This window comes from Haliotis rubra, unplaced genomic scaffold (genome assembly GCF_003918875.1).
Source record: "Haliotis rubra isolate DU_JTF1 unplaced genomic scaffold, ASM391887v1 Scf32, whole genome shotgun sequence".
Classification (NCBI taxonomy): domain Eukaryota; kingdom Metazoa; phylum Mollusca; class Gastropoda; order Lepetellida; family Haliotidae; genus Haliotis; species Haliotis rubra.
Genome location: NW_025766991.1, coordinates 2,177,061 through 2,249,149, shown reverse-complemented (window position 1 = coordinate 2,249,149; position 72,089 = coordinate 2,177,061). Strand labels below are relative to the sequence as shown.

The 72,089-nt window shown below is 40.1% G+C and overlaps 1 protein-coding gene across 1 annotated transcript; it reads left to right on the top strand.

Annotated features, from left to right (window-relative positions):
• The first annotated feature begins 22,856 nt into the window (after positions 1-22,856).
• Positions 22,857-70,463, top strand: LOC124283692 (alpha-actinin, sarcomeric-like). The gene is given in 25 exon segments (XM_046719698.1): positions 22,857-23,116; positions 40,319-40,553; positions 51,986-52,072; positions 52,266-52,353; positions 52,946-53,024; positions 55,293-55,374; positions 55,737-55,822; positions 56,982-57,074; positions 57,243-57,473; positions 58,236-58,312; positions 58,439-58,568; positions 58,974-59,065; positions 59,722-59,767; positions 59,977-60,039; positions 60,556-60,618; positions 60,943-61,020; positions 61,390-61,545; positions 62,223-62,241; positions 65,611-65,897; positions 66,469-66,522; positions 66,949-67,017; positions 67,805-67,963; positions 68,277-68,435; positions 68,827-68,866; positions 68,869-70,463. Coding segments are annotated over 25 exon segments (2,688 nt in total). The 5' UTR covers positions 22,857-23,017; the 3' UTR covers positions 68,985-70,463.
• The last annotated feature ends 1,626 nt before the right edge of the window (positions 70,464-72,089 follow it).

The window sequence follows — 72,089 nt, the reverse complement described above, 5'->3', positions numbered from 1 at the left end:
AGAGGATGCAGACAGATCTGTCAAGTCGTGTGTGTCTATCACTCCCTACACTATCACTGGGAAAACCGGTTTGGGGACCCTAGTTTATGCTCGCTCCAGGCTCCGGTACTATAATTCATAACACGGAGAGACATCTGCACCTGGAAAGATCGTATGGAGTGAGGGGAGGTTGGCTGCATTGACTCTATACAGAACACGCTTGTAGAAGATTTGTATTTGATTAAGCATATTTGTGTATTTACTTTATTGTGTTTGTCATAGTAAAGGGAGAGCTATAGAAAACATTTAGCTTGATGTTTAGTTTTTAAACATATTAACAGATTTAGTAAATATTAGTTCTGAACTGAAAAAAGATGAAATGCATGTTGTCTTCTTTGAAGTAATAGGTCCCATGTACCGAAACATGCCTCAGCATTATCAAGTGTTTTTGCACATCAACGTATGTTCTCATGATATAATATGCTCTACTTAATGTAGACAGACAGACAGACAGACAGATTATTTATTTAAGTCTCACCTCACATGTAAAAATACAGGACATATACAAGCTAGCTATAGTACAGAATAAACGTGAGCCACCCGTTTAGGGTTATGAGAATGTACTTAATGTACCTCAGTAAACATAGGCTCCTACATTAAAACGTGTGTCCCATCTGTATAATGAGTGTCCCGGCCATTCAACAGGGTGTGCCTTACGAAGTAATGTGTGTTTCTACATAATAACATATGTCCCTATATAATAACGTCTGAACATCGCAACTATGGCCATTTGCTATAACGTGTGCTCCTACATACTAACATGTGTCCCCATATAATAACGTATGTCTATACGTATCAACGGATGCCCCCTTCATAATAACGTGTGCTCCTACATAATATCATGTGTCCCCATATAATAACGTATGTCTATACGTATCAGCGGATGCCCTTAATAATAACGTGTAATAACGTCCTACATACTAACATGTGTCTCCATATAATAACATGTGTCCCCATATAATAACGTATGTCTATACGTATCAACGGATGCCCCTTCATAATAACGTGTGCTCCTACATAATAACATGCCATGTCCCAACGATAATAACGTATGTCTAAACATAGCAACGATGCACCCCTTCATAATAACGTGTGCTCCTACATACTAACATGTGTCCCCATATAATAACGTATGTCCCCATATACGTATCATACGTATCAGCGGATGCCCCCTTCATAATAACGTGGATGCCCCCATATAATAACGTATGTCATAACATAATAACATGTGCCATTGTATAATAACGTATGTTCATAATAACGTGTATCAGCGGATGCCCCCTTCATAATAACGTGTGCTCCTACATAATAACATGTGTCCCCATATAATAACGTATGTCTATACGTATCAGCGGATGCCCCCTTCATAATAACGTGTGCTCCTACATAATAACATGTGCCATTGTATAATAACGTATGTGTAAACATAGCAACGAACGCACCTTCATAATAACGTGTGCTCCTACATACTAACCCCATATAATAACGTATGTCCGTATCAGCGGATATAATAACGTACATACTAACATGTCCCCATATAATAACGTATATAATAACATATGTCCCTGTTGAATAATACGTGTGTCCTATTTGGTAAGGTGTTCCCATATACATGTATGATAACGTGTGTATATATTTAGTGCGTCCCTATATTATGCCTGTATGCCTATATGCCTATATGATACGTGTAATTATATAGTAACGTGCCCTAGGATAATGTGTGGTGTCGTACCTATATGATAGTGAGTGTCCCATTCCCAGTTGGCAATCTATCTAAATGTCGGTGGTCTGAAAGTATTCTAGTTTGGACCAGTCAGTGAACGTCAGGAACATTGATCTAGATTAAGGTTTTGTTCGAGAACAGTAGTAGAGAGACATTCTTAGAATGCTAGTACTATATAAAAGGATCCCTTTATATAGTACTAGGGTAGGGTCTATATACCTATATGTCTTTCTAACGCTGTTTCTAAGCGTGACACGCCCCTGTGGATTGGAATACAATAAAATTCTGAAAACCAAATCATAGAACCTTAATCTGACCCATTTTGTCGCCTCTTACGACATGCATGGGCTGCAGAAGACAAATTCTACCTAGCCCGGATTCCCATAGGGATGTTCCTTCGCTGCAGCACCTGTTTGTACCATCTCTGGGGCAATGTGTTCTGCAGTGGTTACAGGCTGCATGTCAGGGCACATGTGTTCAACAAAGTAAATACCCTTGCATGGTAGATATCTCTGCTGTATCATTTACACATGCTCTTTGGTGGAACAATGCAATCTGCCTTACACATTGTGGCATACGTTGTTAGCGTATACCGTGCCCGTGATAGTAGGTACTGTGATACCTAGAAATGTGCTCCCGGTTTGTATCATATCCTCGGCTGATATCATGGCATACATCGTAACATGTGCCCTAGTCTGTCGTACAGACCCTGAAGCAAATATACCCAAGAAAGCCCACGCAAGTCTAGAAAATGTGGCAAGTCTAGATTTCCTCAGCTTCAGAAAGTCTCAGGGCTCCTTTTCATTATATATATATTTTGTTTACTATGAACTTTTTTCAGTAAAATATGTTCATTTCAGAGACTAGTTGTTAGTCTACATGTGCCCCACATCTTGTATCATATTCACTGTAGACGTTGTGGTATTCATATATCATGTGCCACCATCTTGTGTCATATTGTCAGTGGATATTGTGTCATACATAGGTGCCTGAGCAACCCTTGTAACGTGTTCACTGGAGATAGTGTGTTATTAACATTGCGTCATTGCTGCCCACCCCGGCTTCAATGCGTCATTGCTTGTATCATATTCACTGTAGACGTTGCGTTGCTTGTATCATTCACTGTAGATTGCGTCATTGCGTCATTGCATCATATTCACTGTAGACGTTGCGTCATTGCTTGTATCATATCAGACGTTGCGTCATTGCTTGTATATGTTCACTGTAGACGTTGCGTCATTGCTTGTATCATTAGACATCATGCTTGTATCATATTCACTGTAGACGTTGCGTCATTGCTTGTATCATATTCACTGTAGACGTTGCGTCATTGCTTGTATCATATTCACTGTAGACGTTGCGTCATTGCTTGTATCATATTCACTGTAGACGTTGCGTCATTGCTTGTATCATATTCACTGTAGACGTTGCGTCATTGCTTGTATCATATTCACTGTAGACGTTGCGTCATTGCTTGTATCATATTCACTGTAGACATTGCGTCATTGTAGACGTTGCGTCATTGCTTGTATCATATTCACTGTAGACATTGCGTCATTGCTTGTATCATATTCACTGTAGACGTTGCGTCATTGCTTGTATCATATTCACTGTAGACACTGCGTTGCGTCATTGTAGACGTTGCGTCATATTCACTTGTTTGTAGATCATATTCACTGTAGACGTTGCGTCATTGCTTGTATCATATTCACTGTAGACGTTGCGTCATTGCGTCATTGCGTTGCGTCATTGCTTGTATCATATTCACTGTAGACGTTGCGTCATTGCTTGTATCATATTCACTGTAGACATTGCGTCATTGCTTGTATCATATTCACTGTAGACATTGCGTCATTGCTTGTATCATATTCACTGTAGACGTTGCGTCATTGCTTGTATCATATTCACTTTGTAGCAAGTGTACCATATTCACTGTAGACACCATTACTTGTATCATATTCACTGTTGCTTCTTGTATCGTATTCACTGTTGCACCATACTTTGAAATGTCCTCAACGTCATGTTCACAGAAATTAACGTGTCATACACGGTAGTACATATCCATCGCAGACACTGTTCAATATATTATAGTAGCATGTAGACTTCTTGTGTCCCATCTACTGTAGACAATGTACTTTACATCGCCGCATGTGCTCCTCCATCCAAATACCACCATCGAAGCTGATGGAGAGCAAACGATGCAGCCAGTTTGATATCTAAATATGTACTGTCATAGACCTTACTGTCGCAGTTGTGGCAGAAAATATATGTAACAATGTAAAACAATATGAAGAGAGCGCCGAAAAGCTTTCGTGAGTCCAGTCTCTTCTTATTATGAATATGCGCGTTTGTTTACAAACAAGAGAAAAGTCCGGTCACGTGATATGCAAATTAGTCTGTGGCAGTGATGTTATGTTAGTCATCGCTGTGCCGGAGTGTGGTATTTATCATCCAAAATTGTGTTCCACTGGATATATTGCTTGTGTGAGATCACAGTAGATTTTGTACAATGCCCTGACGTCATCAATTACATGAGATCACAATGCTTTGACATCATCAATTACATGACTCAAAATGATAAAAGTAACTGATATATATATATAAGTTATCATATTTGGAACTTGATCAACTCGCGTTGATATAATTGATATCAGGAGACATGAGGGGGACATTCTCTATATAATATATACTAGTATTGTGATGTACATGTTTAAATGTACCCATGATATTGATCATGGATCACTGGTAGACACCTTACTGTTAGATACTGTGTCATATACCGTACAGTAACACAAGCAACATGATGAAACTCGCGCACTGTATAATAGTCTATGTATCTTTATCCGACTTATATGTCTTTACAACAGTTCCTGAACACGTTGCTCTCTGCCCGACAATGGAGCTCCTGCAGCAGCAGGTGACGGGCATCCACATCCATCGGGCAGGGAGCTTCTAGATTGTACCGAATAACCAGTCAGTATGGATTTGTCATTAATCATTGCATAAACTGGACGATCTGAAAGAACCGAAAGGTGAAAAGAACAAAACGACACATTGGCGTTCACCTTTAAATGGTAACAGTATTTTAACTTCTCTATCACGGAATAATTGACAATGAATTCTGGCAGCAGGGATTATGTCTCTTTGGGGTATGACAATGATCGATCCTAGTTCGCTGATTCTTGCGACTTGATATTTGATTTTTGCCATACGATTATTTTGTTGTTACAATTGAATCCAATTTTGATCACAATACATTTAATAAATTATAATGATTTAATTCGTTAATGCATGGGGAGAGAAAACGCAATAAAACATTTTTGGTAATAATAGGGCTTGAAATGAATATTCTGTTCAGGTTTTATTGATTATAGCTCTTTTATACGTATTCAAATGTCTGTCTGTCAATGTCAGTATTTTAAACATCTCGTTGCTATATCTCTCCGAATCTTTTCGCCATTGCCTTAGAAACAGTCAATCATCCCTTCCAATTGCATGCTCTTCATTTCTCAAATATAAAACATATTTGTGAAACCAAAAGAACTCTTTCCCACAGAACTGATTAATATTATTCTCGTTTCAGTGGCCAGTGCGGAAAGAAATATTTTTGTTTTGAACTTTCTCATTCCTCATACAAGGTATTGCAAGTCGAGTGGAATTTTGAAACTGCAGTTTGGTTGGGCTCGGACCAGGGCGAAGGTTGCGGGATGTGGTCTCTGGTCTTTTTAAGGTGGCAGTGCCATCATTCTTCGTGATCTGTTGTCAGGGAAATGGTATATGGGTCCAATAACCTTAAATATACTCATTACAAAAACAACTCGATGAACGACGCCATTGGGATACGAATTATCTCACTCAGTCAGGCCGCAACACAGCATCACCTGGTCCATAACCATGTCTGCCACCCGTGAAGATCCAGGTTAGGATTGGTCTTCAGCAACCCATCTTGTCGGAAGAGGCGACTAACGGGATCGGGTGGTCAGGTCGGTTGACTAGGTTGATACATGTGTTCGTATCCCAATTGCGTAGATCGACACTCATGCTGTTGGTCACTAGACTGTCTGGTCCAGAATCGATTATTTACGGACCATATAGCTGGACTATTGCTGAGTGCGGCATTAAACAACAAACTATCAAACATGATTCGACGATGGCGCTTCACAGAGTACTATCCTGGAGTGAGGGGTGACACCGCTTTAGAAATATTCTACCTCTGTAGGAATCGAACCCGGACCTTCGCTTTAACCACTTGGTTACATCACGGCTGTGGAGTGCTGAGAGTATTTTACTGACAGTTTTGGGTGGATTGGGTGGATGTGTTAGCGAGAAGGGGTTTAAGGGATTTCGGCATTATTCAAGTCACATTACAGCAGGGAACACAAAGGTGAATTTAACTGATCGATGAGTCAGTGCTCTCATCCCGTAAATGTTTGTGAACGGTAACCACCTTTGTATTAGCTACCATGAGGCCATGTATCTCCTTGCTGCCCTACTGTCGTCTCGTACACGACACCGAGGATGATGACGTTGGTCCGTCTCTGACCCCACTGGTCATGCCGCCATCATGTAGCCGAACGACGGATGAAATTATTGCTGAAAGGTCTCGCAACATGACTTTCATTATTCGCAGTGTAAGCTCTGTGACGTGTCATGTTATGCAGCTTTTTTTCTTGCTGGAAACGCAAGCGTGATGAATATATATTTTTAATGCCAGGATATATGCCGCTTTGTACAAACATTTATGACTGACATGTTCTGCATGAGTAGCTAGGACTGCGGTTTGTATGAGAGAGAGAGAGAGAGAGAGAGAGAGAGAGAGAGAGAGAGAGAGAGAGAGAGAGAGAGAGAGAGAGAGAGAGAGAGAGAGAGAGAGAGAGAGAGAGAGAGAGAGAGAGAGAGAGAGAGAGAGAGAGAGAGATTATATGTACCTAGCTATTTAAAGCGTGTCTGTGGAAATGTTTTTATATCAACTCGGCCTGTAATAATTTAACAACTTATTGAGCAACCATGCGTACCGTTGGGATTCGATGACTCACAATTTGCCTGTTCCCGCATTGTAACTAGTATCTAATACAGCATATTATTACACTGCATTTAGCAGCACTTAGGTTCTAGGGTAGCCTTGTAGTTTAAGTGTTCCCACCTGATACAGTAGGGTCGGGTTTGATTCTCTACAGTATGTGAAACCTGAAGCCTGTTGCCGCCCTATGCCTTAGTAGAGGAATGTAAAAAACCGCGCTGGTGTGACAGATCTGGTAAAGAGTACATTTTCAGCAGTCAATTTCTACATCTACATTTTTTATCACCAAACACTTTACATTTTGTCTTCCTTCCATCTGTTGATTTGTTGATTGTGATCCAATCAGTCGTGCGTCAAGCCCTATTTTCAGGTTGCCAATAACAATTCTATACGTCTCCAGAGTACGCAGGTTATGCATTGACGTGGAACAGTTAAGACTTATGTCAATAAGCCATGACAGGCAGGCTCCCTTTCTTCTGTGAGTTGCATCTACAATTAAAATGCATACTTTGAACGATAAACATCCACTGTTACGCTCGTCACACAGGTGACTTTACAGACCCGCTTAATGTTATAATGTATACATAACCCTATAAATATGTACACAGATACGTACAAGTGAGTTGACACAATGACCCGTCTGTTATAATATGAAACACACAGAGTCTCTGACGCAGAAATTTATATTCGCTGCCTAAGCAGAACGAAATGTGCGCTTAAAGTCAATTGTTTGTTGGTTTTGTGTAATAATTCTCATAACTGGTGATGCAACCTGTGTTTCGAAAGTTCATATTTGACCATATTTGTTTGTTTCTGAACCATTCATCGAAATCTACGTAAACGTTAATAATCGAACAAGAGGGCAAGACGTCAGCAATGGAATGATAAGGACGTTCAAGGCCATGTCCAGCCAAGCGTACACTGTTCCCTGGTCTGAGGGCGGCGGGGTGGCCTATAGTGGTTATTGCGTTCGCTCGTCACGCCGAAGACCCGGGTTCGATTCCCCACATGGGCACAATGTGAGAAGTCTATTTCTGGTGTTCCCGTCGTGATATTGTTGGAACATTGCTAAAAGCGGCGTAAAACTGAACTGAACTTACTCACTCACTCCCAGGTCTGAACCATATGATTTTCCCTCCCACCAACCCTTCCCGCAAGGCAATGGCCTAAATCAAGCAAGTCTAGATTTCCTCAGGTTCTGGACCTCGCCGGGGCTCCTTTTCAATTTAAATGGAACTATTTGTTTCTATATATCAAAAATATTTATATTCGGAGACTAAGAGTAAGTCTTCCCAACTACATGGGAAGACAATTTGCGACATTAGGGCTAAAATTGTGTTTTTAATTTATTTTGTAAATATTTTCTTGCCCCTGATTTCAACAATACCGTTTTCGCCACATCTCTGTGAGGAATGTGGGTTCTCATGTATGTGCCGGAGGTGCACATGAAGCCTGTACATGTGTAAAACAGTGTACCTCCCTATAGTGTTTTGTTTCTCATCCGGCATCATGGACAGGTAGAGGAATGCTCATCGTTGGCTTAAACATAATTTAAATAGCAAGGCATGATCTGCTTGCTGCTGATGAGGAGGTGGCGTCATGTTACGGTGCCACTGGAGTTTAATTAGAAAATAGGGTGGAGAAGGGGAGAGACGAGTATACGAGGGAGAAATCTAGACGAGAGGGAGGGACAGAAACATACACAGAGAGAGAAAGTTCAGAGCGCGAGAGAGAATGGGGAAAAGTGAGGCGAAGAAGGACAAGGGAGAGACAGAGAGAGAGAAGGGGAAAGGGAGGATAAGAGAGATAAGAAGGCGGGAGAGAGAAGTATGAGTGAGTGAGTGCGTATGGTTTTACGTCGCTTTTAGCAATATACATGAAAATTACGGTGGGGGGTACCAATAATATGCTCCACACATTGTACCCATGTGGGGAATGGAACCCATGTCTTCGGCGTGACGAGCGATCGCTTTAACCTCAGAGAGAGAGAGAGAGAGAGAGAGAGAGAGAGAGAGAGAGAGAGAGAGAGAGAGAGAGAGAGAGAGACATGAGAGAGAGACACAGAGAGGAGAATCAGAACAAACACTCGTGTCTTTGAATGCGTGTTACATTCGGTCACCTATCAAAAGGTAAATCCGCAGACTGTATATAACAGTCACGACTTACCACAGTAGTAAATATTCAACTGAACGCTGATAATTGTAAATCGATACACAGATTACAACCAGGAAAGTCGTTATTTTTCCTCAGAACGTCTACATTCATAGCAGCACGAAGATCTGGACTAACGCTTAGTCCCTGAATATATACAATTTGGTAGTAACAAATAGACCCATTTAAATTGTAAAGGAGCCCCAGTGAGTTGGGAGATTCCTGAACCTGGGGAATCTAGACTTGCTTCATTTAGGGCTTTTGCATTGCCGGGAGGGCTATAGGCAGTAGGGAAAATAATGTGGTTCAGGGATAGGCTAACGCTTAGTATATATATAATTTTGATTGTAACAAATAAACCCATTTAAATTGAAAAAAAAATCCCAGGGAATTTAGACTTGCTTTAATAGCACTGCAGGAGGGCTAGGCTGTAGTGAAAATAATTAGGTTCAGGGACTGTGAGACAGACAAGTTCAGGGACTCGGAGAAAGGCTAGTTCAGGGACTGTGAAATAGACTATTTCAGGGACAGTGAGACAGACTAGTTCAGGGACAGTGAGACAGACTAGTTCAGGGACTGTGAGACAGACTAGTTCAGGGACTGTGAGACAGACTAGTTCAGGGACCGTGAGACAGACTAGTTCAGGGACTGTGAGACAGACTAGTTCAGGGACTGTGAGACAGACTAGTTCAGGGACTGTGAGACAGACTAGTTCAGGGACTGTGAGACAGACTAGTTCAGGGACTGTGAGACAGACTAGTTCAGGGACTGTGAGACAGACTAGTTCAGGGACTGTGAGACAGACTAGTTCAGGGACTGTGAGACAGACTAGTTCAGGGACTGTGAGACAGACTAGTTCAGGGACAGTGAGACAGACTAGTTCAGGGACTGTGAGACAGACTAGTTCAGGGACTGTGAGACAGACTAGTTCAGGGACTGTGAGACAGACTAGTTCAGGGACTGTGAGACAGACTAGTTCAGGGACTGTGAGACAGACTAGTTCAGAGACTGTGAGACAGACTAGTTCAGGGACAGTGAGACAGACTAGTTCAGGGACTGTGAGACAGACTAGTTCAGGGACTGTGAGACAGACTAGTTCAGGGACTGTGAGACAGACTAGTTCAGGGACTGTGAGACAGACCAGTTCAGGGACTGTGAGACAGACTAGTTCAGGGACTGTGAGACAGACTAGTTCTGGGACTGTGAGACAGACTAGTTCAGGGACTGTGAGACAGACTAGTTCAGGGACTGTGAGACAGACTAGTTCAGGGACTGTGAGACAGACTAGTTCAGGGACTGTGAGACAGACCAGTTCAGGGACTGTGAGACAGACTAGTTCAGGGCCTGTGAGACAGACTAGTTCAGGGACTGTGAGACAGACTAGTTCAGGGACTGTGAGACAGACTAGTTCAGGGACTGTGAGACAGACTAGTTCAGGGACTGTGAGACAGACTAGTTCAGGGACTGTGAGACAGACTAGTTCAGGGACCTGTGAGACAGACACAGACTAGTTCAGACTAGTTCAGGGTGAGTGAGACAGACTAGTTCAGGGACTGTGAGACAGACTAGTTCAGGGACTGTGAGACAGACTAGTTCAGGGACTGTGAGACAGACTAGTTCAGGGACTGTGAGACAGACTAGTTCAGGGACTGTGAGACAGACTAGTTCAGGGACTGTGAGACAAACTAGTTCTGGGCCTGTGAGACAGATTAGTTCAGGACCTGTGAGACAGACCAGTTCAGGGACTGTGAGACAGACTAGTTCAGGGACTGTGAGACAGACTAGTTCAGGGACTGTGAGACAGACTAGTTCAGGGACTGTGAGACAGACTAGTTCAGGGACTGTGAGACAGACTAGTTCAGGGACTGTGAGACAGACTAGTTCAGGGACTGTGAGACAGACTAGTTCAGGTTCAGACAGAGTTCAGACTAGTTCAGGGACTGTGAGACAGACTAGTTCAGGGCCTGTGAGACAGACTAGTTCAGGGCCTGTGAGACAGACTAGTTCAGGGCCTGTGAGACAGACCAGTTCAGGGACTGTGAGACAGACTAGTTCAGGGACTGTGAGACAGACCAGTTCAGGGCCTGTGAGACAGACTAGTTCAGGGCCTGTGAGACAGACTAGTTCAGGGCCCAGGAGACAGACTGTGAGGGACAGACTAGTTCAGGGACTGTGAGACAGACTAGTTCAGGGACTGTGAGACAGACTAGTTCAGGGACTGTGAGACAGACAAGTTCAGGGACTGTGAGACAGGCTAGTTCAGGGACTGTGAGACAGACTAGTTCAGGGACTGTGAGACAGACAAGTTCAGGGCCTGTGAGACAGACTAGTTCAGGGACTGTGAAACAGACAAGTTCAGGGACTGTGAGACAGACTAGTTCAGGGCCTGTGAGACAGACAGACCAGTTCAGGCCCAGTGAGTGAGACAGACAGACAGTTCAGGGACTGTGAGACAGACTAGTTCAGGGACTGTGAGACAGACTAGTTCAGGGCCTGTGAGACAGACTAGTTCAGGGACTGTGAGACAGACAAGTTCAGGGACTGTGAGACAGACTAGTTCAGTTCAGGGCCTGTGAGACAGACTAGTTCAGGGACCTGTGAGACAGACCAGTTCAGGGCCTGTGAGACAGACTAGTTCAGGGACTGTGAGACAGACCAGTTCAGGGCCTGTGAGACAGACTAGTTCAGGGCCTGTGAGACAGACAAGTTCAGGGACTGTGAAACAGGCCAGTTCAGGGACAATGAGACAGACTAGTTCAGGGACTGTGTGAGACAGACCAGTTCAGCGACTATGAGACAGACTACACTCGGATCATGATCCAGTATAAATAGCGCTTGTAGATAGAAATCAGCCTCACCACAAATATTTCAGATCCAGAAATACACACAGGTCAACCTCAAACCTGCCTAGTGCAGAATGGGGTCGGGCTTCACATATTTCACTGGTCAATGAATGAACGATAGTAACACAGTGTATTGTCATGCAACACTGTGACCCCTTGTGTGACAAGTGACAATATGAGTCCGGGTCCCGGAAATACCCCTATGACGTAAAGGTAAGGGAGTGGCTGTCATATGGGGTAGGACTTCCGTTTAACCCACGTGATTTAGTATTGACTCCATATTTGTCGATAAGGTTTTTTTGTTTTATTTCTGTTGCAAAGTTAAAGTGTACCTCATTTCCGATGATTCAAACATCGTACACTCCGATCGTAGAATACTGAAATGAAACAATCACGTGTATCAGTACAAAGGGGTCCTGTCTAAACGCTGATACCGATGACCAAATATGTTCATTTTATGTTATATCCTGGGTTTTTTCTGCTGTTGAGGTGGCATATGACTAAGACTATCTTGATATCAAACACGATAGAGATATGTTAAACATACCGTCGCCATTACGAGGTCTTTTCTGACGTATGTTCAGGCCGTCAAACCTAGGTTCCCTAGTGGGTTAACTGGAACAAAGGGGAGTAAGATCAAAGGCGTGAATGAGTACGGTTTTACGCCGCTTTTAGCAATATTCCAGCAATATCATGGCGGAGAATCGAACCATGATCTCTGGCGTGATGGGCGAACGTTTTGACCACTATGCTATACCCCTAGTGGTTTAGCGTCCGCTCGTCACGCTGAAGACCCGGGTTCGATTCCCCACATGGGTACAATATGTGAAGCCCATGTCAGGTGTCCCCCGCCGTGATATTGCTGGAATATTGCTAAAAGCGGCGTAAAGCCATACTCACTCACATAAGGAAAAGTAATACGCATCGAATTCCAGTAGCAAGTAGCATTTAATATATTTTTCGTTGCTTAGAATGTTTAGTTATGAATACTGATATTCATAAACAAAAGTGTTGATGGGTAGCCAAGTGGTTAAAGTGTTCGCTCGTCACGCTGAAGGCCCGTGTTCGATTCCCCAAATGTGTACAATGTGCATGTGAAACCTGTTTCGGCTTTCATAACCAATATAACAGTTTGCGGTACAATTTCAACATTACTGTTCAGAAACAAACAAAATTTAATTCAGCATGTCCGAGCCCGTTTTTACTATATACATGTACCTCACAACGTCAACAGCAAATCGTCCTGCAATAATTCAGAGAAAAGGATTCGACTAGTACATAAATACTGACGAAATCACGCTAGTAGCATGCAGCTGGAGTTAATCGGTTGGCACCAAACACAAGCTCGGCCATCGGTCAGGAACAAAAGAATTCGACTTTTGTCCGACCAGTAGACCCTTCACATGGCTTCAACTTCCAGTGACACTGAGCTTAAATTGGCACCAAGTTGGTCGTTGTTGCTTTATGCTATGGGGATGACAAGGGACGTCTGATAGGTCGCCTGGCTCTTTACCCGGCCGACTTTAGACTGGAGGATCTCTCTAGGGCATAATGTCCCAAACATAATGAGGCTGAGATCGGGCCATGGAAGAGCTACTACTGCCTCTTGACGTAAGACATCACCAACGGCACCTGCACGATGTGGCCCACCACTGTCATCCTTGAAGACTGGTCTTGTGTTCAGAGGATGGTCATCGCAATGTGGTACAACAACCCCGTCTAGGATCTAGGATGTCGGTGATATACCGTTGTCTATTCTGATTTCCATTAGACAATTTCGACTGTCCTGTTGGTCAAGTGACGATGTGGAAGCCACTCTGTTTTTAACAGACAACTTGACAGGAATGGATGAAGTCTTGTGATTCTGAGGAGGGCTGTATTCTCCCTTGAAGTTGTCACACGTGGTCGACCAAAACGATGACGGTCCATTACTTCATTAGTTTGATGATCTTTTCTGGCCAATCGGCTGATAGTCGGTGGATGACAACCAACATATCTTGCAATAGCCCTCAATGACATGCCAGCATTCCGCATACCAATAACTTGCCATCTCTGAGCTATTTTCAGCTAAGGAACCCCCACATTTGCCTATCAACAACGAAATCAAATTGATTTTCCATGTTATCGAGCTGTAACAACCGTTTACCGAAACTTGATATTTGCTGAATGACGCGCGCAATTATTGTACGTGATGTTCGCATTTGATTGTAGCACGTGCATATCGAAAACCAATGTTTGGTCCATCCAAAGTGTCATAATAATCATACAACAAACATAATTGTGATAGGAATATAATTTGGATGGATGTTTGGGTTCGGATGTTAAAAATAATGGGTGTTGCGATTCTTTTTACTGTGTGTATATATACCTCATGATTATAAAGCTGACAAAGTCGCGCGACCTACTTAAAATCTTAAATATATTTAGCCATTATATCTCTGGAGATCAAATCATATTTACAAAGATTAAGCGTGTATACAAATACGCCTAACACACAAGGGTCCAGTAAACACTGGGATACTGTAATGAGAGACGGGTGTCATGAGGAGTCAAGGGTCTATTAGCATTGTGTCATGGATACGGTGGAAACCCGATGTGATCTGTGTTAACGACAGATCAAGATAATGTTGCACGATGTGGCAAGAAACGATTTTGTTTCGTCTATCCTCTGGGGTCCATGAAGAAGTGTGGCCATGTCATATGTACCAATATGAAACAGTGGTCTATTTTGCGTGAAAGGCTGACCCGGGTGCCACTGTGCTAACCTTCAACAGAGACAATGCCTTTAATATCCAGGGAATTTTATCACGAGACATGGTTTGCAAAAAGCTACTGAGTCATATCGTGTTCTAATCATAATCCAGTAATCTAAGTTTAGTCTACCTAGGTAGATGGAGACGTAATTACGATTTACTTAGTCCAGTCTTGAATGTTGAAACCCATCTTGATACAGCTGGAATATTTTCGATTACGCAAGCGGCGCTTAAAAACTTTCACTCACTGCCTCGAATAATAACGGTATGTGGTCAATCAGACTTTGCCTATTCCAGGTCAATTGCATAAAACGTGTGTACGTATGCGTGCGTGCGTGCGTGCGTGCGTTTTTAGAGCGTTCATAGCGAAGGCACTACTACGTTCTCCACATGAATACAATATGTAAAGCACATTTCTGGTATCCTTCACTCGCGGCTTGAGTCGTTGAGGAACTACTTTATAATGTATAATATTGTTTTATATACTGAATGCTTATGCTCCTGAAGTTTTTATGTATTTTACACGGGTGTCATTGTCGTATGTACGTTTGCAGTGTCTCGGCAGCTTGTATTCAGTCTAGTAACCTCTTCATATCGTTGGTAATTGTTTGGTCAAACCAAATGTGTACTTTCTTTTGCAAGACTGACTGACTGACTGAGTATGGTTTTACGCCGATTTTAGCAATATTCCAGCAATTGCAAGACAGTTTACTCTCAACGTTACTAGGAAAGTTATAGTAGTACAGTTTTACGTGACAACATAAGTGGTCACATGAGTTTTATGTGTTTGTTTGTTGTTTAACGCCACACTCAGCAATATTCCACCTATATGGCGGCGGTCCGTAAATAACCAGACAATCCAGTGTTCAACAGCATGAGCATTGATCTACGCAGTTGGGATGCGAATACATGTGTCAAGCAACTCTCGAGACCTGACCACCCGATCCCGTTAGTCGCCTCTTACGACAAGCATGGGTAGAAGACAGTAATTTGCATAATGGGGATATTATGTCTTACCCGTGAAGGTCCGGGTTAGAATTGATCTTCGGTAACCCATGCTTGTCGTAGGAGGCGACTAACGGGATCGGGTGGTCAGGCTTGCTGACTTAATTGACACATGTCATCGGTTCCCAATTGCGCAGATCGATGCTCCTGCTGTTGATCTCTGGATTGTCTGGTCCAGACTCGATTATTTACAGACCGCCGCCATATAGCTGGAATATTGCTGAGTGCGGCGTAAAACTCAACTCATCATCACATTATGTCTTCTATTTGATAATTCAAGAACGGTCAAATAGCCATGCATATATAGATATACGCTTATGTATGGAGAGATACTGTTCGAGTTGTTCAGGATATGCGCCAACTATATACATGTGGCGCGCATCTGACGAGGTATTATTTCGTCCATAACTAACATTTAACCGCAGTTGGTTATTAGGACAACGTATATAGTTCAATGACACACATGCCACACTTTGGATACGGTAGAGTAGCCCTGTAGTCATCGTGTTCGCTCGTCACTTCAAAGTTTTCGGTTCGATTCCCTAAGTAGGTCTGACGCCCATTTCTGTGTCCCTAGTAGCAGGAATAACTAGGTTTTGTTGAATGATATTCCATTCATTGCTTGAGTGAATATCGTTTTACGGCTTATTTGGAACTTTGACATGCAGTCGGCCACCGGTTTTGGCGCTACAAAACCAGCACAGTCACACAAAGCCATCCGATTCGCATTCTGTATCCATAGCGAGGTGATAGCCCAATTGAAACGTTGGCTCGTTATACCGAAATTCTGGGTTCGATTCCCATCATGGATACAACATGATTCCCATTCCTAGCGCATTGCAATGGAAGACAAACCAGCTCACTCTTGTCGGCGACTCCACAGAAATGTATAATCAATGCCAGGAATGAAATTCATACTTAAAATAATTTCAATCACCTGATAAATCTGTAAACCTGGGCCCCGTCCCCAAAAAAGTGACCTTAGCACTACGACCATGGTAGGCCATGTAAAGGTATGAGTTAACATCACCTAAGCGCTAAGAACTCTTCGTGGAAGGGAACCCATCGCGGCACTCAGGTCTCACCCACTAGTGACACAAGCAATACCAGCTTTCCAGACTGACAGGGGCGGTGGGGTAGCCTAGTGGTTAAAACGTTCGCTCGTCACGCCGAAGGCCCGGGTTCGATTCCACACATGGGTACAATGTGTGAAGCCCATTTCTGGTGTTCCCCTGCCGTGATGTTGCTGGAATGTTGCTAAAAGCGGCGCAAGACCATACTCACCATACTCACTCACTCACTCACTCCAGACTGCCATGCCCAAACCATGACCCAGAAACTTATCGTTGTAATGGTGACATGTCTTCCTCATATTCTACATATATAACTGAGACGGTTCTGTAACATTAGGCAACCGAGACAGACTAGCACGCAGAGTCGGGGGCGTGGCCCCGGTGATATACAGGTGCCGTTACGCCATGTTATACTGTCCGACATGTGGCCGTGTAATTGACGAGTGTGTATTCGTGGTCTGCTGACCACCTGCTTGGCGGTCATCACGTGACCATAGCTTCTGTTTCTTCTGCCTCGTTAGCGGGCATTAGTGGGGATTTGATCGTTGGTGATGTATGGTACAGAAAAAGCTGTTGTATTGCAACATTTTGAAATACAGATTTCAAACGATACAAACGATCGTGATTATGATTGCACTCGTTTCATGGTTTGGTCCAAGGTGCCGCATTAGTAGCCTCGCTCCAAGGCTGTACTGAATGCTAAGCCCATGGGTGTGTAGTAATTCTAACCTTTAAAGAGGCAAGTCTAGATAAGCGGACAGTACAGGGACGCCAGACTATTAGTTATATTTTTTTTAGAAATGTTCATTTAAACTAATGATCATTACCTTAGAGACTTGTGCAAGTCCACCGCATTAGCTGTGCGGGGGCGGTGGGGTAGTCTAGTGGTTAAAGCGTTGACTCGTCACGCTCAAGACCCGGGTTCGAATCCCCACATGGGTACAATGAGTGAAGCCCATTTCTGGTGTCCCCCGCCGTGATATTGCTGGAATATTGCTAAAAGCGGCGTAAAACCAAACTCAGTCAGTCAGTCAATCATTAGCTGTGCAGAGTTGAATCACATGGGCACGTCAGAAACTAGTCCCTGAACAACATTATTTTCCCTCCTGTCTATAGCCCTCCCTGCTAAGGCCCTAAATGAAGCAAGTCTTTCCTCAGGTCCAGGACGATCTATGATCGTTGGTTCGAAACCGGTTCCTCTCGATTATGCGTTTGCCAGCACCATAAATCGAGACCTGCATCACCTCGGGTTTTTCTCCCACATTAAACAGACACGTCGTGATGTAACTGGAATACTTTTCTTTTCCAGTGTTAAAGCAAGTTTACTCATTTATAACAGCCGCGACATTTCTGTCTTTTACTCGCGATGTACAGTTTACTTTACTAAATCTCAAAAGGATTATTAAATCTCAAAAGGATTATACAATGATCCTGCATGCATCTGTTCCATTTCATTTCGTATCGATAGATACGTAAATTTCTGACAAATCATGATAAACAAATATCCGTTTATGAGTTTATAGGCCATTACGCCACGTATTACTCGTGACAGCCCTCACAATCACACAATGCCATATACATGTATTAATACTGATGGTTTCCTGGTGGAATAGTCTCACATGTATACAACTGCACCATTGCATCCGGTGAGGTAAAATTAGCATACATTCAGTCGATAAATGTCACGTCACACAGATATGATTTTATCATGCATAACTCCCTCCTTTATCATTAGCATGCGAGAATGAAGGAATTGACCAATGTGCATAGAGACAGCGCCTTTTGAGGAACGGTTATCTTTCCAGGAAGTCAAATAGGATAGACCCAATTATTTGATAAGCATTATTAAGCACTTGACATTCATATGATACTTTTTCCTGTATAATCTGAATTATATCGACTCTTCGATAACAATAAGACGCCTCATAGTCTATTGATTTTCTTGGCTCAGGGAATCTATCCATCCGTGTGAACTAAATGGATACAGACTTCGTGACTGAGTTATGTTTCATCCTTATCTTACAAAGTTACAAAGAGATATGTGTGGCCCGGATCAGATCTATTCTCAATGGCTATAAGCACAAAACAGACAACACAGACAGCTAATAAACTACACGAGACAAAGGTCAAATAAGAGGCACGCTACAAAGTATACTAAGATGTACGATACACAAGTCTACTAAGATATGCAATACACAAGTCTACTAAGAATCACGATTCACAAGTCTACGAAGAGGCACGAGATATAAATACCAAACGCCAACAATAATGAGTGAGTGAGTTTAGTTTTACGCCGCACTCCGCAATATTCCAGCTATATGGCGGCAGTCTGTGAATTATCGAGTCTGGACCAGACAATCCAGTGATCAACAGCATGAGCATCGATCTACGCAACTGGGATACGATGACATGTGCCCTGCACCAAGTCGGCGAACCTCACCACCTGATCCCGTTAGTCGCCTCTCACGACAAGCATGGGTTACTGAAGATCAGTTCTAACCCGGATCTTCATGGGCCACTCCAACAAGAGGCACCCAACAAACATCCAATAAGATGAAGAAAAACGAAGGGTCAGGACAGTAGGTTGCAGACACAAGGCCAGTAGGTTGATGAGACACAAGGTCAGTAGGTTGATGAGACACAAGGTCAGTAGGTTGCATGAGACACAAGGTCAGTAGGTTGCATGAGACACACGGCCAGTAGGTTGCATGAGACACAAGGTCAGTAGGTTGCATGAGACACAAGGCCAGTAGGTTGATGAGACACAAGGTCAGTAGGTTGCATGAGACACAAGGTCAGTAGGTTGCATGAGACACACGGCCAGTAGGTTGCATGAGACACAAGGTCAGTAGGTTGATGAGACACAAGGCCAGTAGGTTGATGAGACACAAGGTCAGTAGGTTGCATGAGACACACGGCCAGTAGGTTGCATGAAACACACGGCCAGTAGGTTGATGAGACACACGGCCAGTAGGTTGGTGAGACACAATGTCAGTATATGATGAGACACAAGGTCAGTAGGTTGCATGAGACACACGGCCAGTAGGTTGCATGAGACACAAGGTCAGTAGGTTGCATGAGACACAAGGCCAGTAGGTTGCATGAGACACACGGCCAGTAGGTTGCATGAGACACACAAGGCCAGTAGGTTGCATGAGACACACGGCCAGTAAGATACTTGAGACGAAAAGCCAGATTCTTAGTCAGTAAGTAGTTTGAGGTAAAGAGACAATAAGATGCACTAGAAAAAGGTCTAATAAGATACAATATACGAAACAAATATCCAATAACAAGACAAGAGTAAACCATACGTGCGAAACTGAAGGTTGAGAAGACAAAACAAAAACCAGTACGCTGACAAAACAAACAACATGGCATAGGACAACGAGGTGCATGTCATGTAGGATGCAGATGGCAAAAGACCAATATTACAAGTAAGTCAATAAACAAAGAGTGTGACTTCTTTAATGACATGCGCCACAACATAGTAACAGATCTCAGATGTCGGAATCACTAAACAAAGTAGCAGTAGTCTCTGAAATAAACATATTTTATAGGAAACAAATTCTTAAAATATTTTAAAACAATATAAAAAGAGCCAAGAGACTGTATTCGTTTTCCTGAAAATGCCGAAATCTAGACTTGCTACATGTTATAGAATGCCTTGCATGATTGATATTGATTGTATGACAGACAATAGCGAGAACCAATATGTGATGTTAATGAGGTCGGCTCTTGCTAAACTATGACAGATTTCTGCTACTGCTCAGTGTTCGTTGTTGTTTATTTGAAATTTATGTGATTTCGTTTGCGTACGTGCATGATGCGCTACGTCTGGAATTCGACTGTAAGGGTTCATTTCAAAATGACCAACATACATCAACCACTTAGTTTCAAAGTCACCAACCACTGCGAATAGCTCCCTAATGGACATTACATGATATTGACCAGTATCACTATAACAATGATCACACACACATTACCCTAATTAACGCTGGTCATCTGTGGACAACCGAAAAGTGAAACCTGACCTTCTTCTTCCCCCGCAGCGAATTACTCAACAGCGTCCAGCGCGGAGGTATAGTACAGCCTCCACGGACACCGGTCAGTTTCGATTCGGACAGTGCTTACTGAGGGCATCATTAGCAGAGACAGAGCTCTGAGAAGGTAGGTGGTCGAGAGAACAGCAATATACATGTCATTTATCACCCACGATTCAGAATAGTCAGCAGTACTTGGGGCAGGATTAGCCAGTTCATCGGGTTCATGAAGCTTGTCTGGTAAGAGAGTCAACGTGGAATCTCTACCTATTAGTACATAAACCTGTATACTTATTAGGACATAAACCTTAGTATAATGGCGTCTGTTGGCGTTGTATATATAGTCCCCTTTCTGTGATGACCTTTCTATGTTATTCATACGTTATTCATAGTTCTGAGTGCCTCATTGGCTATTTGGTCGGACCTTGAATATTTTACAGAATCTTTTGTTGTCACTTCTTACCAATTTACCGACAACATAATACAATAGTTTGTTTATATAAACTGCCATGCGAAAAAAAGTTTACACCATTGTTTTGATAGTGAAACCAGAGGCCATATAATAGATCTATTACATGGTCTCTGATGAAACAAGCAAGATATGGTTATTCTTTGGTGATGTACATGTATTTGATACGGTACCACAGGTAGTAAGTAGTACATGCATCGTTATTATGACTTGACCATCTCTGATTGACCAGTCGAGTAATTTCAAAATTCATGGTAGGATAACATATTGGCCCCGATATAGAAAACCTTTTAAATCTAATATTTAAAAGGACTGTCTGTGCGGGACAGCTTATGATGATGATTGTTTTGTGAAAAAAAGTGTGTTAAAGGGTCTGAGAGAGAGAATAAGCATGTAGGTTTCAGTTGTGTATTTCTGTGTTACTGAAATGACACCATACAACATATGCTGAGTCGTGGCATGTACAACTCGTATTTAGTTAATTGGGAATGACAAATGGAGCTAAGAAATGTTTTAGTTTCTAAAACGCCATATTTTTAACCGATTCAATTTCACTTTGCCATTTTACTCAATTTCCTAGAGAAATGGGCATATTTTTTTAAACCCAATTAAGACAGCTCAAGTTTCAGCTGTAGCGTTGTGTGGATACATACGCCTGGCTTATGTCCGCTTATAGTGGTACCTGGCGCATGCGTTGATTGCCTCGGTCCACGTACATGACGTAACTGGAAACAAACCGATTTATAATCAAGTCCCAGTTGAGCTATAAAAATAGTTTATGTCATGTTAACAGCACCTAAGCTGACACACCTTCATGAAATAGTGTTAGAAGGACATCGAATGCTAACCCACTCATGTAATTATTAACTGCCGATACAAATGACTCATCGATCTTATACAATCAATGGTTAGAAATGTATACCCGGGACGGGCTGTACGTTTTAATTTGGGGCAACTTTACACTTAGTTTGATTACAAATCCACCCGAAAGACGTACACTTCTTTTCACATGAAAGGCGTATATTACAAAATGTGGACTCATTTCACTGATGCGATGTCATACATATAATTATAAGCCTAACAGGATAATGGATTTAAGTTACAATTTACATATCTCTAAGTATGAATAACTTGATAACCGCATTTCAGTTTACAGCTGACTTAATATGGTCATTTCCGCATTTAGGAAGTATTCGTAATGCCGTTGGATTTCCCAGCTTAAGTCCTTATCGCGTCCATTGTTAATGTGTTTTACCCTCGCCTACATAACGTTAGGCCAATCGTCTTATTTTATTTATAACACGGACATGGGAATTAATCTGTTAATGTATAGTAAGTAAACTATTACTTTTTATTTGTTTTAATCCAAGCATCGGATTTGTCAATTTTTAAATGATCCCTTCCTTCAAATTTTCACAAATGGGTAATGTTGCTTTTATATGACAACTGTCTTACAAGTAGTCATTGGTATTACAAGCGCGTGTTGACAATCTGATTGACAGCTGATTTCAAATTGGCTATATAGAGTGCCTAACGCCTTGGCCTATTCAGTAGCTTGTTACTGTACGATCCTCGACAAACCTTGATCTTGTGGGCGAAATGGATTACTTCGGTTGTCATTAGTTTGTAACCATTGTTTGTTTTGACTTTCAGTGAACATTCCACTGTGACAACTGTAGCCGATCGGTCACACCTCCTTTCTGTGACCTTTGACACGGAACTCTGACGAAAGAAGGCATTCACTTCCGGAGCTCTCGTCACGTGACCAACCATCTTACTCGGCTGGCGGGCGGTGTACAGCCCTGTAAAGATTCATGCTGCCCAAGTAAAGCACATCAAAATTGCCGTATATAATTCTTTCAGCACCTTTGTAAGCCGGGAGTAGGAGAGGAGCCACAAAAATGGCGGAGGAAGAATACTATGATGGTTATATGGAAGAGGAGGAGGAATGGGATAGAGAGGGTTTACTCGACCCGGCATGGGAAAAGCAGCAGAAAAAGGTCAGTGTCGAGGAGGTGTTATTCCGCGCATGGCGAATCAAACCAGTCATGCTGAACCGTGTTGGATTTGTGATGAATTTCGTCTTTTGTGTTCGTTTGGATACTATAATTCAGGTAGTGTTTTCTAGCGGGCGACAGAGGTGGGGACAGAGTTAGCGTACTTGCCGGCGTCCGCCATGTTTCTCGTGTGTATTGGGTTAGCGGTGTTGATTACACACCTAATATGGTAGTGCACGGGGCGGGGCATTTCTACAACTATGCACAGAATAAATGGATGAATGGAAGTAACAACAGACTTTTGTCAAATGCAAGATAGGATGTGTCAGTCTAACTTAACTGGATGCCCTGTGGAATATACTTGGAACGCCAGTGAATCATTCCCGCCGTGTCATTTGACAAGTGCTGCTGTCCTGCCCACTGTCCCAACCCTCATTGTCACGTTAGCTATCACAACAATACGTTGTCTTATTGTTTGAATCCTCTAAATGTCATGGAAACTAGATTTTGTCAAGATATAACTTGACCTTACATCAATGGACATGTCATGAATACCCGATAAAAACGACCTTCCTTGTTTTCATAATTAGTCATATGTCCAAAAGTTTTCATTTGCGTAAACCGTTTCACATTGCAAGTTTGATGATGTGTGAAAAGATCGCTCTCTAAACCAGCTATTCAGCAAAATACAAGGTTGACCTATAAATGAGTTCTATTTCTGAATGTAACCTTGACGATATAGTTAACACTGCGCTTGAAATGTAGCAGTTAATTAACATAGATGAACTTGATATCCTTCAATATAGATAAATGTTATGGGGATTAACAAGATAAGGGGAAGACATAAGCATGAGGACTGGTGTGTGAGGCAATCCAACTCTGACACTGTGTTGGATTACTACCATGACCAAAAATGGCAACAGGCATGACTGTGAGAATATATCAAGCTTATTGAGAGATTCTGAGTCATGTGTCATTGTTTTGTTTTGACCACAGTAATAATGAAAGTTTTTCACAGTTACTGTCATATTTGACAGCTTGCAGTACAAGTCAGATTTCATTTTATTGCTGGAATAATTGGCATACCACAGTAGACAAGAGGAAGTAACTCCCAGTCAGGTCTTTATCCAGTAATATCTGCTTCCTCAGATGCCCCCAGTTGCTACACACAGTGTTGTGTGCTTACTCATCATATTAAAGAAACTATGTTGATAATAGGTTATGTTTTAGGGTAATTGACACTTTGATGTTCAACATCTCTTTCAAACTAATTGTAGAGTCAGTCAGTGTATTATGAATTTCATTAAATGTCATGGCATGGAATAGAACTTTGGGAGGTATGGGTTTTGTCTTGCAATGAAATATATTTATGTATCTATACTGCATCCTTAACTATTCACAACTCAATATTTTTCCCAAAATATTTTCAATATGGAAGCTTTGCCTTTGATGTTTTGATTTAAAGCTTGTGGTTTTCGGCTAATCATGATATTGGCTTTTGACATGTGCAATGAGGACATCCAGGCATGATTTGAATATTTAAACTTTCATAGTAACCATGGTAACAGATGAAGATATATTGAAAGGTTATATTTGAAAAAGACAATTTGTTTGTGTGAAGGATTCCAACAATGAATGTGATGTAACTTCATTTGTCTCAGAATAGATTCTTATTCAGTAGCTATTTGTTAGCAATGTATCTTATTACCAGCTAACACAATTTAGAATTTTCTGGAGTAAGCAAAGTATACAATGAACTGTAAAGATTTTAGAATGTTTTTTGAGTCAGCACCTGAAATAGAGAAGGTAATAATAATCACAGCCATTCTATAAAAAGCTTCCTTCAGTTTTTGGCAGCACAACAGTCAGGTTGACAGTGGTTCAGTTCACATGGTTGCCTGTCTCACTGCTTACTGTCTGGAACATTATCTCCTGTGCTATTGTCACCGGTTCGTAAAGTGAGTCACATATTGTTGTGATTCTCTCGTGTGAGTCTTATCAGGGAGTGTGTCAGTTGAACCCACCTATCGGCAGTCTCGATTTGAAAATCTGACATTCATTGCATTCCTGGGTGTGTATAATGATTGTTGTCATGCTCTCACCTGTTTGATACAGGTAGCACTCGGTATCAGCTACACTGGCCACGGTCCAAGCGGACAGCTGGTAGGAGTTGTGGTAATACAGGCAATATGATACCCATGTAAATAGATTACTGGTATGTTTAGGTGAAATTAGCCTCAGTGTTTACAACTGGGTTAAAGTAGCTTAATGTGTAAGGCAGGGGTGTGTTCAAGCATAAGAGGAATTTGGCCAGGGGCATTTTTAAAACAAGTTTTGTGACTGGCATGTTTAATATCTCTTTATTGACATATAATTATAGGCTTATCTTTCTGTACTGTCAAGTATCATAAAATGATAAGTCTTGGTACATTTTCATCTTTCAATAGAGGAAATATTTGGAATTTACATGAATGAAATTTGATGATTTGTGGTGTCATTTGGAAATGAAGCTTCTGTTTTTGGTTACTTATGTATGTTATCGTGGTTTGATAAAAGTTAATGTGTTGAAATCTCCCTCAACCTTTGGCAGTATGGTGTTCACCTTCAGTCTTGCAGATACACACCAGGCCCTAGCTATCTGATACTTCTAAAAAGTTTGTTTACAATTTTATCTTGATAAAATATGTACATAAATCACCGCTTGGCCCTGCCGTGACACTGCGAGGTGTTTGAGGAAACTGGGTCAGGTTGCTGGAAGCTGTTGATGTAGATTGTGTCTGCAGTCGGTTTAGGATGTGAAGTCACAGCCGACACCACTTAGTAGGGCCATTGTTATTGGTAATGGGGAGATTGTTCAGGAACATGTTACTGACTTCAACACCTGAGTGTACAGTAGTTTGTTTACAGGCTGTTAGATCTCACTCTCATTGATCCCTTTTGGTTTTATGTGGGCGATGGGGTAGCCTAATGGTTGAAGCGTTCACTTTTAATGTAAAGACCCGAGTTTGATTTCACATATGGGTACAATGTGTGAAGCCTATTTCTGGTGTCCCCTGCTGTGTTAATGCTGGAATGTTGCTAAAAGCGCGTGTAAAACCATACTCGCTCACTTTGTTTGTATTATTAAAGAAGGTATGATAATGAATGATGGAATAGTGTTTATTGTTAGAATAATGTTCACCATAATTATATAATGTGAAAGAAAGTGAGATTCCATTAAAACACTACAGGGTTTAAGATCAGTGGACCTTCTAAGCTCATGGAGTGACTTGCACTATTTAGATAATGATACACAAAAAACGTACTTGGTGGTAACTGCATGTAATTGAGGGCACCAATTTATGTGATGATTAATTGATATTTAAGAGCAAATTTCGAGATAGGGTCCCATTAGGATTGGATTGTTACAGCTGTTACCATGATTGTAGTGATGATTATGATGATGATAATGATGAAAGTCAGCACTTTCTACTGTTCTAGGGTATATTATTGAGACATGAAGTATAAGAATATGGAAAGATCAGCTGCTGTAAAAGATCATTGTAATATTTCCCTAACAAACAAAATGACATAGACAAACATAATAGACTGCTACATGTTTGTATAGGCTGGGCATAACCTATTGACATTCAGATAGAGATGGCTATGAACTGCCTCATAACCTGTAGTCAAATATGCCCAAGGGTAGCTGCCAGTGCAATATGTTAGTGTGGTATTTGTCTCAGGCATTTAAGAAGGCTAAGTATGGCTATTAGTAGAGCAAAGAGTTTCAGAGGGGCTGCTGTTTCTTGAAAAAAAAGTATCCTGCCAGCTTTGTAGGGCAAGCCCATAAGTGTCATGGGGTTGTTGGGTGGCCTAGTGGTTAAAGCGTTACCATGTCAGATCAAAGATCCCGGTTCGAGTCCCAAAACTTATTCTTTGTCTGCAGCCCAGTTTTGGGGTCTTGGAAAGTGATTTTGCTAGAGGCATCAGGTAATTTTAGATGAGATTCAATGTCCTGGAAAATGAGCTAATCTGATACCCAGCAATTTGTTTTTTGTTGGAGTGTATTGCTGCTTTGAACATTGTCACTTTCCACAATACATTCAAAGGAGTAGCCTGCCCTTTATTGTGAAAAGGAGTTGCTCTTACACTCATTATGTGAATGAAAGGCCTTTGCTGTGATCATGGCTGTTCGTTGACTTTGAATCATGTCTTTAATAATAAGGTTAACTTAATATAGTGGACAATTGATATTCAGCCAACATGAACAAACTGGCCTTCCATGTGCATCGATCTTGACCTTGCTATAGTGTCACACACTGACAGAGGTGTTGATGTGTTTGTTTCACAGTTTGTCCTGTAATTTTTACAGTACTTGAACCCACATTTTATTATGTAGTTTGAAATGTGTTATTGTCTGATGACCCCCCAGTGACCAGCAGTTGACCTTGCCTACCTTCATGTCCTTTGTGCTGTGTTCATCACAACAACGCTGGCAGTGTTAGGCCAATCCGTTTATCAGAACACCGGACAGGATACCTCGTTTCTACATTAGGTTATCTGAATATTGGCAACTGTAATAGTGTTTAACCAGCCACCGACCCTGAGGCAGATAGGACTTAGATTCTTGTGTGTCTTCTCTTGTAGAGATAAGAGAAAGATGTTCAGAGATCTGTCGCTACCATCAAGGAAGCCATAGATTTTATTATCTCAAGTTTATTGGATTCTTAGAGCCTTTTGGTCGATGTTATCATTACATTTTAGCAATATAGGACAATGAAGAAAGGTTTATTGGTTGTGTGGTACTTTATGGGAAAAAGACCACTTCAAGCAATCTGACTTTAGCCACTGTCCTGAAACGGAGTCTTAAACATTCTGTTAGTCAAAGAAGCTCTGCTGATGATAGTCCACAATATACAGTCAAATCCCGATGAGTTGAATGCCGGTGTCTCGAATATTATATAACTCGAAGTACCTGTCCACAATATACATGGAAATATATAATAAATATACTGCACATGATGTTTAAGGCTGTGTTCTGACCAGACACTGACTGTTTAAGTAAGATTTGACATTAGTGCTTTCAAATTTGAAAAGTTGTAATTTTGAAATTATGTTTCTTTGTTGGTCAGAGGATTTATTACTTGGTCCCCAGCGAATCTGATCCCTTTTGACATTGTGGCAATTCTGTAAAAATACTGCAAATGATTTTAGGGCTTTTCTGAAAAGCTGCTGTTTAAGAGTATTTTTTCATGCTTGTAATTTTGAACAGGTAGTGTTTCTGGGCAGATTAAGCAAGTCCAGATTGGCTGGTGCTGGAAGCGTGGTTGTCGTGTGTGTGACATACTCGGAACACAGTTTGGGGTGCGTAAGCTGACCATGTCAACACACTGTGTTTGATGTGGAGTGTGAGGTGTCGCAGTTCGTACCTCACTGGTCTGCTAATCTTAACCTTGCACTTCATGAATTCACTGTGGACTACAGGTATATTAGAGGACATGTCATTTAGGGCTGGAACGATTCACCGATACATCGCGATACATTTAATTTTGATACAGCTATCGTATCGTCGACTGGTGTATCGATACAAAACAATACACAACTTTTTTTCAAAACAGTATTATGTTAAACATGTTAAAGTATTTATTTAGAGAAAAATATGCAAGTTTTAAAAGTTTACAACTTACGTTAAACTAGATGTCTGTCCAGTAATATTCGGCCACTACCGGCCATTCATTTTAAATCTTAGTACTGTGTCATTCTTTCCAGGTGTATGTATTAGTCTTATCTCTGTAATAGTTGTGTCCTGTGAGCTTTATCTGGTACATGCTTTCAGGAAGTTAAGCCCTTGTTTATAAGTCAGATGTTACTACTGCCTTGGCTTTACTGAAGAAATCCAAAGCTTCAGATTATGATATGAAAATTATCTTTCATCATGATGAGAATCCTTAAGTCTGCACAGTGCTACATTTTTAATGTTATCAGAGTCCTGTATACATTTCACGTCAGTTCGTTTTTGGTTTTAACTTTGCATTAACGTTTCTGTTTATTGTTTGTATATCTAATGCATCTTGATGGCGGGTAAATTTTCTAATTAGGTAGTTCTCTCTGATCTTAGCTTTAATGAAATACGTCGACAGACTGACAAGATGGTTTGGGTGTTGCTGTTGGAATTACACAGTTTGCTAGTGTGTCCTGTAGGTGATACTTCAGCAGAGGGTTTTAAGTAAGGAGTGGTGGTGGAGTATGTTCAGAGCTTAGCTGTCTTAACCAGCTAAGAATAGCTGACTCATAGCGATGTTGTTGGTAGCTGGTTTAGTTTAGACCGAATCACGTTCAACAAGTCAGTGACCGTGATTAAATGTTAAACACTTAAAATAGAAACTGCGAGTATGTATTCCTGCTGGAAGCTGTTAAGACCATCCATTACTGTAGTAGGGCATTTTAGGAATTTTGCCTAATTATTTATATTTGTGATGTTTTTTATGATGATTTTGAATAAAACGATTAGCAGACTAATTCCAGAACGTTAAAAATACTGAAAATGACAGTGTTAAAGCCTCAAATTGTAGTATTCCACTTCATTATGAACCTGCTGAAGTCAGTGCTTTATACAGCTTGTATGTAACTGTGTCATCCAGTTGCAACAAAGAAGGCTGCTTTGATTTTTATCAGTTGTTATAGTTTTTATGTACCCAGTCACTGAAACATGTAAAACATCACTCCAGCACTAACTGTTCCTGAGTAGGTACAGCATTCTAATGTTTAGTGTGTATCACTATCTCTGTCTCATAAAGCACACTTCTAGCCATAAAATGATTTATGCTGAGTCATGGTGTTCAAGGTGATCTGCCCTGATACAGCTGATGGCAATTTCTGAGACAGAAACTAATTTTGATATATATAATTCACCACTAGATCCCATAAACAGATTAACACCTGGCTTGTGTTGCCCTTAATGATGTTACAGTTTTTGACTGTTGTTTGATGGGAGCAATAGCCAGCTCAGCACAATATGCAAGTGGTGCCGAGTACAAGCATATATGCTGATGCTGCTTAACCAAGATAGGAAGGAGCAAGATTCTTGTAGCAGAGCCAAGGATGTGGGCAACCAGAGAGTAGGGTTTCATCGAGATGTCATCAGCATGTGCTGGTAGGCACTGCTACAACCATACACATATCTTTACTTACAAGTCTGTTTGGGTTAGCTCACCTGAGCAAAGGTTAGGACATTCGTGGTGTGAAGTTGCTTCATCTGATAGCCAGGTTGTGCCTACTTCTAGGAAATATGTGGATTTGTCTTGGAGTAGACAGCTTGGAGTAACAGGTGCCTTCCTGTTCTCAGTGTTGTTACCTCTGTGCCATGTTTTTACCCCTAACCACTAGTTTAAAGTCACAGTTGGTCAGCATTTTTCTGTACTCATTTGGGGCGGTGGGGTAGCCTAGTGGTTAAAGCGTTGGCTCGTCATGCCAAAGACCCGGTTCGATTCCCCACATGGCACAATGTGGGAAGCCCATTTCTGGTGTCCCCTGCCATGATATTGCTGGAATGTTGCTAAAAGCGGTGTAAAACTAAACTCAGTCAGTCTGTACTCAATTAGGAGAGTGTTTTTGTCACACAGTAAAATGTATAGTCATTTTACCTGTGACAAATGACAATAAAGCCTTTCTATGAAGTAATCACCTTTTGAAAAGAAAGTTACTGGCAAATATGAATTACTATTTGACTATCAGTCTGTGTTCTAGAAAATTAAGTGGTCTGAAATCCTGTGTATTGTTTGGAAAAATATAGTATTGAAATATTGATATATATTTTGGGCATTTTTGCCCATTGTGTAGTTGCTTATTTGACACACTCTTTTTGTTGTGACCAAAAATGGAAATATAGTGTTGGTAGAAGTGTCTGCTCCAGATATGTGCATATGGTATAGTTTCTTCAGTATTATAACCACATGGCTTGGTCTCAACCTTCCTCCCAGAGCCCACAGATTTGTATGTCTGTTAGTTTGTAGTTTTTCAGATCTGTAAATACAGAGGTAATTTTTCTCTTAGGACTAATATGTATAGTACATGATACAGTGATAAGTTTTTCTTCACAGTCCCACAATGCTTGCTTATCTTAATAAGAGACATTGATAAATTGTTATCATTCTCCTGAAGCTTTTTCTCAGTATGGTATACCAGTATCACTGCTTCAAGCCAGTTGTTTTTTTACCTGCAGCTAATCCCTTTGAAATCTGTAATATCAATACTTTATTGACTGTTTAATGGTAATCCGATTAAAGTGCACTGTGAAATGTCTCCGGAAGCATCGAAGCAAACCAAATTAATGATCACTCAAAGAATGGTTGATCTGTTTTGTAAAGCAAACTTGATATGATGAAGTTGATGTTCAGATATTTGTTCATTAGCTATTCTTAAGAAAGAGTCTGTGAGGTATGGCATTGTATGAACAATGTTCAAACAGATCGGTGACCAGATGGCAAGTTAACATTGGTGTCAGAAGCCTTTGGATGCAATATTGATGAGGATGTTAGACACACACTTTCTGTATCCTTCTCCCTAACTTGTTTATAGACTGAGCAAAGTGTAGAAGATCCCAGTACGGCAGGTTAGCTCAGAGGATCAACTGATGAAAGTTTAATGGGCACAAAATACCTCTGGCTGGGTCAATCTATGCAAACGTTTAAGAGTTCAGTGTTCCAGAGGATAGTTTTTGATAGCCTTGAGTGCAGAGTAGATCTACAGCTGTTGGAGCTGGGTTAACTGAGATAGTGTTGTTGGCCGTTTCATGGAGGACATTGTGGTTTGATTTATGTGTTTGACAGGATTTTCTTATAACTTAAGATAGAATAAATGGAGGGATCTAGATTGTTTGTGTTAGGTGATTTGTTGCTTGTAAGCTGTTCTTAAATTGATACAGTTTTATTTATACACTGAGGTAAAGTGTTGCCCAATATCATGTCTGGACTGCTAGATAAACTATTGCATATGCATGTAGAAAAGTTATAATTTATTTGTATGAGCTTGTTTGGTGTTAAAGGAAAAGTTAGTGATGATATTTGGAAGTTTCTTTTTAGCAGGATCTTGAATATTGAAAAGTGTGCTTAAGAATTGTTTATACTGATATATGGGCTTAAATGTAGGTGATGAAATTCTTGCAAATGAAGATTTTGAGTGGACATTTGTGTTTTGAATATGCTGAAAATTTTCTTGGTAGAAATGTTAGTTGGATATCGTTAGAAAACTATTTCAGAAAGGTAATAGGAATTACAATGCAACAGTAGACATGGCCACCTTGCTGTGGTGCTACTCCCATCTGGAACTGCCATTTGGAGTATTGACACATAGTTGTCTAGGTATGATGCTACTCACTGCCTATTGCGGAGCTAGTATCAAAACAAGGTTGTTCCTGAACTGTATTTTCCCTTCTGTCGAGCCCTTACCATAATGCTAAAGCCCTTATTGAAACAAGTGTAGATTTTTTCATAGATTCATCTCACTGGGACTCCTTTCAATTTAGCTGGAGTTGTTTGTTTCTGTCAAAATTATCTATTTTCAGATGCTTTTTTCAAGGTCATCTAGCTATGTGCTGCTACATACCCATTGCCTAGGTGCAGTTATTTCGAGTTATTCTCATAACACAGCAGTAAACAGTAAATGCTGTTAATCTGCTCAGCCCAGTGTGCAGTGATTAGTCAGTCACAAGGAATAACAAAGGGTAATGAAATGCAGACTCCGCAGTAAACAGTTCCTAGCATTGAACCTGGTGTAGGAGCCCAGTTGTGCTAGTATACATCTATCATGGTGGCTTCACTTCACTAAGTAGGTAGATTCAGGATCCTCTTAAGTGTTTTTCCGGATTTGATGTAATATTGCTAAAAGCTGTGCTGATTTGCTCATCATTCACTCCACATGCTCCAACTGAGGCATTGTTGTGAGGCGACTAACGGGATGGGGTGGTCAGGCTCGCTGACTTGGTTGACACATGTCATCGGTTCCCAATTGCGCAGATCGATGCTCCTGCTGTTGATCACTGGATTGTCTGGTCCAGATTCGATTATTTACAGACCGCCGCCATATAGCTGGAATATTGCTGAGTGCGGGGTAAAACTAAACTCACTCACTCACCCAAGTGAGGCACTCGGTGTGAGGCTATTTGAGTATTGCAGATTGTGTTCTGGTCGTAACATGGTCTCCTAGCAAGGGTATGAATCGCGTCGTGCAGCTATGCTGCAGTTTTAGTCCTTCCATTTGGAGTAATGGTGGTTACTTAACTACACTGTCAACACCTAAAGCAAACAGAGCCACCTAGTGGTACTAATCTGGCGACACTCGAGCATTGTTGCCCTGGACGGATGCTTATGTTTGTGTGCAATCTCATCACAGTCAATTTACACATTGATTTCCATGTTTGTAGGCTACTGCTATATTTATTCCTGTCTTGGCCTTGTGGGTGCCCTAGCCCCATGACCCTCCCAAGGGGACATGTCCCCCATATCAGCATAGTATCAAATAAATAGGCTGACAGTGAACCGCAATCTACAGCCAGGAAAATCTTGATCTGTGCTAGTACCCATAGCTTCACATATACAATTACAAGATATGTATTGTGCATTTCTGTGCAGAAATATCAACAGTAATCAATGTACTAAATATAAATATGCATAATAAGTCAGCATAACAATCATTGGCATGATACATATATTCAGAGTAGGTGAATATAGGTTTATGATAGCCACGCCCATTAAGTTGCTGAAGCTTGTATGCCCTCTGTTGATATTGATTTTGAATTATGTGCAGCCCATTCTGGCTGCAAATTGGTAAATTAGCCATTGCAAATGGCTATTTGTATACAGAGAGGGAATGAAATGTGTTTTATTGTCAGCATTGGTTCTCTCTCTGTATGCAGTGACCTACAAAGGGAGTTTTGATGGGGCTAAATGATTCCTGTAATGTTAGAGGTAGCAGCATTTAACACGTGTAAGACTTCTCATAAATTTGTTAAATCATTTGACATCTCATAGGATTCACAGCCATGTTCAGTTGATATTTAAATCCAAAATTCAAAAATGCTGATTTAAGCTTATAAATGGGGTGGGTATTGCAGAGAATTTTCTTATTGCGATATATTGCTATGCAAAAGCATATATTGTATATTTATTGCAATATATTCCAAGATGGTTTTTTAAACAAAAGCTACTTATAATTGAGTTAAAGCTTGATTTATAAAAAAACCACAACAAAATCACTATGCTTCATTAACCTTAATAAAAACTTTTAATGATTACAAAGTAAAAATGTAAATAATATTTGGCACAAATGAAACGATGGAAAAACTTAACAATCCAGTTAAATGTAATTTTCACCACGATCATTCCCACCACCCTTGCCATAATTTCCACTATCATCAAGATTTCTGAGTGTTATGAAGTTTTCCGAATTCATGTCAAAATACCAGTTTTCGATCACCGTATCGCAATACGTATCGTTTTCATGTGTGAAGCGGTAAATACCGGTAAACCGGTTATATTGCGCAGCCCTACTTATAAATAAGATGATTTTTGTTGTGTTTCTTACAGCTTAACATTTCAGTCAACATTTGGCATATGAAATTTCGGTTAATACAAAGTTCATATTCTACCATTCTGATAGATGTGATGATCAGCTTTGCTCACTGTTACCATATGGGGATAATGTGTCAGGTCAGTTGAGCCGTGTTCATCCCTGATGTTGACATTATTGCCCTAACACCGTCATCTGTCAGTGTCCTAATGCCTCGACCACACAATCTCTTTACCATGGACAGGCCGATTTTCTGCCCATAATGGAACAGCTTAGCCTATGATACGGGCTTCTTTGACAGTGAGTGATGCTGTAGCAGGTCAAAGAAGAGCCCAACAGTGAGGAATACAATGCATTTAGAATCAGAAGCTCTTGGACACTGCCTGCTAAGACTGGCACCAAGTCTCTTGGGAGTTGATGTTGCCTAAGTGTTGTGGAGTGCAGGGTTTTGTTGCTAGGTTGGCTGTGTTTGGTGGGGCTTGGAGATGAGGGAGGTGTCAATTATGGCGGGAAAATAATGGCACTTACATGCCATAATACTTTTATTAGGCTGTAGCAATTAGTCAGGTTGTTTGTGCCAAGAAGATATTTTCATTCTGGTTCTATCAATATAGGAGAAATAGTGTTGAGAGTATTTGACGAGAGTTTTGGAAAAGCTGACATTCTCCATTGATGTTTGTCTGATGTGTGCTACATCTGATGTTTGTGTGTGATGCTGATAATAAATATGATGCTTGCAGGTTATTTGAGTCCTATGTTAATGTCTGTGTAGTTTACATTAGGGATATAGATTAGGCACACAGCATGTACAAGAGGAAAAATGAACTGGCTACATCACAGTGCAATAAATCAGATATTTTCTAGGGCAGACAGTCTGACAGATTATAGGACACTTTCAATTTCCTTGCACAACACTTTCAAAAGCTCCATGATTAGAAATGCTGATAGTTTTAGTTTTGGACAGGGAAACTGATATATATATTCAGCCTGACATGTTACTAAGTTACATAAATATTTGACCATGTGCCCAGATGTGTAGCAAGTGAGGCAGTGATTGTATCAGTAAATCTGTAGTGATGAGCCATGTTCCAAGGTGCAGGAATAGATGTACATCTGGCCTGGGAGCAATTAGAGTATTTCCGTGTTAGTCTGTGTTTGGGAATGGAATATCACATTCCAAGTCTAAAGGAACCGTTCTGCATCGTCAGAAATGAGTGCAATCTGTAGCCTCTCCATGTCGAAGGTAGTCCAACATGAAGGTTGAAGAGAAGGTAGTCCAACATGAAGGTTGAAGAGCTGTGTGCTTCCCCCTCCTGTTTGTGGGGAACACATTTCCTACCTCACACTGATGGGGGCTTGCTGCTTCACTGGATCCCAGCCGCATGACTCTATATATAGACTGTGAGGTAGGGAGATAGGCAGGCAGGCAGGCAGGCAACTGTCACGACTACCTGGAGGAGGTACACAGGCCTTGCCTTCAGCAGGAATGTCTTCATTGGCCCAACTCACCTTGAAAACTTCCACCTCCTCATAAACACGAATAAACATTAAACTTTCATTACTGGGAAACGAGTCAGTTGGGAGATCGTTATCAGCAGGTAATGGTAGCTTTGGGTGTAGGAAATGAAGTTGTGATAATGTTGGCCTGACCTTGGATATCATTTAGGCCACATGTAACCAACTGAAGCTATTATGTTTGGGTGAAAAAAAAGAAGTTGACTTGCTGGATTTCTTGTATGTTTATTAATTATTTACAGGTTTTGATCAAAGGGTCTGAACAAAGGCTCAGGTGTTTCTTTATTGAGAATTAAGTGCAGTTCACTTGCTGTATGTAAATATTGTTTTGGAATTAACCAGTAGTGGCTTGATAAAGACCAGCTTAACAAGTGGGTTGTACTTAGGGATGATTGTGCTTTTTGGCTGAAACATTTTCCCAATTTTGAGTGATTGACATAACTATGATTCAGGTAGTAGCCACTGTAACAAATATAAGACACATGATTTGAAAGACAGGCAAGTTTGAATGGAGATCATGTGAATACATGAAATTGATGCAAATGCTGAAGAATAAAGGGTGGAAGCGTAGTGTTGGTAGTGGTTTGTCAGCGTGGTCTGAGGCTAGAGGCCTTGAAACCAAGGTTGTGACAGGCTTTTTTGTGTGTGTACTGAGGGACAGTAAGGTTATGTGAGACAGGGTGTTTGGTCCAAGCTGTATGTTTTGTCTGCTGGTACTGTTGGTCCAAAAAGTCGTTGTTCCCATGTTATTTGTTTTTGTCTGCAGCTACTGAGGGACAGTAAGAATGAAATGAAGCAGGGTGTTTGGTCCCATGGTATTTGTTTTGTCTGCAGCTACTGAGAGACAGTAAGAATGAAATGAAGCAGGGTGTTTGGTCTCATGTTATTTGTTTTGTCTGCTGGTATGGAGAGACAGTAAGAATGAAATGAAGCAGGGTGTTAGGTCCTCAGGCAGGTGGGGGTGCAAATCTGTTTGTTAGTTTAACAACACTTGGTCAGAATGGATTTGGCGGTGAACTAGCTAGATTTTGCTGATAGTGTATAACAGGAAGTACTGTTAACAAATGAAACTAGGTTGATAAGACATGGCATTGGTGTGTTGTAATACTGCAAATGTTGGTTCTGGAAGTGCATCATCTAAGCTAGTGTCGGGTACAGACATACATTAACTACAGGCAGCGTCCATGTTGAACATGCAGTCAACTAGGACAAGAATCAAATGGGCGAGATCGTGGATCGATGTGAGATTGTCACAGCTGTGTGTTCAGAACAGACAATTGATTGGTATATGTGTCAGACAGCAGGTACTTACATCAATATCGCTACAACTGTCCTTACTCTTTATGATGTTGCATCAGGCACGATTCAGTCATACTGTGGCATGTTTGGATAATATTTTGCATTTTATTGAATGCATAAATAATTAAGATGTAACAGTTAGTGTTGGGAATTGGTTAAAATCTCATAATTGATGATTGATTCATTACTACCGATCAATCATCGAAAATAATTGGTTAGCGTCATTTATGAAATTTGTTAATGCACATAAATATAAGGAAAAAAACGTAGTTCTTTGGGGTTTTTGGGGCAAAATTTCACATCTTTAAAGAATGACTAGAATGTTAGGAACATAAATTTCTTGGAATCTTTAAGATAAATTCAATCATGACTTGAAACAAGCTTGTAGTGCTTACGAAATGTAACAGACAAAACCAACCATGTGAAAAATATTGTTAATGAAAACAAGTGTTCCAGAATTGTTTGTGTTCGATTATGAGAAATTATGATCGTTTGCTTGGTTGTTTAGTCACTACGACCAATCTTCGATTATTTCAATTAATCAGACCACCACTAGTAACAGTAGACTAACCACTTCAGCAGTTTAGTTAAAGTTTTCAAAAGCTTAAAAATGAGTGTTTACAGTCTGTTATGACAAGTAGTTCATTTATGGGTCACGTTTTGTAGATTACCATTCTGTCCAAAAAATCTTTCCATCTAACAGTTTTTCTTATTTTTTTTACTCAGATATTTTTATCAAAAATAGAATTGTTGATAGACCTGTACTGGTCTATGACAGGCCATCTTCCATGTTTTACTAAGTTATATTACAGAAGTTTTTGTTGAAACTGTCCCAGGTTGATAGTTATATGTAACGGACTAAGTTATATGGACTTTGGTCTTCAGGTTGGTTTTTCAGCCATTTTCTTGAAGAAATGTCACAGATTCTTGCCAGCATGTTAGCAAATACTCCAAGCCTATCCACTCCAACAAGTGATTTCTAAGTTTCTGGTAACCTTTAGAGTAGACAGGTTGTTAAGTGACGTTTGAGTAGAGGTAAATAGTGACGACAGCTGCTGGACACAGGGAGCTGGTTAGTCAGTGTGATTGATGTGTGAGGCAGGGAACATCTTAATGCGAGCTATCATCAATATGCCCCAGGCTGGCCATGAGATGCTGACATGTAATACTACATGATATGTCTGGGTGTAAGTCTCCTATGATGAGTGCAAAGACTCATCCCATGTTCTGTCAGACTGACCATGTCAAGGCTGTGATTAGTATTGACATGAGATATGGTGTATGTCCTTGTCTTGTTAACTGTAGGTTATGAACGGTCTTGTTCATGATGATGTGATTCAGTGTCATGATCCATTTCTGTGACGGGCAGTGGGGTAGCCTAGTGGTTAAAGCGTTCGCTCGTCACACCGAAAAGCAGGGTTCGATTCCCCACATGGGTACCATGAAGCCCATTTCTGGTGTCCCCTGCCATGATATTGCTGGAATATTGCTAAAAGGGGCATAAAACCAAGCTCACTCACTTACTCATTGCTGGCTTTTGTATTTAAGTCCAAACAGGCATGTATTATTACTGCAAACTACACCTCTTCTGTCAAGGGCTGATACGAGTCCATATATAGATAAACTTTGTAGATAGTGTCATTTATAAAGTACACATGAACATCTGTTTTAGAATTGGTCATAACAGTGACCATGTTGATTTGCATAATGTCATCGTATCCTTGTTGCATAGATTGATGCTCATGATGTCAATCACTGGATTGCTTTTCCAGGCTAGTTATGTATAAACTGCAGTCATCATGGCCATAAGGCTGGAAACTAAGTTATTAAGTTTCTGCAAGTCATGTAAGGTCATAGCAATGTTCTGCCATTATACAAGGGTGGTCTCTATGTCGGATACTTTCATACAGTGTTGTGTGGACTGTGATTCTGTAAGCCATGTATGATCACAGCAACATGCTGCTATTCTGTCAGGTGAAACACTGGGCCCAGTTATCAGGCTCCACTAGATTGCAGGTCCTGTTGGAGGAATGTCAACAGGATTACATCTCGGGAAATGTTTGTCAGATGATGTCAGTTCAAGTAGAATATCGCGTGAACTCTACACAGATACTTCTATATGAAGAAACCAGGTCATCTAGGGAAATAAACGTTCTATGGTTATCTATAGACTGGCTATTTCTTACAGTGTGAGGGTCTTCTCTCTGATAGGTAATGTTAATAATTTTGATAACAAAATGTTTGTAAAGTGTACGATTTGCATGAGATACTTAAAAATGCTGGAGTCTCATTTAGATGGTTTATCGTCAGTTAGTTTAAAATTGTTACATGATGAGGATAGCTGGTTACTGATGTGAGTGCATTCAGTTTAGCTTTATGCCACTTTTAGCAATATTCCAGCAATGTCACAAAAGGTCACATTGTACCCATGTGGGGATTCGAACCCAAGTTTTTGGCATGACGAATGAACTCACTCCCAATGCCACCAGTTACTTATAGGAAAGTGAGTTTAGTTTTACGCCACACACAGCAATATTCCAGCTATATGGCGGCGGTCTGTAAATAATCGAGTCTGGACCAGACAATCCAGTGATCAACAGTAGGAGCATCGATCTGCCCACCCGATCCCGTTAGTCGCCTCTTACGACAAGCATGGGTTCATTCTAACCCGGACCTTCATGGGTCACTTATGGGAAGAGAAGAGTGACTTATGATTCTGATGATGATTCTGATGATGAATATTTTTTAATAGTGTGAATTAAGAGTGATTATAATTTTCTTGATTATTGTTGATGTCCTTGATTATGATGATGATTTATTCTCAATTTTTTCTTCTGTTTTCAGACTTTCACAGCATGGTGCAACTCCCACTTGCGGAAAGCAGGAACGAATATAGAAAACATAGAGGAGGACTTTCGAAATGGTTTAAAACTTATGTTATTATTAGAAGTAATCTCCGGGGAGCAGTTACCTAAACCAGACCGAGGAAAGATGAGATTCCACAAAATAGCCAATGTGAACAAAGCTTTGGACTACATTGCCAGCAAAGGTGTTAAGTTGGTCTCAATAGGAGCTGAAGGTAAGTTTGTCCAGATGTCACATAGATAGAACAGCAGTATGTTGCCCCTGTCATGAGTGACAGTGGTGCCTTCAGTGCCCAACTAAACCATTGTTCAAAATTTAGGATGAACTTCACTCATCCTTGTGATCAGTTTTGTTTTGTTTCTCATTAATTTTATTTCTCGTTAACTTTATAAGTCATGAAACCTTTAATGAGGCCAGGATCACCTTAATTTTGAACACTGAACATTTTTGACTTTTCCTTAATCTGGGGAATATTACTTTCATGGTATCTTTCACCTTCCATGGTTCAGATTGTTTTGGGATCATCATAATTAACCTCGGGTTGTCTGATAACCCGCCATTTCTGAGCAATGTGGGTTCTTGTCATCTCTTATTTAACCTTGACCTTGCTCTGTACATCATGTTGAGATAACGGGGTAAATAGGTGTTCAGTAACCCTGCTTGTCACAAGAACCAAATAATTGATGCTGATGAGAGTGTTTCTCCTAACTTGTCATTGGACCCGATGGGATTAACTTGTTGCTCATGATATCAATCTGTATCAGACTTTTATGCTGGTATAGGCAGAGGATTGTTGATTCGGATGTAAAACAAACATACACTCCCTGATTCCTCCAGTGTAATAATGATAGTACTGACTTTGTATTAGTCTCTTGGGATGATGGCTTTACCAATTCTACCATATTTTAAATACATTTTGCACAAATGTCAACAATAAGACCATTGATATCAATAGGCTGGGCTTGGTTTGAACATGTATCATGTTGACGGAAAAGATTGTGATATCTGATGTATTGATTATCAGACAAGTTATGATTTTGATATCAGGAATTCACTGTACTGTTCACTGATGTTATCTGTAACACAGTGTTGTCCAACAACACGTATCAGATATCAACATGTACTCAAGATATTACACTGGGCATGCAGTAAGCACTAATATTGAACACAAGGGTCTGTTCCATGCATCATAGATCAGTTGTCTGTAGCATAGTGTTGCAATATTGTGGGGTTGTTCGGATAGCCTTGGAATGCATTAACAATATTCTTAGTAGCTAGTACATATAGCAACTACTTCATGGTGGCCTTGTATGGTGGTGGTGGTGGAATTGGGTTTAACGTCGTGCTTGAGAATATTTTGCTCATATGACGACGTGCATGCGTGTGTATGTGTATGTGCGGCTGCTTGTACTAGCCCAGACTGAAGCTGGTTTTATAGTGCTAGCCCACTGAGATACCATGCCGCAGTGAAGCATGAATACCCCACTCAGACACATTATACTGACTCCGACCCGACCAGTCCTTGTTTTACCCATTAATGCCGAGCGCCAGGCAGGGACCAACAAGTACAATATTTTACCGTGTTTTGGTATGATGCGATCGGGGATCGAACCCGCGACCTTCCGCACTCCGGGCGGACGCTCCAACCACTACACCACGGAGGCGGTCCCTTGTATGGTAAATCAGTGTTTTATGTCATGAGCAACCATCAATTCCAGCTGGCTCTTTAGAAACAAGACTGGCCAGGTTCACACTGAAGTCACCTGTATTAAGACAAGCATGGTGATTAGATGGCCACAATGCCTTGTAGCATTTACTGGACTTCGGTGGATGGGAAGCAGTTCTTCTGACAGATTAAATGTTTCATCATTCTCTGATTAACCCTAAGATACTTCCTGAAAGTCTTATTTCATTTCGTAATCAGCTTTGATATGGCAAGGATAGGGTCAGGTTAGGGATAATGTTCTGTTAGGGTTAAGGTTAAGAATATAGGTAACATAAGGCTCAGGAAAGAAGGAGGTTAGGTTTAAGGATAATGCAGGGATAGACGTAGAATAGGGCTGGGTTACGATGGGGTTAAAAATAGATGTGGCAATGAGATTAAGGGTTGGGTTAGGGAGAATGTTTGGGATTGAGGTGGAATAGGGTAGGGAATGAAGTACACAGAAGATTAAGGATAGAGGTATGATTTTGCTAACTGTGAGGTAGTTAAAAATAAGAAGACACCCAAAATTGATCTCGCAGTATCAATGACACTTGTAACCACTTGTGTAATGAGGATATAATGACTGCAAAATGGACTCTCGACTTTAGTGGACAGAGGTTACGGGAATTGTGTAGATCACAGGAAGGAATAAGTTCATTGTGCAGTGTTGCATGTTCTCTTCCCTGTTTTATAAATAGTGGTGATAGATGTATATTTTCAGTGTGTGAACAGGGAAGAAAGCATGTCCAACCGTTGTCACCCAACACATTAACAGATACACGAACAATGACACACCAGGATAAGTGTATTTTTACTTCTTTCGCTCTTGTTCATGGCCCGTTATGATTAGGCTTTATGTTGGTAATGGAAAGCAGGGATTGGAATAGGCAGGGGCCATGGTTTATTTTGCACATTAGAATAAAAAATGGCCCATTTAAATTTTGAAGTTTACTATTGATACAAGGGCAGTGGCCCATTTTAAATTCAGAAAATGGTTAAGAATCCTGAAAATGGCCCATTGTCAAAGTTCTCAATCCCCATCCCTAGGGCAGAATGCAGGAGGGAAAGGTCCCTGGGTTTGTGGTTTAATGTCACACTCAGCAATATTCCAACTATATGGAAGCAACCTGTAGATAATCGTGTCTACATCAGACGATCCAGTCATCAACGGCATGAGCATCAATCTACTCAGTTGGGATAAGATGACACGTGTCAGCCAAGTTAGCGAGCCTGACCACCCGGTCCGTTAGTTGCTAATTTTAACAAAGTTACTGATGACCAATTCTAACTTGGATCTTTACGGGCCTCACTGGGTTTGTGGTGCAGATGGTTTTGTACTGTAAGGTATCTGAATAACCATGTCAGTTCCAGAACCTATGAATAGTATGATACAGCCTCCCACATGGCAGTGAAAACAGTTGAGTCCTCATCTGGTAATCAAAGCACAGGGGACATATTTTAAATCATGTGGTGGTTCAGAATGAATATTTTCCAGATTTGTTGAGGGTAAAATGGCAGAAAAGCCAGTGCATGATTATTCTTTTGGCCTGAAACAAATTTGTTAGGACGATATTGTTGAAACATCATTTTTAGGTTTGACATTATGCCTTTTGTCCATTAAGTTATGCTTTCCTAGGGCCAAATAAATTTTTTTTATTGTGGTTCCGATTACATCTCTTTAAAATTTAGGGTAGGTAGGTCGGAATTTTTTTACATATCTTTTTTAGAAGTAAAGTACAAACTAATAACACATTTATCCAATCAAGCTTGCGGCCATCATATCGACTTTCTCTATCAGAATGACATATCTGTTGGTGCTGGGAAAAACAATGGTATCTGAAAACTTATTTTATTCATTCCGCTTAAAAAAAATAGGGTCGGCACCAGAATTCAAGGGTCGGTCGGGTAATCAGAACCACAACATTTTTTTTTTAGGTCTAGTCTACAACAGTAACCTCCAAGGCTAAAATCGACACAAGTAAATATTTGGCATACACTGCTGTCCATAGCTAACCAATGGGTATATTTGATCCTTTGAACAATTCTGTGTTACCATGGTTACAGTAACTATGACTTATTGGACATTTAGTCATTTGAGCCTGAGAAAGTGCATAAGTTCTTACACTGAAAACAGTACAGCACTTGTTCTTTTCATTCAAGATGAGGCTATTTGAAGTGAGATAGAAAATCAACTAAGATTCCATAGAACTTTTATTATCACAATTAAGATCAGACATTGTATAATTACACGGTGCGAGTTATTTGTGTGTCAGAAAACTAAAGTGTACGAACAGTTGATGTAAATGAAAGCTTCTTTACAATACTTACTGATGGACTAAGTACAACACTGACAGGACTTCAGATCTGATCAAACCACTTAACCCAGCATATGTTGTACTTGCGGCAGCTCACACACAGGTCAAGTTGGGGTATTGTTTACAGGCTTCACTTACATATTGTAGTTAAAACAGGGAAACCAGGAAATAGTGATGTTTTCATTCAACTCATTGTTAGGGTGACCTTTCGAGCACCTAAACTGAAGCTGTGGAGTTGTTACTGATGAAATTGTACAGGAAGCATTAATGCTAGTTATTTTTTTCGTTGGAAATAATAATTTGACAAAATACAAAAATAAAATCCACCCAGCTGTAAATGGGTACCTCGTAAGGATGGGAATGCCACAATAACTAGGTGCGCCTAGTGGCTGCAAGAGTTGTATGCTCCCCAGGGAGTTGAGATTGACAATACGATGTGCCGTTGAGATTGACATCGAGTGAACAAGGGAAAAACAAAGCGCCTTTGAGCAGCTGAGCTGAGCTTGATATCGGCGCTATACAAATGTATGTATGTATGTATGTATGTATGTATGTATGTATGTATGTATGTATGTATGTATGTATGTATGTATGTATGTATGTATGTATGTATGTATGTATGTATGTATGTGTGTGTGTGTGTGTATGTATGTATGTATGTATGTATGTATGTATGTATGTATGTATGTATGTATGTATGTATGTATGTAAATTGTAACAACCAAACAATGTTGTTTGAGAAATTTTCTTGTTTTCTTGCCTTTATACAAGTATAACAATTTTGAACCAATATTTTAGTGAGTGAGAGTTTGGGTTTTACGCTGTTTTTAGCAATGTTCCAGCAAAATCACGGCGGGGGACACCAGAAATGGGCTTCACACATTATATCCATGTGGGGAATCAAACCCAAGGTCTTCAGCATGACGAGCAGACTCATATTTTAGTATCATAATGAGATCTTATTTTGTACGTTATGGCATAATATACACTTACTGCAAGGATATTTGTAATAGTCTGCAAGTGCTTCAAGTGTTGTCTGTATTGTGTTGCATGAGTTATTGAGCCTCTCAAGACTGGAGATCTCCTGTTGTCAGCCTTGACCTACATCTGCAATACTGTAGAATGCCTGGTCAAACTGGAATGTACCGTGACAGTGTTGAGGCCGCTCTCAATCCCATTAGCTCTTAGTCACAACCAGTCTGGAAACAATTAAACAATAGTCTTGCTAGCTTGATACAAGTAGCCCATACGTGCCTGAATTTAGGTGTACAAAACCTATTAAACTACATGTCCTGGTTGTGTTTGCAAGCTGCTCTCAGAGAGACATTCTTTGGGACTTCTTGGCAGGTGTTAGCAGTTGGAAGAGAACAGTTGTGTCTCTCTAATTTGTATGCATATATTTGAGTTTCCTAATAGTGATCTGTTACTTTTTCTATAGATGACCTAGTGCTTCATGTTAATTGTTTGTTTGAGTGAGTTTGGTTGTACACCACTTCAAGCAATGTTCCAGCAATATCATAGGGGTGTCTTTGGCATGACGAGCGAACACCTCAACCACTAGGCTACCCCATTGCCCCTGTTAATTGTTTAAATTTTACATGGTTAATGGGCCATCCAATCAGAGTATTTTGGTCCAACACTCGGATGTTTTCAATTCCTGAATTGTCACTGTTAAATGAAGTAATAAAGAAAAATATTCATGGTCACAACATGGACAATGGCTCCATGACGCTGTGACTCATCTGTGATAGAAAAGTGCTGGTGACCTTTGCTTCCATCCCTCCTCCCTGAGTCTCCCCCATCTTCCCGTCTGCTACGAGTTGTCACCTCCTGTTTTCAAGAAGTACTCAAATCAATAAAGGTCTGCATATTGTAGCAATATTGGGCTATAAAATCCCTTGTCTTGCTGCCTCTGTTGCTTTGTCAAGGAAACTGTAATCGTGTTGTCTATATTTATGTCTCACAATTACTAGAAGTGTAGGAACGTGGTATTCTAAAGGCACGGTGGAGTGATTTAAGTGAAAAACATTCCTTCACCATGTTGATAGTTTTATCTATAGTACTATTATTTTTCCAGCTCCCCAAATCTTGATAAGGACTCCTTGGATTTTTATCTTTAATTTTAGACAGTGATTAGTGACATGATTGAGTTACAGAACATATTTCAGTTCACACGTGTTGAGGAAATATAACTCAGATTTGGTTTTAAAATAGTATATATCAATCTTTAGCTATTGTTGATCATACGGGTGGCATAAATTCATTTAATAAATATTTCCTCTTCCTGCTATCATCAGATATGTTGGGGGGGGGGGGGTTTAGCTGAAGTGTTCACTATCGTGCAAAGGCTCGGGTTCAATCCCCCACATGGGTGCAATGTGTGAAGCCCATTTCTGGTGTTCCCCTACATGATATTGGAATATTGCTAAAAGTGGCATAAAACTAAACTAATCCACACACATGTTGTTGCTATTGGACCTAAGTGAGGCAGATTTAATAATGTTGATCTATAAGCTTATTGCAAGAGAGAAAATCTTCATACCTTATATGGAATCATTATATAATGAAACCTTATTGAGCTGGATGGTTCAGTCCTTGTGAAATCAACTGTATTAGTAAATTTCCTGGTTAATGAATCATGGGTGTTGAATAATGGTGTTGTAAATACACTGTTTGAATGTGAGATCAGCACTGAGATTCTTCAAGATCTTCTGTGCCCGTTTTAATGCTCCCATCCCATGAAGATCCAGGTTAGAATTGGTCTTTGACAACACATGCTGGAGGCGACTGGGATCGGGTGGTCAGGCTCGTTGACTTGAGTTAAGGCATGTCATTGTATCCTTATTGCGTAGATCACTGGATTGTCTGGTCCAGGCTCCATTATTTACAGGGGTGGTGGGGTAGCCTAATGGTTAAAGCATCCACTCGTCATGCCGAAGACCCGGGGTTCGATTCCCCACATGGGCACAATGTGGTAAACCCATTTCTGGTAAGCCCATTTCTGGTGTCCCCTGCCGCAATATTGTTGGAATATTGCTAAAAGTGGCGTAAAACCATACTCACTCACTTACTCGACTATTTACAAATAGCGGTCATATTGCTGGAGAATTTGGTGAGTGTAGCAATAAACAAGAAACAAACAATAAATATTCTACTTTCAACATTAGGGTTATGACAAGGACATTGACTTTCTTGCCTAGTTTTGAACATTATGTATGATGGAAATCACTAAATAAAATGGAAAAAATGTGGTTGAATCATGTTGGGTAATCTCCAGGTAGGTCCTTTTTGTTCAAAATCTTTCCACTACCAAACAGCATAAACAAAAACAGGTTGAATGATAAATAAACAGGGCCCGTGAGACTCCTTCGTCTTGCCCGAAAACCAGGTAGTATTAGTAACTCATGCAGTATCATAGAGCTTGGGGGATCCACGTTATCTGTATACAATGATGGAGGTACTCATCCTCCTCCTGCTGGAAAACCAGATAGTATTAGTAACTCATGCAGTATCATAGAGCTTGGGGGATCCACGTTATCTGTATACAATGATGGAGGTACTCATCCTCCTGCTGGAAAACCAGATAGTATTAGTAACTCATGCAGTATCATAGAGCTTGGGGGATCCACGTTATCTGTATACAATGATGGAGGTACTCATCCTCCTGCTGGAAAACCAGATAGTATTAGTAACTCATGCAGTATCATAGAGCTTGGGGGATCCACGTTATCTGTATACAATGATGGAGGTACTCATCCTCCTCCTGCTGGAAAACCAGATAGTATTAGTAACTCATGCAGTATCATAGAGCTTGGGGGATCCACGTTATCTGTATACAATGATGGAGGTACTCATCCTCCTGCTGGAAAACCAGATAGTATTAGTAACTCATGCAGTATCATAGAGCTTGGGGGATCCACGTTATCTGTATACACTGATGGAGGTACTCATCCTCCTCCTGCTGGAAAACCAGATAGTATTAGTAACTCATGCAGTATCATAGAGCTTGGGGGATCCACGTTATCTGTATACACTGATGGAGGTACTCATCCTCCTCCTGCTGGAAAACCAGATAGTATTAGTAACTCATGCAGTATCATAGAGCTTGGGGATCCACGCGTTATCTGTATACACTGATGGAGGTACTCATCCTCCTCCTGCTGGAAAACCAGATAGTATTAGTAACTCATGCAGTATCATAGAGCTTGGGGGATCCACGTTATCTGTATACACTGATGGAGGTACTCATCCTCCTCCTGCTGGAAAACCAGATAGTATTAGTAACTCATGCAGTATCATAGAGCTTGGGGGATCCACGTTATCTGTATACACTGATGGAGGTACTCATCCTCCTGCTGGAAAACCAGATAGTATTAGTAACTCATGCAGTATCATAGAGCTTGGGGGATCCACGTTATCTGTATACAATGATGGAGGTAGACACTGCTGGAGGTAGACACTGTGTGGGACATGGTAGAATCTGACTTCACTCAGCCGGCAGCACAACAGCTGACATGTGGTGTCGCTTTACCCTTGCAAACAACAAAAAATAGTAACCTTGTTTACTCCACAGAAAAATGGATTGCTGTGTTGTATTCCGGTTGGGCTTTGATTTGTGTAAAAGGAACCAACATTATAACTATTCTCAAGTGCTGGAAGATTAGTTTCGGGATGAAATTAGAAATAGCTATGGCTCTTTAACTTCTGCAAATTCAAATGATTGGCTGACATAAAGAACTGATCGTTAAGTGACCGGTTCTCAAATGATGTCACAGCTTTAAGAGATAAATGGCTAAGACTAGTCTATCTAAAAGCCTTTCTGGATGGACATTGGTGTTGACCACATGGATGTCCATTCAAAAAGGAATAACATTAAACTGCCAATATAAAAAATCATGTAATTTTGTAGTAAAATGTGCATTTATAATGGTTAAATCCTCTGTTATTTCAAACAAAAAATATGAAATTATTTGAAATGGTTGTCAATGTCCTTGAGATGCCTATCATGAAAGAATTGTCCATGATTCACTGCTCCAACCCTAGTCCTTCCTAAATATAAATATGTAGAAGTTGATCAGGCACATTTTCCGGTTATGTGCTTATGATCACAGTTAGTGTGTTGTCCTTCAAGGTACAGTCAGCCCCACAACTAATGCAGAAAATGTTGATAAGCTCAGGTCCACAAACTGCACCAGGTCCTGTGACACAAATAGGGCTCTCTCTGTGTGTGTGCAAGCTCAGTCAGATGTCGCTACAGCGTTCCACACTGTTTCACATCAACAATACCTCTCAGCCAGCCCACATACAAAGATCTGATTATGGAAAGCAGTTGAAAAGTCTAACCAGCCGAAAGTATGCAAAGTGTGTAGTGGTAGACATGTCTCCTCTTGAAGCTGTGTAGACCTTGCACTCACTCATGTTTTGTAAAGTATGTCATAGAGTGAAAGTACCATACATGCACACACGAGTTGATAACATTGCACAGGGCTTTGTTCTGCGCATTGGATGATCTAACCAGGTCACACTGACACAGATTTGGGGGTGTCAGAGCGTGTGAAGGACAGATTTAAAACCAGATTGGTTTCCCTCTCTTGAAGTTCAATCAATCTGTCCATGAAAGAAAATTTCGACAAATAATTCATGTTCATGAATACATTTATGATGAAAAGATGCTGGGGAAATATGGATCTCCAATTCTGGGTTTGAAAATGAGCTGTACTATTTTCCACACAGCTATGTATTTTTTATGATTATTGATTTTTGCTAGCAGTTTTAATTAAAAACTTGGAATTTTTTTCAATCAGTCTTAAACCAGACATAATAATCTTTCATAAAGTTAAAAACAGTGGTGAAAAGATCAATTAATTGACGTCTGCTAGGCAATACTATTTTAAGTTGCAGGTGGGTATGATGACCTGACCCAGTTTAGAATCTCCTGCTGATACTGAAAACATTCAATGAAAAGAGAGAACAATTTCAATAGAAATAGGTTGATAAAAGTGTATAGAGTATTTGTTTAGGAGATAAAGTGAGATCATTTTAGGATGAAACTAATAAAGTGCCTTGCTATTACTGATATTGTGTGTGCTTTAGAATACAATCGATGAACATAAGATGGCCAGACAAGACAAGTAATATAATGGACATACTATTATATCTATGATTTATGAAAAATTTATGATTTTTGGTTCAAGTTTTTAGATAACAGGGGTAGACACCAGTGGTCATTCCAAAAAGTCCACGGCTTATTTTAAACAAGCGACTATGATTTAGGGAGATAAAAACTGGTCTCTTTGGATTTTCACACATTTCAGACTATGAGACTAGTAGCTTTGTCTATACCTGCTTCCATTTGTAAAGTGAGCTTGAACAATGTGTTAAGCTTCTTGTTATTATGTAGTAGACATGACTTCATGCCCAAAAGGACATTTCCAGTGATTTCAAAAACTGCTTTTGCTTGACAAATGACCTGTTTGAGAGAACAAAACTTTTTGCAGATGAAAAATAATGAGTCCATTTGATTATACATATTAAACAATGTGCATTTTGGGTATGAAATGTTTGGAAACCACGATGTCAATTCTGTACATCAAGCTAGTCACCCATTATTATCTTCTTACATTTTGAACTTCTATGTTAGCAAGTATACATTTATACACACACACACACATTTATAACAAAAGTGCTTACTGGCAGGATACAATTTGGCTTTAGTTGGCTTTAATTCACCTCACACAAGTTGTATATTTGTCACAAACTTTTTATTCTAGGTGTTAGCTTGTTGATGAGTTTTACTGATTCAGTCTGGTAAAGAGGAATGCTTTTTTATAGATGTAGGTTCTAACACCGTTATCAGGCAAATGATCATTTGCTTGATAACTGTGTTAGGATCTACAGCGAGACGTCACATCTATTGCAGTAAAGAAGCTGTCTATCAATAAAACCCTGTGAAGGTCCGGGTTAGAATATTGATCTTCAGTAACCCATGCTTGTCGTAGGAGGTGACTAACGGATCGGGTGGTCAGGCTTGCTGACTTGGTTGACACATGTCATCGGTGCCCAGTTGCGCAGATCGATGCTCATGCTGTTGATCACTGGATTGTCTGGTCGAGACTCGATTATTTACAGACCGCCGCCATATAGCTGGAATATTGCTGAGTGTGGTGTAAAACTAAACTCACTCACTCACTACAAAAAAAGTGTTCTCTTCATCATACCAGCTTCTAAATGCTGCTTAATGAAGTCAGTCTGGTAATGTAACTTGCCCTATTACTTGATGTACATTGTGTAAAGCTTCTCTATTGTAAGACAGGATAATTAAATATACATTGATTCATAGCTGTATTTCATGTGACGATAAATTGTTTGTGTATTGAGGTCATATATCAAGAAAAGTTTAAACTGCACATATAGTTTTAAGAAAATTTTAAGTCTATTTCTCATGGAAGATGAAAGCATTTGACAAGGTGAACAGAACTTCTTTTGGTCTGGCCATTCTCATTAATGATATTACTCCTTGAAATGACAAGTGTTGTTTTCATGTTTGTATAGAGTATTTTGTTGTGTCGCAGTGCTCGTGTGGATACAGTTCGATAACCTCTAAATGCATTTTCTTTCTGTTTTCAGAAATTGTAGATGGAAATGTAAAAATGACGTTAGGTATGATCTGGACGATCATTTTAAGATTTGCTATTCAAGACATTACAGTAGAAGGTGAGTGTTTGACATTTTATGAAGTAATGTTTTAAAATATCAAATGAGTCTAATTTTCAAGCAATTATCAATGCACTTTAGATAAAACGTACTGCATTCTTATGCTAAATAGTATTGTTACTTAACTCATCATATTATTTTTTTCAAAATTTTGAAATTTAATTTTCTGAAATGTATTTGCTTGTATTTACAGAAATGACAGCAAAAGAAGGTTTACTTCTTTGGTGCCAGAGGAAGACCGCCCCATATAGAAATGTCAACGTACAGAACTTCCACCTTAGGTGAGACCAAGTAAAGGGAGATAACTATCACTCACCTATGTGCCCTATTCTTATCAGTTGTAGTCAGTTCATTGTTGAAATCTATATTACTAGAATAGTGTTCAGTGAAAAGTAAACTATTTCCCTGTCTTTGTAAAACTGTAAATTATCTTAGTAATATTTCTGGTAAAAATGATTCTGCTCTATAAAGACTCTCAGATATGGTTATAAAGTCATACATAAGTAATTTCTAGAATTTACGAATTTGAAAAATTCATCAGAACTAGAGTTCTGTAGTGAGTAGCATGCTACAGTAGAAACAGAAAAATGAGTTGATAGGTTTTCAAATGTCCTTTCCCTGTTTCAGTTGCCATTTTTCCTACGTTGCCATATTTATGTTGTTAATGTGACTGTCTGCTTTTCCAGCTGGAAGGATGGTTTAGCCTTCTGTGCCCTAATTCACAGACATCGGCCTGAACTCATAGACTATTACAAGTTATCACGGGTAATAGGTGGCGCCCTCGCCCAACGAGAATGCTGCCGTAACATCTAACACGTTACCTTCTTTCTTTCGTTAGCCTGTGCATGTGCTTACTTTTAATTTCTTCTTCAGCTTTAAAGATGGTTTGGCATTCTGTGCACTCATACACAGGCACCGACCTGATCTTATTGACTACAGCAAACTATCTAAGGTGAGTTATGAGGTCAAATAGGCTAGGTCAGAGGTCAAGGACATCCAGGAAGCACCTGTTAGGACTGACAGTCAAAGTAGTCGGCTTTTTCAGGTCTTTTATGGTTTTCGGATTATGTGGTTCCTTAGGGTTTATAAATGAGGCTGAATATCAGTAGGCATAGTGTATTCGTTCAAAATTGTTTTGTCGATGTAGACTGTAATACTATTGAGGTTATATATATCCTTTTAGTCAAATAGTTATTATTGATTTAAATTGTTCTTGTTGTACTGTGTTTGTGTGCAAGTCATTTGGGAACAAATCTGTTTTCGAGATACTTCTCAGGACAGTGCTACTGAATGTGTATCAGTGTTAACGCTCAGAAAATTTCAAATGGGCTAACTAAAATTACATGGATACTGAGTTATTTCGTGTTGTGTTAAAGAAGACATTTGGTTAAGAGAGAATTTTGAAGTTGTCAGCAATGTTAGAAGGTGAAGTCAAACCAGTTCTATCTGTTGATATGGTGATATATTTAATGCAATGTTTTCAGATTTCTGTTTGTAAATAATACTGGTTGTGATAGCCACAATAGGGATGCAGGTCTGTTTGAGAGTATTCCAGATGGTACACACAAGTGAATTTATGGGGGTATCATGTCAGTTGTCCTGTTGGATTCTACATAGGCTTTGCTAATGGTTTAGGAAAACATGGTTCTTAGGAGTTGTCATGTAGCCTAATTGTTAAAGTGTTTGCTTTTATGTCAAAGAATTGGGTGTTATTACAATGGAATGGTCTGATTTGTTTGAGAAGTAGAGCTTTACCCACCAACTCGATGGATGGTGGTTCACAATCAAGTCAAGGTCGTGATGTCTTGTGGTCTGATTGATCAGTTCTGGCAGGTGCTTTCAGGGTGGTGATTAAATTCTCATCAACTTCAACAGTTAAAGGAGAAATGTGAAGATCAGGATATCAGTATTGGTAACTTTACCGAATATTTGCATGACCTTTCTCTGAATGGTTCATCTATCTATTCCTTGGTCCCAGATCAGAGGCTGGCTAGCTGAACAAGTGCTGTTGGGCTCGGGTGGTATTGTGGGTGGGGCACGGTGAACTTGACAGTGTATTGGTTGGTCAGTCAGTCGCTGGTGTAGGGAGCTTGAGCTGGACACAATCATCTGCAGTTGAGAATATAATTGCAAATGTTAAGGATGTATATGATTTTTTTTCTTTCATTTTTCGGGTTTTTTAAAAGCTTTTGTATGGATTTTTAAAAAATTTCATGTAAGTTTCTTTTATCAACTGTAATTATTTTTACATTTGGTAGAAATGTCGCTTTTATTTTTTATCACTTTTTATCAATGACATGCCATTTTGTTCTCGCTACTGCTATTTGTGTCACAAGCCAAGCAAGCTTTACAGAGCATGCAGCCATTCGGATATCTCAATTTCCAAGTTTGAAAGTTTTAAGTTGATTAATTTACTTAAACACATTTGTTTGTGAGATGTGACTTCAACATGACGATTGGGCATGTATTAAACTTTTTTTTACAGTGATTCTACTTGTGTTTTTGTCACTTTTCTTGAGCATTGCTTTTTCACCTTTACGTAGGCTATTCTTTAGCTAGGCTATCAACAGTTTTAGATTCAGTCTGACATAGTTTCATAGTACCAATGCTCAAGAAAAGTGATTTAATGTTTGTACATGTGCCCATTTTCTCTGTGAATTGAGCATGTTAAACCCTAGTGCATGAATTTAGTAGTGAGCTGCATTCCATTAGAAATAGACATTTTCTTCACCAGTTCTTTTATTAAAATAGAGTGTTTGAATATTCAAGTAGAATAATCAGAAAATATTTGTGTGAAAATTTTACCTAGAATGTTTGTAGGATATAAATGATTTAAGTCATATTTCTATGACATTTGTTCGTGTTTGTGATGTCCAAGCACCTAGTAGGTCAAATAGACTACACCTTTAGTATATGCTTCTGTGTTTAATGCTTCTACGATAATCATGAAGCAATGATTGACGCCTTGGAGGAACATAAATATGGACGGTCCTTGAAAACGTAGCTGCAGTGCCGAGTTGAGTTATTGCCCTTTAGATTTCCTAAGAGGAGTTGTCTACCTTAGCTCCCAGAGCGTGATTCAACATTTGCCTTGAATATAGATTGAATAGAAATGGCTTTACTAATACATAAGTGTAAGCAGTTGTATTTTAGCATGATTGATGTACGGAAAAGTGCTGCTTGTGAATGTGAGTCTGATGTTTGTATGTTTCTGTATCAGGACAACCCACTTCAAAATCTGAACACCGCCTTCGATGTTGCTGAACAGCACTTAGACATCCCTCGCATGTTGGATCCAGAAGGTGAGTGAAATATCTTGAACCTGTATGATAAAAGGCTGTTATGATATGTCATGCTGAAAGGGTATCAGTTGAAATCTTTGTATCACGTGATAGGCTGGTGTAAGAACAGTGGTTTTTCGCTTCAAAGTTACAGATTTGCCTTGCCTTGTGGAACAAGTTTTGTAAACCCATCATTATCTTTATTGTGAGAGTTGCTGGAATATTGAAAGTAATAATGCTCAAATAGATCATACGGGTTATTATCTACCACCAATATCGACTGTATCTTTTTATCACAATTTTCCATTTTCCTTGACTAGTTTTGTGTCTTTGTACGTTTAAGTTTCCTTCTTGACTGACGTTATATTATTTGCCAATGACAGATATGGTGAACTCCGTGAAACCAGATGAGAGGTCAGTGATGGCATATGTGTCCTGCTACTACCACGCCTTTTCAGGAGCTCAGCAGGTGAGAAAAATGACGGTGTACTCTGGTCCTGCTGGCCATATAGCACGATCTTACTCATCCAATATAGTGACGCTAAGTTTTGGAACAATATTAATTGATCACAATTTTATTTGTGGATTTCTGTGAAATTTATCATCATATTAAACTCCATCTTAACAAAATGTTTGAAAGATGTTTTTAAATACCACATTGTCTAAGTGATCATAATGACAGCTCCCATTGAGACCTGGGTTGGAATAACCCCAATCACTTGTTCCAAGTGGCATATATTTGGATCGGTTCTTCAGAATTGATGATGTGCTTGTATATGTTGCATCATGATGGTGTGGGCCATTGCTCATTATTTCGACCTCTAGTTTGACTGGATTATTTACAATGTTGCTCATTATTTAGACCTCTAGTTTGACTGGATTATTTACAATGTTGTTCATTATTTCGACCTCTAGTTTGACTGGATTATTTACAATGTTGCTCATTATTTAGACCTCTAGTTTGACTGGATTATTTACAATGTTGCTCATTATTTAGACCTCTAGTTTGACTGGATTATTTACAATGTTGCTCATTATTTTGACCTCTAGTTTGACTGGATTATTTACAATGTTGCTCATTATTTCGACCTTTAGTTTGACTGGATTATTTACAATGTTGCTCATTATTTCGACCTCTAGTTTGACTGGATTATTTACAATGTTGCTCATTATTAAGACCTCTAGTTTGACTGGATTATTTACAATGTTGCTAATTATTTTGACCTCTAGTTTGACTGGATTATTTGAAGTGTTGCTCATTATTTAGACCTTTAGTTTGACTGGAGTATTTATAGTGTTGCTCATTATTTCGACCTTTAGTTTGACTGGATTATTTACAATGTTGCTGATTATTTCGACCTATGGTTTGACTGGATTATTTACAATGTTGCTCATTATTTAGACCTCTAGTTTGACTGGATTATTTGAAGTGTTGCTCATTATTTAGACCTCTAGTTTGACTGGAGTATTTAAAGTGTTGCTCATTATTTAGACCTATGGTTTGACTGGATTATTTACAATGTTGCTCATTATTTCGACCTCTAGTTTGACTGGATTATTTACAATGTTGCTCATCATTTCGACCTCTGTTTTGACTGGATTATTTACAATGTTGCTGCATATTTTAGGCCGAGACAGCCGCCAACCGTATCTGCAAGGTGCTGAAGGTGAACCAAGAGAACGAGAGACTCATGGAGGAGTATGAGCGTCTTGCCAGTGATGTGAGTAACAGCATCCTGTTGCACAGACCTTGTTTTGTTTCATAAGTAATGAAAATTCCCATGATAATGTTACTTCTACAAATCCTTTATTATTTGTCTTGCTGAGGATAAGGATGTAATGTTGCTGATTGCATCATGACGTGTATCAACTCATCCTGTATTCTGCAGCTTCTTGAGTGGATCAGGAAGACCCGCCCCTGGCTGGAGAACCGTGTGACAGACAACACTCTGCCCGGCACCAGAAGCAAGTTGGATGAGTTCCGTGACTACCGCCGCTTGCACAAACCGCCAAAACTGAACGATAAAGCTCAGCTGGAAAACAGCTTTAACACCCTACAGACGAGACTGAGGCTAAGCAACAGGCCAGCCTATATTCCCACAGAAGGCAAAATGGTTTCGGTAGGTTTGGTAGCTCAATACATTCATATTGAACTTTGGATACCCACGGTGTATCCAAAGTCTTCATGATACCTTCACCTGGGTACCACTGTTGAGGATCATTTTGGGCCCTGGTTATTGTGTTAGAGAGGGGAAAAGAACAACCCTATTTTCGTAAGCATATTATTCTCTTATTGAACAGTTGTACAAAACATTGACAGTGGATGGGCCTAGTGGTTAGAGCATTGATTTGTCATGCCGAAGGCCTGGTTTCAATTCCCCACATGGGTTCAGTGTGTGGAGCCCATTTCTGTTGTCCCCGCCATGATATTGCTGGAATATTGCTAAAAGATGCTTAAAAGCCAGCACTGACTGTACATAGCATGCACATTGTGTTATCAGTATTACTTGTGTGTTATAATTAGGATTGTTATGTGTACAGACAAATACCCTCTAATCTGATGTAAAAGTTACCCTCAATAACACTGTTTGTTTTTCAAAGTTTTCTGTAACTTGTGGGGTAGCCTAGTGGTTAAAGCATCTGCTCCCATAATGGCCAGAGTTCGATTCCCCACAAGGGCCAATGTGTGAAGCCTATTTCTGGTGTCCCTTGCTGTGATATTGCTGGAATATTGCTAAAAGCGGCATAAAACTTAACTCAATCACTGTAACTTGTATCATGCCAGTGTATATCTGTTGCTGGAGGAACTAACTGTAATAAAGAAAGACCGTTTTGAAAATGATGCTTTCTATAAGTCCTATACTATGTTTTGTCTGCTGCAGGATATTGCCAATGCCTGGAAGGGCCTGGAATCTGCAGAGAAAGGATTTGAGGAGTGGCTCCTCTCAGAACTTCAAAGGTAGGTACCTCTATTTAAGAACAGAATCAAGATCTTCTGTTTGGGGCTTTCTTAAAAGATCAATTACTGGAAATATCGTTTCTTCTGAGCAATAGAGATTGAGTGTTATGTTGTTTCATTTTACAGATTAGAGCGCCTGGATCATTTGGCGCAGAAATTCCGCCACAAGTGTCAAATTCACGAGGAATGGTCAACCGGCAAAGAGGACATGCTGCAGAGCCGAGACTTCAAGCAATGCAGACTGAATGAACTCAAGGTCAGTAGGTTCTTCGAGTTCGTGGTCAATATGTGCTTTTGTATATGGTCACTTACTGATGAAAAGTCACAGTGTCCGGGTGTTTACATTTCTCTCATGTTAGTATACATTATTTCTGTTTTTCCTCAACATCTCTAGCAGCATTGTATATAAAGTAGCAGCCTGAAAACATTGCTATCCATGGTATCCAGCATTATATTCTGTTTTTCACGTCCAGGACCATTACATGAACTCATAATTCTGACCCCAATCTTGTAAGTTGTCCCATTCTTTATGTTCAATATATTTTGTCTTGTATCTAAATAGTCATGGTTTATGATTCACATCGGTGTGCATGAAAATTATGTGAACATCTGAATACAATGGTAAACTCAGCTTGGTTAACATGATTTCTTGTACATCTAGGCTATGAAGAAGAAGCATGAGGCCTTCGAGAGTGACCTGGCAGCCCACCAGGATCGTGTGGAGCAGATCGCAGCTATCGCACAGGAGTTGAAGTGAGTGCCCTCCGTAACATCAAAACTATGTGGACAAATTTAAGAACAACACTTCCTGCTTCACTCCTCCATCCGTTGAAATGGAATTGGTCAATATGATGTTTCCTTTCCACAATCAACTGTTTTGAAAATGAAACAAATCTACAGCGTGTTTGCTGTTGTTTTGGTGTCCAGATGTGTGCAGTGCTTCTGATGAGTTTCTTTATTGAGGATATACAGTCATCACTATGTGATGGGGTAGCCTCGTGGTTAAGCGTCCGCTCATCATGCTGAAGACCCGGGTTCGATTCCCTACATGGGCCAATGTATGAAGCCCATTTCTGGTGTCCCCCGCCTTGATATTGCTGGAATATTGCTAAAAGCGGTGTAGAACTACTCACTGACTCCTGTGCAGAGTTGCATCCCTTGGGCCAAACCAAGTCACATCCTGGTTGCCCCAATTATGTTTCTTGAATGTTCAGCACAAAATCTAAGCTTCTGGGTTTCACGACAAGCTGGCCTCCCAGCTTATCCACTGTGATATATATAAACTGGACAGCTGTTAAGTTGCATTAAACCTCACTTGATGGTCTCATAAGGTTCTATGTTAAGATAAACTGCTTGATGAGTCTTGTGTCTGAATGTATGACTGACAGTCATGATTGTATATCTTTTAGTGCTCTGGAGTACCATGATGTGGCATCAGTCAATTCAAGATGTCAGGTAAACAACCGCTATTGTCTTCTTACTCGTACCATTAGTTTCTGAGTATCATTTAAATGTCATGTAAATGTCTCTTATGATACTGTCCATGGTTTCTTAAACCATGATTAATAATACAAACATATAAGTATCTTATAAATGTGTGCTATTACAGTGCCTATGCTTTAGCAAACTATGATAATTGATTGAAATATTCCTTTTCCCTGCAGCATATCTGTGATCAGTGGGACCGTCTTGGTCTATTGACGCAGAAGAGGAGAGAAGGACTGGATGTAAGTTGTCTCCTGTTTATGTTTCAAGTTGTTTCTGGGGCGGTGGGGTAGCCTAGTGGTTAAAGCGTTGGCTCATCACGCCGAAGACCCAGGTTCGAATCCCCACATGGGTACAATGAGTGAAGCCCATTTCTGGTGTCCCCTGCCGTGATGTTGCTGGAATATTGCTAAAAGCGGCGTAAAACCAAACTCAGTCAGTCAGTCAGTTTGTTTCTGAACATCCTATGACCTTCACTGTCGGTGTAGATCGACATGTCGGCTGTTTGCCACAGTGTTCCCACAGCTCTGGCATAACTGCAAACTTTTCTAATTGGGCATGATTTTGCAGCTCAAATGTTTCATGATTTCTCCTGTAAATCCTTCAAATAATATCCCAGTATGTGAAAATAAATCTCAAGGACTTCATTCTCACCCTTGTCTTCTTGAATAATAGAGATGGTGTGTTAGGAAACAAAGCTTTCTTTTAGACATGTCATACTTGTGCATAAAACTGACCTTCATGTGTCTGTCTTGTAGGAGGCTGAGAGGATTCTGGAGAAGATTGATCAGCTTCATCTGGAGTTTGCCAAGAGAGCTGCAGTAAGTGTCCTTTAACACATTACAGCTTCAGGTTGATTTGAATACCTAGGGGTCTCTTGGACCATTCCCTGTAGGTTGATTGATCAGGGTACAAAATGATAGGACCAGGGGTTCCAAGGTGAATCCCTGAAGGTCATTTGTGTTTTCGTGGATCCATGACCCCACTGTCAGCTAATATGAACACTGAATCAGCAGCATACTGATCTGCAGTTATGTTATGGTTGATTATATAAGAAAGATCAGAAACGAGGATGTAATAGATTGATTGATTTGGTTTAGAATGTGTGTGAGAACTGACTACATTGTGAGTGACTTCCATTGCAGCCCTTCAACAACTGGATGGATGGAGCCAAGGAAGATCTGATGGATATGTTCATCGTGCACACAACAGAGGAAGTGCAGGCAAGTCCTGACAGCCATTCGTCACAAAAAATATATAATATTTTCGTTTTGATTTCCATTCTGAAGCATCTATACCATCTTAAAATTGTCTGCAATTTTAACTCCTAGAGGTTTTGATACTGAAGGACAATACTTTGAATGTATTTATCCAATATGAAACAAAATGTTAATTCATAAGCTTGATATCAAAATGTAGGTTTGAATTTGAAAACTATTTATATTCAACATTTACTAAGGACTACATCTAATTGGCCATGTTGGTTTTTATGTGTTTGTCATGATGCAGCCTGCTTAAGGTCCATGATATTCCTTTAAAAACTCAGTGCTAGAAGGTTCTATGCACTTACGCGTAAGCTTGGACATATTCAGGGTCTGATTGACGCCCATGAGCAGTTCAAGGCCACTCTTGGAGAGGCAGACAAGGAGTTCCAGACCATCATCTCTCTGGTCCAGGAAGTGAATCATCTGGCCCAGCAGTACAACCTGACGCCACCAGACAACCCCTACTCCACACTGCACGCTCAGGTACGTGGACTTCCGTCTCTATAAACGTGCTGCAGTAGATGTCTAGGTTTACATAGTCATAGCTGCAACAAGCATTGGTTGTGGAACTTGGCGATTTAGTTTCTGGTGAATAAGGGGTTCTTTTCAAATTGATAAAGTTTTGCAATGTCAAATCTTGACTGTTCTCTTTTAATTCTTGTTTTGAATCTTAATGGTTGATGTAGTTTCATCAGAGATGCAGTTTGACCTGAAACGTTATACTTGCCTGAATAGTGATGTCAGGACACATCAAAATTGAAATTCCTCAAGCCATGGAATCTTTTCTCATCAGACATACCAACTTTGGCTAGTGCTAGGTTTAGTCCCTGGTATAATGTGATAGATTTTTTATTCGAATAATTTTAATTCAGAGGTAAATGTAATGATTTTCAATTTTTGTAAAGATGAGTCTATGGTCAAGTTCCATATCAAATGAGTTGAAAGTCAGACCAGTGTCTTTTGCAGCAGGCCTTGGTTAGGATCTCAACTTTCTTAAAACATTTTCTCTAAATCACATGTCTAGCTTCTGCTTTAATTGCGGACAATAGTTCTCAGCACGCACTGTTTACTATCTACGTTTTAGACTAGCAGTGTGCAGTGCCTAAAATATTTTGCAAGTTTTTTTCACTGTGTTATTGCACAAATCACTGAATTTGCAGGATGAAAGCCCAATGGAGGTATGCTAGGCACCTTGATTACAGATATAGTAGTGACTATACAGGGCCATGCTAATATCACAAACCCTCTATTATCACTGTAATATTTCCCTTAGTTAACTGTAAACAGATCGTCCCTTTATAAATGTTGCACTTGTATATTAACCTGATATATGTGTCAAAAAATGCACTCATATTTAATCCATGTAAAATGCCTGTAATTTTGTGGCGTCCTATTTCGTCTGATTTCAGAAGAGAATAATACATATTCATGTTTTAAGGTTTTAAAAAGTAATTAGTCACAATGTGTCCAGAAGTTAAAAATCAGCTATTAGTATAAATCAGCTGGCCATTACTATGAAACAACTGACTGTTACTACAAATCAGCTTACTATTAGTATAATCAGCTGGCTGTTACTATGAGGCAGCTGGTAGTTGCTATCAAGGTTAGATTAGGTGTGTAATGATGTGTGTTTTCACCTGTGTCATGCTTGATCCTAGTTTCATAACCTCATCAACCACTTGTATGTTTTGTTCATGAATGATTGCAAATGTCTAACCCATACCATCTAGGTTCATGCACCCATTTTAAAGTGTTTGTCCCCTCTCTTTACATTTGTTTTTGCCTTGGACTGGGAGTAGGAGGTTAGTATGTGCTGCCCTCACTGGCTTGGGTACGAGAGAGCCGGCGAGAGATCGCTTCTCTACTCAGCCTCTGTATTCAGCTGTTTTGTAATGTCCATGTTTATTGCAAGGTGCTAACCCTGTTGCACAATGGAGGAAAGCTACATACAGTGTTGCTGTACTTCACTGTCACTTTAGATTTGCTTTTTGTTGTTATGTTTTTTAATGTGCATCTGTGTGGACGGAATGGAGATCAAAGGAATGGGGATGGACTATATCGAACATTGTACCAGATTTTATGTGTAGGGGGTGGTTGGATAGCTGTTTTGATCATAAAAATCACAAAAAATTTTTTACCTCATGAATGTATGTGATACTTTTCGCATGTGGTGAAGGCATGTTTGGGCATGAAGGTCTGGGATGAGAATTTAAAAAAAAAAAAACTTTTTTGAACTCCCAACTTGATATCTATCTAAGTAACAGGGATGACAACTTTCCGCTGATTCACGAATTTCCGCTGATTTTATTTCAAATTGATCTATTCTGACCCCCCATTCAATGACACAGTATTGTTTTCTGCTGGATATAGATTTTCCTGTTGCCATCCCTGGAGTAAACACTTTTATTAGCGTGTTTTTTTTTATGGCATGGTGTCTTGGTAAAACATAATAACGGAATTCACTGATTATGTGTCCCAATTATGACTGAATTTTCTTTTTGTTCAACCACAAAATGTTACTTACAAAGTTACTTGAATACACCCTGCCAATTTCGTGCAGCCTTGAAAACATGGAGTTTGAATGATGGGGATTCATCTTCGCTATCAGCAGCCTGATGCCATCAGTCACACAGATGTACATAGTTTAGTGTTTGTTGTTTAGATAGTTTCAATGTTCTGCAAAATAAACATGAGGCTCTAGAATCACAGGAGAAATACTGGCGCCGTCAGTGCCATGTCTGATGGTTTCGTAACGGAAATAACTTTCAATGTTTCACATTGTTCAATTTTCACATGGCTTAAAGCAACATTTACTCACTCACTCACTCACTTCACATTGTCCAACTTTCACGCCCAACTAATTACACGTCACATTTCTCCTGACAGTCGATAACAACGATGTATACACTAACCTATATACTAACTGCTTCAGGTAATGGGAACTAACTGTCAATATGTGTAGGAGCTACTAAGGTTAATCCATCATAAATGTTTATTTGTCAAAGTGTGATAAGCCAAACACTGCATCACAATAAAAGAAAATTCAATGTTTAATAACTATTGAAAGTTTCTGCTATCTTATCTTTCTCTCAGCATGTGAAGGCATGATAGTGCATGAATAATAGTTATCATTAATGCTTGTAAATATAATCGTTTAATGAAAACTATTTAGCCATGCCAGTATTTAGAACCCAATCATGGACCTGGGTCCCGTTCTGTACAAGGATCTTAGGACTGTTGAGAGTTTAAAGTATAGGAGTCACAATTGCCTTAGCGCTAAGATCCCATTTAGGACAGGGCCCTGGGCCGCATTGAACAAAGGGGTTTTTTCAGTAATAATAGTTACTCTGTAAGGTTAACGTCGACTTACGCAGTCTTAGATCTGAGTTTGTTTTTTGGAACGGCAGCCTACTGTGTCTGTTGTTGGTAGAGAATGGCTATTCTATGTACTGTGTAGCCACGTATAAAGACTAAAACATAACATTTAATATTCTCTTCACACGGGACGGTGTTTGCAGCATGAAACAAAAGCTTTATCAGTTGTCACTTCTTGTCTAGTCAAATCTTCTTGTAAGGTCAAATCTGGTAACTGGCATGATAAATTTCTTTTGTTTTTGTCTCTCTTGTTCACTAAATGTGCACGTAAACATTTTCTGGAGTGAGTGACAACAGGTTTTTTGGTTCTTGTGCTGTAAGGTAACGAAGAAGTCATTTCAGTGTATCTCTGAGTATTGGCTAATTTAATATATCTGTTAGAGGAATTACAGGTAGTTTAAGTGTCATATAGTTCTATAATGACTACTAATATTAATCTCAAATTGTATACTCACTCAGATAATTCACTCTCAATCATTTGAATTTTGTTAAAATTATAAACATTTGTGGAGTCTGATCTTCTGAAATGAACTTGATGAAAAACTGCAAATATTTCTCTCATCAAAGATCAAAGTTAAAATATTTTTTAAACAGTGTTTAGTGCTTATTGTGTCTATAATTCAACATCGTTCTGTACATAGATATTTTAGTAATATTATTGCATGATGTATTGTTTTGTATTGTTTATGACAAAGTGCTCGAACTACTCATGAGTACATGGAGTAATATGTTAAAAGTTACATAGCATGCATCTTACCATGCATAATGAATGCAGTAGTGCTTGACTGTCAATCAACATCCATCATTGTCAGTATCAACATTGTGACATCATCCTCATTGTACCATTGTCTCATCGTCTCAGCACCAAAATGGTTGTCAGTTTCAACATTTCATTTTTTCCAGACTCAAATGTAGGATGGAACTGCTGTCAGATAAACAGAGGCTCTTTTTGAGTCCTGATCTCACATAATTTACCTTATTAGGAATGCAGGAATGGGCAACATTTCAAAGTTGAATATGATCCATTTGATAATATATTGCCAAATTTCCTTATCGTTAAGTCAATGATGTGACAAAATATTACTGTATGTCATCAGCTCGGTAGAAGTATGTCGCAATGAGGACAAACTTTGACTATCCAGAAGAGGTTCTGACTGTTGAAGATTTATTTGTAGGACATCGCCAACAAATGGTCAGAAGTCAAACACCTGGTGCCCGAGCGTGATACCACTCTCCAGAGGGAGATGGCCAGGCAGCAACGCAATGAGCACCTGCGTAGGGAGTTCGGAAAGAGGGCCAATGTGGTAGGCCAGTGGATCGAGACCAACCTGGATGCCGTGGCCTCAATTGGTCTTCAGTCCAAGATGTCCTTGGAAGATCAGCTGAAGAAGCTGAAGCAGTTCGACAGTGCTGTTCAGGCCTACAAGACTAACATGGATGAGCTGGAGAGAATCAACATGGTGGGTATGGCCACTGGCTGGCTCTGGCTTGTTTACACCTGATGTTTGACACTACCATTCAGAGGCTCAGTGTTGATTGTATATGCTGGTTGAATTCTCTGATTACCTATGCTCACATTTAGGTGTATTTTTGTATGTGTGTTTCTTACTGTTATTAAATTCTGAGTATTGGGAGATTTATGAATATATAAAACGTTTTTCAGGCTGATGTTGACTTTGTAATTCACAATCACTAGAATCAAATGTTCATGAATTCTTTTACGTGAATTTGAGTGGTATTTATTGAAATGAGATATTAAAAATGGAATGTATCGAAGCCAGGTAGGATAATAGCTACCACTCTTATATATTTAATTTGACAGTAATGTACTCACTTTTCATTGTCTTGTTAAAAAGACATTGTCAACATGTCAAATAATTATTTTGTTATTGTTTCACTGAATTTATTGAAAAATACATTGTCTGATGACTTGTTATTATATTCATTATCCACCTCCTGGTGGATTCATTGCAGCCCTTGTAACCCTCCATGTGTTTATATCATTCCTATCTTCTATGTTTAATATTACAGGAGGTGCAAGAGGCAATGATTTTCGAGAACCGATACACACAGTACTCTATGGAGGTGAGTTGATCCTTAAAATATCCGTTCATGGAACATACCAGCAACCAGTAATTCATGCCATGGAAATTTCTGGATAGTATTGATGTCCTATGCTTGTGAGAGCAGATGTTGCTGGGTTAATGTCAGCATCTGTGCCTTTGATTTGTGTCATCTTACACTATGGCTTGGGGTATTTGTCCAAGACTTGGTGATAAACAGCCACAGCATTATCTTGCTGGAATATTGCCGACTTCGGCCAGAGACAAAATCCAAATCCATTTTCTGTCACTTTCATTTTATTGGCTAGTCCAGTGGATAACATTTTGTCCTATTATGCAGAGAACACAGAATTCTTCCTACAAATATCAGTATGTGCAGGATTCTGTCCTTGCCAAAACAGATGAGAGTTGTTGGTTGCCTTGTCAAATGTTTTATATTTGTTTACAGACTCTTCGGGTAGGATGGGAACAGCTTCTCACAGCCATCGCAAGAAACAGCAACGAGGTGGAGAACCAGGTAAGCTATAAGACCAGGGGACTGAGTGGCTCAGTTGTCCAAGATGCAGCATCTTGCTGTTCAGTTTTGTGTCTCTAAGGTATGCAGCATCATACAATCATGGGTCCGGGTCTTTTGCCACAGTAATGTATTATCTTAGACTCAGGGCTTGTCTTGCCCTGTTGTCTATGGTGAAGTTTACGGTATAGTCTTAGGTTCTTTCCTCAAGCATATGTTTGCAGATGGTTGTTTGGAATCCGAGTTTTTATCCCCCGCAACGTGTTTTGCGGGAGGTATTGAAATGCACTCCGTCCGTGTGCACATTTGTCTTTTCCGAGCAGAACTCTAAACTCTAAAACCGCTTCAATATTTCCTACCAAACTAGATGGATCTGGTGGTGAAATGTTGCCTTTGACTTAGACTGAAATTTTTGGATTTCTGAATATAATATTATTTTCACTAAACGTTTCCATGGCAACAAGTTTGACTTGAATTTGGTGGTAGTGCTCTTTTCTGGAGCCGAACTTTGAAACCTTTCAGTACTCTCCTTCCACTTAGTTATATACACGCCAAAACATTTGACATGGTAACTTGTAGACATATTCATGAAGAGTATTTTGCCATTGCGGGGGATATTGATGACTTTGTCTTCTTATTTACCTAGTATGATCTTTTAACAGAAGTCGTTCATGACCTGTGACCTGTGTCAGCAGGATCCAGCAGCTAAGGTTTTAAGCAATATAGATACAGATGTGTGGATGCACATGTCATGCACAACACCTAAAATATTGTTTTGTTTCCATTTCAGATCTTAACCCGTGATTCTAAGGGCATCAGTGCAGAACAAATGAACGAGTTCCGCGCCTCCTTTAACCACTTCGACAAGAGTCGTAACCGACGCCTTGAGGCGAAGGAATTCAAGGCTTGCCTTGTCAGTCTTGGATACAACATCAGAGATGATAGACAGGTACGTTATATATTGGTACATGAACATACCCTCAATCATTCTGGAACAGCCAAAATTACAGTCATTGTGTGAGAAAATGGGTCCTAGGGTCCTTGAGGTCTCTCACATTGTATTTGAATAAGTGGTACGCCCCACATTTAGGATTATGAAATATTAATGTCAAATGACAAGGATGCCTTTGAAAACTTGATTCTGATGGCTTAAGGAAGACATTCCAGATACAACACTTTGGGATGTTCTGTTAAATAGTTTAAAGATTGCATCAATTCTCAGAACATATTTACATCATGTACATGGTTGATCTATGTTCCAGGGTGAGGCAGACTTCCAGAGGATAATGTCAATTGTTGATCCAAATGGTACGAAATTCGTCACCTTCGATGCCTTCCTCGACTTCATGACTCGTGAGACAGCGGACACAGATACTGCAGAACAGGTCATGCAGTCCTTCAAGATCCTTGCAGGAGACAAGGTGAGTTTGCTCAGTCTCACAGAGAACCTGTGTTGATTCAGGGCCTCTGATTGGTTCAGTTACAGCCAGTATGCATAGACTTAAAGGGATCTGTTGGCCAGGTTCTGTTCTGATTGGATGAGTTCATGCCTGATTAAGACATAGTTAAACATACTAGTAGCAATTTTCTTTTATGATAATGATTATCCTGTTAATGGTCTGGCCACGGCAAACAATATTTTAAAAGAGCAATTCCGTGTCTGATTGAGTGAATACAGAAAGGCATTCTTTTCTTCACCTGTGTTAGCAATTAACTAATTAAGTCTGGAACCATGAGTTATTGAAGTGTCTCTTTGGTGTTTGAAAACCATGAAGTATACCTTGGCGCTAACAAGAGTTCTTCCTCTTCCAGCCGTACATCACCGCTCAGATCCTGCGGCAGGAGCTTCCCCCGATCAAGCTGAATACTGCATCCAGCGTATGGCCCCCTACACTGGCCGCGATGCCGTCCCCCGCGCCCTCGACTACATGTCCTTCTCCACAGCCCTGTACGGAGAGAGCGACCTCTAGACACGTTGGTCAGCGGCAACCAGGGGACACTACTCTGAGTGTGCAGCATAGCCAGGCAGTGGTGTGCAGTTTAGCCCACCCTAATTTGTATGTGAGGAGTGTCTCTGTGTGATCAGTATCAGTTATACTGTAGTTGCGACTAACGCCATCGTCCAACCGACCGACCGACCCTCTTCTGTTGTGCATGCTCCTGGTCACTGCTGTAGACCCCAAACTGTAGTCTCCTTGGGGAGCAAGTGAGCGTGGTCGCCAGTACGTAGCCAGTTATCATGGGACATCAACTTATCTACTTCACAAAGTAGTCCCCATGCCTTGGTCTATGCTGCATATTTGACAATGCTTCCTGGATGATACATGGCTTATATTTTTACAAAAAGCTGAAATTTTTACACATCACCTTGAATGCTATGCATACCCATCTGATATTTTTGTGAGCATGACTACTGAGGCAATATACAGGTTGAGATGGCGTAGAGGCTTTGTTTGGCGTTCTGTGAAGCAGCCGTGCCACGAGGGTTCCGCTGTGTATGGTATTAATACCAACATAGACGTAGATCTAGCAAGTATTTTGTGAGTGTACGTACATAACACTGCCATGCCAGCGTAGGGAGGGGGAGGGGCAGGAGGGTGGGGATGGGGAGAGTATGTGTATAATAAGTCCATCATCTCCATATGTACGGTTTGCTGTAAGAGTATTTTCAATTTTCTGGTTTCCTGTTGGACAGATGATTTTATAGGCGGACCTGGCCTCCAGTCTGCCAGCCCATTACTTTGTGGGGATGTTGATGTAATATTTTAAACATGAGCTGTATCTAGTTACATAGATATTATTTAATGTGTTTGGTTGGCATACTGTGCTAAATGACTGATTTCTCACGATGGGACTGAGAAGTGCTTATATCTGGTACGTGTGTATTTATCATAACCCAGCTGAATAACCCTCAATACAGGTTCAGTACATCTATCTGGACATAGCTTCTTGATTTATTCATAAGATTTATCAAATATAATTCATGTCTTTGTTTGCTCCTTCGTGATCTTCCAAGCATAACTCTCATAAAATGTGATTTGAAAATATTTTCTTTATAGATACACTTTGTATAACACATTGCCACAAGCCATATATTTTAAAGATGCATTGTTGCATATAAGCTGGGCCATGTCATTAACAAATACACTACTAATCTTTATACAGATTTGTACATTAATCTACTCACTGCAAGGTGTTATTACTGTAATCAAAACTTTGAGTTGCAGCCTTGATCTGTAGATTTTGATATTACACCATGAAAAAGAAATCAAAATTTAGCACCTTGTGCTAAGACTGGTTGAGTGGTCAGTGTATTGATGTGAAGGACCTACAGCTGACCGCCGACCAGCGACATATCACCCCAGCTTGACATGTAGTCTCTTTCGCGCGCTACCTTCATGTCTACTGATTAGATACTGCCCAATAAAAGTCTTACCTCTTTACAACAACCTGACTCCAGTTCTTTGTCTCTCAGCTCAACAGCAGTGGATTTCGGAAGAGGATCATCTTAAAATTGTGGAATGTTTCATTGGAGAAACTTTGATGGATACATATTGTAAACAAGACAACTGAGAACCAACCACTGTTTTTTGTAGCTGTGATGTTACTGAATCTTGACCAAGGCTTATTTTAGTCCCTGGTCTTGTTCCATTAAGGGAATCTCTTGAGAGCTTTTGGTCTGCATGGCAGAACTTTTACTAATTACATGTAGTTCATTATGGTGTCAACTGAGGAAATGTAGCAGAACTGCACCATCCACTTGTAGACATCAGATCCTGCTCTGGCCTTCAGGGTCCAGTGGTTTCATTTAGATGTGGTTTTTAAGTGAAACTATCACTTCTACAATAAAACAAACAGAACAACTACGCATATACACAAATGTACGCATACAGTTCCTACACATACTACAAAGATACATGTAGGTAGTATGTGATTCTTTATCTACATAACCGCCTCGGTGGTGAGAGCGGAAGGTCGTGGGTTCGATCCCCAACCGCGTCATAACGAAAGACGTTAAAATGTGGTACTTGTTGGTCCCTGCCTGGCTCTTGACATTAATGGGTTACAACAAGGACTGGTCGGCTCGGAGTCAGTATAATGTGTCTGAGTGGGGTACTCATGCTTCACTGCGGCATGGTATCTCAGTGGGCTAGCACTATAAAACCAGCTTAAGTCGGGGCTAGTACAAGCAGCCGCACATACTTATACACAGCATGCAGGTCGTCATATGAGCGAAATATTCTCAAGCACGACGTTAAAACCCAATTTCACCTCACCTCACCTTTATCTACATACTACAAATATAGGAATCCAATAGTAGTGTTGTAAATACACTGGCGGTCAGTAAGGGCATACTTGAGGTGAGCACAGTCTTTAAACAAGTAATTTTGTAAATACATTTGAAACCTCTGTTTCTGTGCATGACATACTGTACCGGCATACTTTGCTAATAAGAACAACAGAACTCGGCACTAATGACCTGCACACTCACTCAAACATACTGAGAAAAAGTAGTCCTGTCATGAAATTGCTTACCCATTTTGCTTTTCTCGAGGCTTTTCATGAAGACAACATGGGTATTGGTGTCAGGATGATGGTTATTGAAAATATTTCGCCACGCATGCACATGATATGTGTGTGCGTATGCGTGCTCACGTGGGGATACGGTGATATCGTAGACTGAACCAGTTCGTAGACGCGGTGGATTCGTAACACAGACTGGTTCGTAGACGGTGATTTCGTAGACGTGTATCAATAATTGAATAATAGTATTTATTAAGTTTGATTTTTACTTAGAATGTGTATAACGAAATTGTTATGCTTTGTTTTCAGTGATACGAAGCTAAGGGCAGATAAGGACAAGAAAGTGTGATTGAAGAATGATCTCTTCTTACCTTCTTGAGGTTTATATACCATAAGTGTTTGTACAGGTAAACTTTGTCGGCGGATCAGACAAAATTAGTCTACTCATCATAATTTCCCGACTGTTTTCATTGTTGTGGGAGGATTAACAGGTTTCACTGAGTTGTTGTGAATGTTACTTAGGAAGTGGTGAGTTGTTTTGATTGCGAAAT